Source organism: Platichthys flesus, chromosome 14, assembly GCF_949316205.1.
Source record: "Platichthys flesus chromosome 14, fPlaFle2.1, whole genome shotgun sequence".
Lineage (NCBI taxonomy): Eukaryota > Metazoa > Chordata > Actinopteri > Pleuronectiformes > Pleuronectidae > Platichthys > Platichthys flesus.
In genome coordinates, this window is record NC_084958.1 from 18,568,999 (window position 1) to 18,629,946 (window position 60,948).

A 60,948-nucleotide genomic window follows, 5' to 3' on the forward strand; every position below is an offset into this window, starting at 1 on the left:
ACATTCACTTTTTTTTTCTAGCACAGATGTCACACTCCAGAAAGGACAAGAAGTGGCCCCATTCACTTCCTGTCCAGTGGAGAAGGAAGAAATAAGTTTTGAAGAGATCCGTAGTAAGAATTGGCTTTAAGTGATACATTTCTGCACAGATTTGTATCACTTAAAGCTTTCGGCGAATACTACAACTGCACTGACTTGTTTCTCTTGTCTCTTTGAATCTACCGTTGCATGATTATGAGCTCTAACGACTCAGTCAGTGGAAATATACGTTTTCTACTCCTCGAAATTTATGCTGTAAAAGTAGGATAATCGAGAAATTTCTGCAGAAGAAGACACGGTAGATGGCGGTAATGCACCTTGACGTTGGTTCTTCTTGAAGAAGAAGAATTTATTTTGTCAAGATCTCTTTTCTACTTTGTATTTTAGATTTTCTTCACCAAACCCCTTTATTGCAAAAAACGTATTTTCTGTTTTTGTTACCCTGTGTGTGTTTGTGTCCAGAATTCAATTATATTTCAAAACATGATCAAAACTGTTATATAAATGTGTCCTTGTGGAGGAACTACAATCACATAAAGAGACAAAAAGTGTGACTGAAAACATGTAAATGTTCTATTGTCGGTGTAAGCATTCACTGGTTAGTTGTGGGGTTATGAGACCAGGTTAGTAGAGTGATATTGCATTGTTGCTGATTAGGAACATTTTGTCCATCCTGAGTGTAGCAACACAATATCCTGTTTTGGGGCAGAAGCTTTCAGATGTTGAGGTTTGTTCTCCAACTCTTCCTTAACATCTATCATAGCATTTTGTATTCTCACTTCCTCTTTGTTTATTCTCCTTTTTGCTTAAGAGGTCTGTGCTGAAATATAAAAATTAGCAACTACAAAGACTGCTCTTATACAGGAAGATAATACACTAGTGCACAATAATAAAGCATTGTTGGTGTTGGTTTGCACTGTTGTCGTGTTGTGTGTGCTTGTGTGTGTGTGCGCATGTCTATCTGTTTTTATGAAGGGATATTTTGGTTCAATACCAGTATTGTGAGGATATTTTGACTTTGTGAGAACATTTTGCAAAGTTTTCAGAAAATTCAATTGACTGTTTGAGGATTAAGACTTGGTTTTATGATCAGGGTTAATTTGGGGTTAGCCAATGAGTGTCGTCTCAACTACAGAGTGAGTCCATCCTCCATCTAGAGGACAGGTGGTGAATATTGGTTATCCTTTATAGTGAATGAGAGGTGAGATTGCTCTATTGCATGTTACACATAAAACACCGGCATGATTAGTTCAAAGTTTAAGTACCACCCTTTTGAACCCTGTGACTGGCAAACATTTACACCATGAGCTGAGACTGTGAAAATGGAATCTGAATTTTCCTGGTACTTTTATACTGGAGCTGGAATGTCAGATAAGATGCAGTTAAATGTGTATATGTAATACACAGACAGCTTTTCCACCTTTCATATTTCTGATGGACACACATCTAAATTACAATCTAAACTAACTTCCCTCTGTAAACCTCATTTTTCACTTAACCATCTCCTCACAGTTTTTACGTGCTTCTATTTACAACAGGAGACAATAAATTGTGGATTAGCTGAGATTTTTTTTTTTTACATTAGGTCATTCTTGTAATCTTAAGCTTCGTTCAAGTAAAGCCATAAAGACAAGCAGCGGAAATGTGTTGCAGTTCACACTGGACTTTAAGCTGATCTCTACCGATAATGACTCCTGGCTGTGACTCAAATGTTGAAACACTTTCTCTCTCAATTACTGGGACAGAAACTGTTGATATAGGAGGGTAACCGGGATTAACGGTAATGCATTAAGGATTGCAGTTTTTCCTTGGACTTTGAATATGAAGCATCTGTTTATTCTGTCAGGTAAGACTCTTCAAATCTAAACAGCACACACATTTCTGTATCACTTTTTGTCTTATGTGCAGTGTTCATCCTTTCATGTCCAGACTGGTCAAATGTTGTAACGGTGAGAAAGAAGTCACCAGAGCTTTCACTCATATAAACTAATATGTACATTGAAGATTATTGTCACATTTCCTCCCAAGGTTCTCCTCTTTTAATCTAAAGAAAAACTCTCTTCACAGTGTTGTTGGTCTCTGTGTCTTCTTGTCCTGATGGGGAGTTCCTCTGCACATCTGCAGAATGTCTTCCTCTGGAACTTGTCTGTGATTTTAAAGAGGATTGTAAAGACGGCTCTGATGAGGAATTTTGTGGTATGAAGTCTCATCTTTTCCTAAGCTTATGTTACCAAACCTCACACGGTCCCTGTGTTTAGAATACCAACATTTGATTTCGGTTCATCTTAGCAAAGTCTTTTAGCTTTTGCATTACGTGTTTGTTTCCAGAACAGAACTCTAAATTCATTAAAAAAAAATGCATTAAGCTTCACACGCATATTAGTCAAATTCTTCTGAGTTCAGTTATTTAAAAAACACAAAGCAATCATCTGTTCTATCTAAATCACTGAGGAAAACATTATGAGTTCAGGTTACTAGGGGCCAGGGGACATGTCAGCTCCTAATGACTGTAGTTGTCTAGACTTGTTTTCCTCTAAATGTGTATTGTCTATGGACAAATATAAGACGCTGAGAATATTCACCAATTGACAGCGGAATGCCAGGAAGGTTTTAAATATAAATAAAAAACTGAAAATACAAACACAATACATTTATCAAATAACTACTGGGAAGCTCTCAGATTCACATAATCTTTGAATTTGAATACTTCTTGGCTCTAACAATCATAATAACGCTAAGAATTGTTTTCTCTGCTGCCCTCCTTTTCCTTAAGGTTCGTGTGACTTTGAGCGTGACACCTGTGGCTGGAATGACACCTCCCAACGCTGGAGATGGCAGATTGCAAACATGACTTCAATACCTGGACAGGACCACACCACAGGAAGCCCTCTTGGTGATTATTAACTTCCTGTCAGGATCCATTTGTCCCAATACTTTGTGAATCAGTGCAGTGGCTAAGTGCTAATTGAAGTCACACGAGGTAGAAGTGCTTTATTGGTTTAAGAGATATAACCTTTGTCTGCTGATTGCAGGACACGTCATGCATGCACGTACAGGTTTTTCGGGGGCGAGTTTGGAGTTTGCTGTTGTCAACAGGGCAGCCCTAGGATGCCAGATCAGGTACTGACAATAAATAACTATCAGTGATGTAATTGTCTTTTACCCTCATTGCAGCAGTGGACTGATTTGTGCGATTGTTCTGTTAATGTTTTTCAGTTTCTGGTTCTACATTGTTAATGGCAAGCCTTCATCATTATCAGCCTTAAAAGTCAAAATGGTCCGAGGCGAATCTGAGGTGGAGCTACTGGAGCCTCCTATAACGAAAACAGACAGCTGGGAGCAGGCCACAGCTTTCATTGGTAACCAGCCAGGGGGATACAAGGTTAGTAAAACATCCTGTAGGATTTCAGGTTGTCAACAGACATAGTAATATTAAAATAATTTAAGGTCAGGCTAAACTATTTAAACTAATTTTAACATTTAAACAATTTATGTCCATTTGTGACTTTTAGATTTATGGTGTTGTTCTTATGTTTTTCTGCCTCTGCGCTGGAGATAGCCAGTGGCTGCACGGAGCCATGGTGTTTGTTTTCGGGTTGCCGTCCATAAGTTAAATGTCATCGCAAACCATTATTCTCAAGAAAAAGTTTAGTGTTAAAAAAATCAAAATCCTTTTCAGAACAAATGGAGAGTAAAACACTTTTGTTTCTACAGCTGCTCTTTTCCTTCAAAGCGTCTATTCTTGGGCCCGATGAAATTATGCTGGACGATGTCAGATTTGAAAACTGTGGCGAGGCCGATGTCCCCACAGGATCGGACCAACTCTCATGTGATTTTGAAAATGACAGCTGCTCGTGGTACCATGACAAGACTGCAAGCATTTCTTGGGAAAGGAAGAACAAGATTTGGCTAGACCTTAATAGGGGAGGTGAGTGTTTCTAAATCTAGGAATTCAGTTTGACTTTGTGGGAACAGTTATATGGGGGTAAGCACAATAAAAACTGAATGAATGAAGGCTTTAAAACTCTATTTTAATTCTTAGTCACTCTAAAAGACTCAAAGTTATGTGGGTTCAGGGTAGTTACCAGCTGCAGCCCCTGCAGCATTTACTGTCCATAATAAATAATCACCCATATTAGCATTCTGTGTTTATTCTTATTTTACTGGATTCCGTTAGCTTCTGCCTTAGTAGTTGCAAATTATTTTTTTTTTGTCTTCCACAGGCTACTACATGCTCATAAAAGCCAAAACAAATCTAAACATCTCCTCAGCAGCCAGACTCGTCAGCCTCCCTCAACCTGCAGGTCAAATATGTGTGAGCTTCTGGTACCACATATTTGGCAACAGCATAGGTACGTGCCGTCATTGTTCATAAAGCCCTTCCAGATCAAATTAAATGTACATGCAAAAAGAATATTTACAGCATTTTCTAAGATGCATATTTAATAGGTCTGTTTTTCTCAGCCTATTCCCCATAATGGACAAGTTCAGTTTGTGTGTTCCTATTTTCAGGTACACTGAAGTTTATTGTTAAGCATCCTGGTGAACCAGAGACTCTTGTGTGGATGAGGAGTGGCACACAGGGAAACAAATGGCGATTTGCTGATCTTACCTTCAACAGTAACATGACAATACAGGTCTTCTTATTGTTCTTTTTTCTCTGTGTATGTCTTCTCCTGACAAGATTATTTACACAAATGTTTTAAGAGCACCACTGAGAAGATAAAACATTTTATTTCTTGTGAAGAACAGGTAGATTTAGATTTTTCAGAAGATAGGCAAGACTTCTGGGATCCTCATGTCAGAGTTTCTACACTTCCAACCACAAAAACAGAACTTATTTCTGTATCTCTCTTATTGTTTATCCACAGTTCATATCACCATAATCTTTTTCCTGTGTACCCATGTTTTAGCTTTAATGCATTTTCGAAAAAGTTGCGTCTTGGTGCCCTGTTCAGCTGTTTAACTTTGTAATCAAATAAATACTAATATTTAACTCTTATTCTCTTGAGCTCTGCACTAAAATTGATTCAAAATGTTCTCCAGTTTATTATAGAGGCTGTGGTCGGTGGTACTCAGGGGAGCATAGCCTTCGATGACATAGCGGTGTCCCGCACGAACGGTTCCTGTCCGCCTGAGAGAGAGTGCACCTTCCAGGGTTCCCTCTGTGGTCTGCGGCCTGAATCGTCTGCACCCTTGGAATGGAACCGGATCAGGGGGACGTCCCAACCACTTAACTCTTCAGGCCCTACCATAGATCACACTCTGGGGACAGAACAAGGTTTGCAGCTCCTTGAGAGTCTCACCTGGCTAATAGCACTGACAAAAATAAATCAGAAAAAGCTATTTTATTTATCTTTTTTCACATTTGTTAACATTTTAATTCTTTGCAACAATTCATCTAGGGTGCGTCTGAAAACTGAATCTAATTTATCAAATGTGCTGGTTGTTCGTGGTTTGCCTGATATGTTCCCTACAGGTGTATGGCTTGAGTCATCATATATCATTTTGTGTGATGCTATGCTGAATAAAGCCACTTTTCTACAAACACTGTCAAGTAAAAAATAATAATAATAATAACCCCACCTTTCATGCAGGTTATTACCTGAGTGCCCAGTTGTGGAGTCACCCTGTGGGGTCCAGAGTAGCAATGATGACTGCTACGATGGAGCCCACCCCGTACGATGGGGAGTGTCTAATGTTCTGGTACTACATGGAGGGAAGTGGAGTGGGGGACCTCAGTGTGCACCTCCAGAGCCCTGACGGCCAGAAGAAGAAGCTCTGGGACAGAAGTGGAGATCAGGGGAAGCACTGGAGACATGGGAGATTGACGCTTTTAAGCCCAGTTACCAAGTATGAAGTAGGTTTACACCCACCAGGAGCACATTTATCAGATGAGTAGATTACATCAGAATCAGTTCACAGGACATGACACTCTTTACTGCTAATATGTATAGTGCAGATGTAGATATTAGGTAATACTTCTGAATGAGGGAGGGGATCAGGGGACACTCATGCTTTTTTATCACGTTTTAAAGCATATGTTGAGAAATTTCTGTAACTTCATACTTGCAAATGAGATTTGGGGCAATAACTTCACTCATCTCATATGTTAAATTTAAAAGTAATTTGTAATCGTATTTCTGACTGACAGGTGATTTTTGAGGCGATAGCTGGGGACGGACCAAGGAGAGATATCGCTATTGACGACCTCATCGTCTTGAATGGTGCCTGTCCCCCGGCAGGTTAGTGACCAAGGAAATAGTGGGGGTGGGATGGGGGTGTTTGAGCAGGTTTATATGACTGCATGCTGTGTGTGTCTGTGCATCTCTTATTCCTTTCAGGTTTCTGTGACTTTGAGATGGACTTGTGCGGCTGGGTGAACAGTCCTCCAACAGAGTTCGGAGTGGACTGGGACTGGCTCTCGGGCAAAAGTGAAGGTAGAATGATCCCAAGGAGGGACCACACCACAGATTCTTCTTTGGGTGAGTCACCACAAACACAAAAAAAACAGCACCATATTAAGAGTTGTGTTTTTCAGTTTAAAAGAAATTGGTAGCACAGCAAGGATCCTCTGCTTGAGACAAAAGTGGGACACCACATACTTTAACTTCGAAGACTGGCAGAGTATATATCAGTGGATAATGTGACTTAACTGATATTCTCCTTTTTATTCACGGGGATGTTCTTTTTATTTCTAATGCAGCCATTACTGGAATTTGTAACTATGCATCTCCGTGCATGCACAGGTCACTGTTGGAAAACGACTCACTTTCATATTATGTCTTTTTTTTCTCCCTATAGGCCACTTTGCGTTCTTCCTGTTCCCTAATTCGAAAGTACAAGAAGTTGCTCGACTGGAGAGCGAGTCGATGGCAGCTGTGGACCGAGCTTGCCTGGAGCTCTGGCACTCCTCAAATGGGTGGTCAGCAGGTACTGAGTACAATCTACAGTCTTATCTCTATCTTTTAAAATGAATTTATTTCGGGTCCTGGTCAAGATATCACAACTGAATAGAATACAAAATGTAGATTATGACAGTATAAACCTATTCAGAGTGATTATACGAAATAATGATATTATACTGTGTGTCAGATGATAATAATGTATTAAATATATTACTAAAATCTTAAAACACATAATAAGATTGATGATAAAGAGTATTTTACTCAATGTAAACACTACATAGCTTCAATAGAGTTTGAACATGATGATAATTCTCCTTTTGAGCTGCTTTGCAGTTAAATTATTCAGACATGTACAGTTTCTACATCACATATAGTGCAGGATATATACACAGAAGAAAGGAAATAAAAAAAGATGTAAAAGACAGAATGAGGTCTTACCAGTGAAAGAGCTTTTCTCATTTGGCGCATTCAGATATAATTGTCCTTCACAAATTATCTATGACATCTTTATGTCCCATTTTTTCATCATCCAGGAACCTCAAAGATTACCCTGACAGTGTTTGTGAAAGAGACAGCCAGATTGCGCCCTGTGTGGAATACAAATGGCATCATGGGTGAACCATGGATCCTGGACCGGGTGGATTACAATGCATCAGAGCCTCACCAGGTAGAGTAACATTTAGAATTTGATGATCTACACTGAGGTAATTACTTGAGAAAATACTGTCGCTATAAATAAGAAATCAGAGCAAACTTTAAATCACCTTGAACCTTTATCACAGATTATTTTACAAGCCAGTTGTAACACATCGGAAGTAAGCTTAGCCCTGGACGATGTCCACATCATCAGGGACAAGTCCTGTGATGAGATGATCCCTACCACCACCTCGGCCCCTGCCACCACTACCACCCCTGCTCCTGCCTCTCCCATGGACTGCACCTTTGAACAAGGTGATGCATGGAAAATTAGAGTTTCAGTAAAGTTTGTGATGAGTTAAAAGAATGCTCGAGTACAATCACAAAATGAAACCTCCACCAACCTGTTGAAGTGAATCAGTCAATTGCAGGCATGATTACTGTAAATGGCTCCTTGATAAACTTATAAGATCACGAAGACTCTTGCTAAAGACGCGTACGATTTATTTTAAATAATGAAATAACTGACAGCGATGTTTGACTTTAAAAATATTTAATCGATTTAAAGGCTCATACTAAACCACTGCTTTGTTTTGTGTCTATCTGTGTGTTTGAAGTATCATAAAAATACAGTTGTGTAATTTATATATAACAAAAACCTTATTCTAAGATTTCAAAAATGATCTTGGATAACAGGTCTGTGTGATTGGGTCCAAGAGGCCAGTGGTGATTTTAACTGGACTGTCAGCAGTGGACTTCAAGTGGGACAACCCTGGGATGGACCTCAGTATGATCATACTGTTGGAAATAATCAAGGTACAAAACCATTGACAGTCACAAATGTGCAGCCACGGTGAGGCTGTGGTGACCATCAGACCTCCTTGTAACCACTGTATACATTCATGAGCATAGTTAGACATAGAATTCAGAATGGCATACAGAACGATTTTCATGTCATTGTGAAAACCTATATTTCGTTTATCAAGGTTCCTTTTTGCTGTTGAATGGATCCAGTACCAAGAATGGAGAGAGAGCAGCTGTCTCTGTTCCTGTCGTCAGTCCTTCACCACATATCTGTGTTGGTTTTTGGTATTACATGCTTGGACCTTCTGTGTCCACCCTGGATCTGCTCGTTCGAAATGTATGTAGCCCAGTTAGTTCTTCAGCAAACCTTCTGCAGCAGGTTTCGCTTGCAGCATCTTTACCAGAGAACTACAGTGACAATAACTGGTTTGTTCTAGAAATCCTCTGAGCTGTTAGTCTGGACTCGCAGAGGGACCCAGAATCCAGAGTGGATGAGCGCACAAGTAACCATCAGCCAGAACGACACAACACAGGTATGTTGTATCCAGTTAGCACAGCCTGACCAAACACTGATTTTTTTTTAAGCCTTGTGATACTGGTGTTTTTATTTTCCAAATCCGATAAATGTATATATCTGTCTACATTTGTATACATATGATGAACCCTTATATTTGTTTTTAAATCAACTGTGACAGTATTTTTATGAAGCAGATCAGTTTTCTATTCTCTTGTATGGACACTGTAATGCTGCAATTTCTTGTGACCTATTTTTCCTTTATATATAAATATTTGTTTAGTAATACACTGTAATGTGCCAAATATATCCATTATGCTATTATCAGCGTCAAATTTGATTTGATTTCCTGTATTTCTTTATTTGCATCTTATTAGTATAGATAAAAAAATAAACGCTAACTTAATACAGTCTTCACACAGTCACAAAATATCCTTTGTCCACAGATGGTGTTTACTGGTCATAGAACCACAAGCAGCCGAGGCTTCATCGCTGTTGATGACGTCACAGTGAGGGAGGGGGCCTGCACCAATCAGAGTGTGTAACGCAGACCCAGCACTGTCTGATGTTAACAGGAAGTGACAACATACCTCAAACTAATTTAACTTTTCCTTTAAATTCTAGAAATGTGTGGGTTTGAATCCAACTTGTGTGGCTTTGAGGAAGATTTCAGTCATAATGGGCGATGGGGTCGCAAAAGGGGAACACAACATCACGTGGATCACACCTATGGAACTGAAAATGGTGAGCGGAAAAACTGTGGCACCAAGCACCGCACTGCAAACATGTGACTCAAAGCAATCACAGTCTCACCCCAGCAAGATGGAGGCTTTAATGAATTGTGTTGAGCACTGGTTCCCGACATGGTAACCTGTGACTCCACAATAATAAGGGTCGTGTTGCAATATTTGGTAAATCAGAGATTAGTCTTTGAATGTTCTATCAACTCTTGATTTTGTGACATACTGATGTTGCTTCACTTCTGAGTGTCACAAGCACTTGGTTGGGAATCGGTCTTTTAGAGCATGTAGTGTAAACTGAAAGCTTTTAATCAAAAGTTAACACTGCCAGTGACACCGCTTATCACCCCTTTGGTCCAGACTGAATACTGAAGTGTTTCCACAGTTTGAATCTTACTGACTTTGGTTATCATCTGGTTTTTCACCATGAGATATAACATTTGTCTTTCCCAGTATTTTGGTTTATGACCATATACCTGGAAATCTGAAGACTTTCCCATGAGCCTCAACAGTACTTTTATGTTCAGTGCTGTCTAGTATATGTGAGCAACAGCCTCATTAAAATGGTGAACCCAGTAAAGATATATGTACTGAACATCAGCCTGTTTATCTTTACAATATTTGCATTTAGCTCAACACGATGCTAACCTCAGAGACGAAGCATGACTGTAACTCTTTGCCAGGTTTCTATGTGACTGTGATGGAAACAAATGCCACACTACCTGAAGTTGCCCAGCTGCTCACACCAGAGTTCTCTTCAGAAACAGAGATGTGTGTGCGCTTCTGGTAGGTCTATTGCTGTCGCAGCACACATTTAGCACATCACACTTGTCATCTGATGATCGGATTTTAATGTTTGCGCATTTACTGTGTGTCCTCAGGTACTGGTTACCCACTGGTTCCTCCAACAGCCTGGCTGTGCATGTGCTGCTGAGCGGGCAGCTGAGTGATCCCCTTTGGCAATGGTCTGGAGAGCCCTCTACAGGCTGGGAGGTGGCAGAGGTCACCGTGTCCTCCCCGGGGAAATACCGTGTATGCTGTCTTTACCTTTTTGCTCTCTGACAATCAAACCATGAACAAACTGCATTCTGTATTTATCTGTCATTCCTGTGAGATGCCACCTAAAACAGTTCATGTACCTCACCAGGTGGGGTTCAGGGTTGTCCGAAAGTCAGACACAGACTCTGTGCCAAAACTAGATGATGTTTCTGTGAGGGATGGAGCCTGCAGGCCTCCAGGAAGCTGTGACTTTGAGTCCGGGCAGTGCAGCTGGATCAACGTCCCTAAAGAAGATGGACATGATTGGGTGATGGCCAATGGGGGCTTCCATGGTCCACCGACCGACCACACCACTCAGAGCCCACAGGGTATGAACTCAGATATACTACCACCAAACATATAATGTTTCTTTATCACTGCAGTGAGAAATAATAGGCCTGTATTTCCAATCTAGTCTGGGATTTTGGATATTTTTTATTCATTTTGAGATTACATTTGTATGTTTATTGAAGTGCAAGTTCCAATCTTGCAATGATCAACATTATCAGCTGCTCATGGTCACAGACTGTTATTCATTAACTTCTTTTTTTAGCAGTGACTCATTTCTTTTTACTGAAACTACCTCCTCCTTTCTCAAGTAAAGTTTTGTCACGTCGTTTACTCGAGAAGAAACTTGTTACAGAGGAATGTATGACGTACTTTGGAACTCCCGTTTCAGTAGTTTAACCAGAAGAGGGATTGATAGTTTGTACTAAAAATGAGACATGAGTTGATCCATCATCAAATATTTAACTTAAAGACGAATCAAAATAGAATTATCTTGTATTGCAAGAAGTTGTTTTTTCTTTTACATGTAGGTTGGTTTTTGCTGAGCTCATCACTTCACCTAAACCACAGCAGTCGTGCACAGGTAGTGTCCGAATGGATCCAACTGAGGGAAACTACCTCCTGTCTCACCTTATGGTACTATATGGAAAACAGGTGAGCAAATACAAAACATCCAAGATCCTCCACCATTCTCCCATGCTACAGTATGTGACAATGCAGAGGATGCACTTCATCCTGTTTACTCTGTTTAGTTTCCTCATTGACTTCCTGAGGAAGTGTGGACAAATGGCATTTAGACATGAATCATCTGCTCCACTTTGTGCAAGAGCACGAATATTCTGTGGCAGAGTTCAGTCTTAAGACAAGACCTAATAATTGCTTCAACCCAACAACAGCCAAAAATGTGTCAGCTTAAAAAAAATAAAAATCTTCAATTGTTAACAGATGAAAACCGGCAGAAGAGAAATTGATCAAATTAGTTTTTAGGTCAGAAAATGTTCAGGACTGCGCTTTTTGCAGAATTATAGAAGTGGAACTTCTCCGGCGATCAGGGGCCAGAATTAAATTTAGTTCAATTAAGTTTTTTGACTTTTATGAAGTGAATAATGGCTTTATTTTAGTAAAACAAACATAACTAAAGCAGCATTCACATAAGAAATATGTCTGTTGTCTGTCAGTGACTCAGGGACACTGCGGGTGTACAAGCGATCCGGGCAATCAGAGGAGGACCTGATGTTCCATAGTAACAGCAGTGGCAGGAGATGGAGCATGTTTTCCCAATCTGTAGAGGAGACCAAACCGTTCCAGGTACTCACACATACAACAGTAAAATAAGAAAGACAACAGTTTTTTTATCAATGTGATTCACCGACTCCCTAAACTACATCACACTCAGCTGTGGATTGAAGCAGAGGCTCACAATAGAGGATTCATTGCCCTTGACGACATCACTTTAACATCAGGGCCTTGTCAAGGTACTATTTCTGTTTGTTCCTGTAGTTGTTAACCGAAATATGTTTAATGATATTTGAATAGATGATTAATATAAATGTAACTTTTCTTTTTATTGTAGTGAATGAAACAAACTGGGGATTTGAGGGTTGCTCATTTGAAAATGGCACATGTGATTGGATGGACATCAGCATGGGCCAGTTTCAGTGGGTGAGAGGAAGGAATGCTGCAGGAAACATTGGACCCACTGTGGACAACACACTGGGCACTGAACTGGGTAGGACACACTCTAACCAGATCTTAAATTTGTTTTACTCTGACTTGGGTTTATACTTCTTATATTCCAAATAACAACTTGATTATTCTCTTAAATCAGTTGCTTTCACCCAAAACCTTTAGTGCATTTATTAGTCCCAATTCAAATGAACTAGGTTCTAGAAAGGGAAAGCATCAATCCATGGTGCCTTCCCATAGATACAGTAAACGAATGAATAAATGCACTAGAAAATAAAAGAGCAACAAGAAACATCTTATAATTTTCTGCATTGAATGTTGGATATTTCCCACAGTTTTTCATCTGTGAAATGCAGAGCTGTTTGAGGAAGTCCTCTATCATCCCCATTCTCCCGTCACCCTGCTACAACCTCTTTTCACAACTTTCCACCCCATTTCAACTTGATGAAACTGCTCCGGCTCCGTATTTTCTGCAGTATTCTGCTGACTGTGGATTGAAAGAAAACACTGTTCTCCCTGGTTCTTATCTGACCCTTCCAGGTTGGTACATGGCGGTGGATTCGGACAGAGGCGACGAGATAAGCCCCGCTGCCCTGCAGAGTCCCACCATGAAACAGGCCGGTGCCACCTGCACGCTGCACTTCTACTACAACCTTTATGGAGAGGGTATGTTTGGCAGATGCACATGTTCGTGTGTAGCCATTCAAAAATCAATCAAAATCATGCATGTCCTCTTCATATGTGAGTCACCCTTTTGTATTTGTGCATGCAGTCTTGTGTTCTGTGCCCTGTTTCAGATGTAGAACAGCTGGACGTGTCACTGCTGGAGGGCTCTAGGTCAACAACGCTGTGGTGGTTATCAGGCAGCCATGGAAATCTATGGCAACGGGGGGAGGTGACGGTTGGTAGAATCCCTCAGGACTTCACCATCCTGTTTCAAGCCTCCAAAACCTTCAACAAGTATGGACATATTGCCATTGATGACATCCACTTCACAAACTGCACCCTGCCTGGTAAACTTAAAACCTTTTTGTTACTTATTTACACCTAGCACTTTCTAATGCTGATTTTACATTCAATCAATATTGTTTGTCTTCGTAGAGCCCCAGCCCCCGTGTCCAGAGAGCAAATTTCTCTGCAACAACAGTGTGTGTGTTGACAACAACCAAGTGTGCGACTTCAGTGATGACTGTGGGGACCGGTCTGATGAAAGCAACTGTGGTGAGATATCATCATGATAGTGAATGGTAGCTCATACCGTAGAGCGGCTGTAAATATTTGTTGTGCCATTCTTGACTTGTAATTTGTGGATATGACTCTGTATGTACAGTATTATGTGTTCACTGGTTCTTGAGTACCAATTTATAGTTTGTGGTAATTGTCTTCCTCTCATCCCCCCTTTATATGATGATGTAGAAGAACAGGATTTGATGGAGAGCTGCAGCTTCGAACAGGGCTTGTGTTCCTGGGCAGGGAGTGACGTGGACACCCCTGGAGATGAGTGGCTGCTTCAGAAAGGACAGGACGCCTGGCCCGACCATGGGCCTCACAGGGATCACACCAAAAACTCTGATGCAGGTATTAGACTCCCTGAGACTCCTGGCTAAGGGGTGACTCATATTAATATACTATATTTAATCATTCTGTTAACAACAAACCTATACCTATGGTTTCTGTTTTGTTATCATACAGGCCATTATGTGATACCTGGGACTTACCTCAAGAAGAAGGGACAGACATCAGAGATTCTCTCCAAAACGTTAATACCCGTCTCGAACTGTACTGTGAGTTTACTTAACTTACCAAGCACACCACAAATAACCTTTGAAAGCTTCTGATACTATTAAAGTTCGACCTGCTGCTTATGTGTGAATATTTCATAAGCTTTTATTATCCATCTCATGCTTATTTCACCTTCTTTTCTATGTTCCTCTCACCTCATTGTTGCAATACCTATCTTTTCTATGTAGATGAGGTTCTTCTACTTCAGCCTGGAGGATTCTACAGCCACACTGACAGCCCAGTCCAGGACACGAGGGTCCGGCAGTGGCGACAGACTGTTATGGCTCAGGGAAAACTCACAGAGCTACAGCTGGCAGAGAGCAGAGGTCACGTTCTCCTCATCAGCCAGCAGCAAGGTCAGCGAGGACACAATTCAATTGACAGCTGAACACTTAAGACAACTGAGGCCTCATTTCCAACCGTGTTCACAGATTGTTGATCCTGTCCCATGAGCAAGAAATAAAAGTTGCAGCAATCAGCTTGAATGTTTTTTAAACGTGTAGAACAATCAGACTGTGCAGGCCCTCAGGTAAAGTATCAGTAGAGGAATGCACTGTACTGATAGTTAACTTCGCAATACTTGGGAATAGTGGGAATAATACAAAGAAGTTGAGGATATTTGATTTTTTATCTCAGATCGTCTTCAGATATGAGCACGGTGACAGTCGCAGAGGGAAGGTTGCATTGGATGACGTATCTTTTTCCAAAGAGTGTGAATTTGACCCCAACAACAACGGGCTCCCTGACACGTCGCCCACCTCCCCCCCATCTCCAACCTTTAACCCACCCACATCTCAAGGCTCAACCTCAACAGGTCCAATCAGTCCCTGTCCGGTAAACAACTACACAACTACATCTGAAGATTTAAAATATTCTACACAACAAGGCCTGTAACATCATGATTTGTGTTCCCTGTCTTTGGTGCTGCAGGATAACACATTTTTCTGTTGGAGGTCGGCTGGAAAAGTTTGTGTTCCGTCCACCTTACTGTGTGATTATCATCTAGACTGTCCCCAGGGGGAGGACGAGGACAGCTGTGGTGAGAGCTACATTTTGCATGGATCTTTAACAGGCCCGAAAGACCTTCAGTAAATCTGACATTAGTCGGCTAATGGCAAATAGAGCCGTGTGGTGACTTTCTCAATCTTTTTAACTGTGTGAAAAAAACAAGTTGAGTTTTTGGGTAACTAATAATTGTATTTTTATTGTATGGCACATATTTTTATACGTCACATCGTCATTAAAGAACAAAACTACTTGTGTTTAAAAGCCTCCTTGTGGAGACAGCTGACACAGCAGGGGATTGGAGGGAAATTCTTCCAAAGGCACAAACAATCACAAAGAGCAAAGCTAAAGAATCCATGCTAATTAACACAGAAATTATTTTAAAGGCAAAAGTAGTGATGGCTTTTGTTGCAATATGATTCTTGTAAGAGATACGTAGGTAATATGTCCCTGCATGCTGATACAACTTGTGGATATTGTGTCATTGACTTTGTTTCAACATCAGCCAGTGAGACATCAGCCTGCCGGACAACATGACCAAGTTCTTTCACAATTTACGATCAATTCAAGTATATGGACAACACACATGACCTTTATCGTTGGACAAAAATAAATGTTCTTGGAAGCAAAATGTGTCACAAAACCAAAATAAAATAAAAAAACTGTGAGACATCAATGTGGTCCCCCCCCCCCCTCTCTTTTCCCAGCAGTATTATTCATGCTGTTTTTTATCGTCAATGTAGGTCCTTGCTCATTTGAGAGGGATCAATGCAAATGGACTGACTCCAGTGAAGGACAGAGCACGTGGCAGAGACAGAAAGCCAGCAACTCCACCGAGCCGCCCACTGATCACACCACAGACAAAGGTGACTCTAGTGGATAAGTTACTGATTCATTGGTTGAATTTATGGATCCACAGGAAGAGAAATCAATTGATAACATGCCGAAACTCTGAACTGATCCCAGTGCAGCAAATGAATCAACCTGTTAGGAGTAAATGTTGTTGATTCAGGATGTGCTCCCTTGTTCTCAGGCTTCTACATGAGGGTGAATTTCAGTCAGGGGTCCACACAGAGCGAATCCCGGCTTCAGAGTCCCTCACTCCCCCTGTCATCCCACTACTGCCAGGTTCAGTGAGTGACAACCGCGGCATCGATCGTCACATTTGTTTTTGATTCAAAATCGTATGAATTGCTCAATGCTCCACACCTCCCCCATCGTTCTACCACTCAACTGTCTTCCCATTCCAACGCTCTCCCCTCCTTCCTTCCTTCTTTCCTCAACCCAGGTTTCACTTCCACATCAGTTCTGTCAGTGCTGGGTCACTCAGAGTGCTTATGCAGCAAGCTGAGGGGAGTGAAGCAATCCTGTGGTCACGTAGTCACAACACTGTCTCCCATTGGACTGCGGAGACACTGCTTCTCGGCCTGCAACAGCAGCCTTATAAGGTGTACGCTCATGTTGTCTTTGAATCTTTATGCAGGGGACACGGGAATGTATTGTTTTATTAACCCGAATAAACAAGGTCACCAGGTCTCCACCCAGATGAACATTTTATTTAGGGAGATTTTACATGAATCTGTAGAATCCCAAAACCTTAAAAGTATTTAATTCGTTATTTGTCTCACTTAAGCCACCCATCGTTATATTTTTTATGCATGGGATCTGATAAATATGTGTGCAAATGATCAAGTAATGTATCAGAATGTGGTTGACAAAAAACAAATCATGTGCACTTGTATTATCACACATGTATTTGTATGTACTAGTCTTCTAAATATGTTGGTAAATGAACCCAAATATGCAGTATTTCTCATATGCATCTGTCTATTTTCAGGTTTTGTTCAGTGGTATGAATACAGTAACTCAGGAGGCCACAGCCACTGGAGGTTGTATTTTAGCTGTGGATGACATCTCTTTTTTAAACTGTGATAAATCCTACCAACCACCAGGTAAATATGATTTCAACATGTGAGTTAATTTATAAAATGTTGTCGTGGTATTGGTTGGTTATGTGATTCTTCATTCATATCTCTACCATGTTTAAATGGACATATATGGCGACGCCTGCGAGCTAGTTCTGGCAGGCAACTCGAGCTGCGCTGCGCCAATCACGTGACATACATCACGTGACATACATCATGTGACATACCTCAATCTCCACAACCATCTATAACACACACCCACCTTATCAGGTGGTCTATTTAACCAGAGAGACATTTCCCATCAACCCCTCTTGCTTGCACTGCTGCTGCAGTATTGCTACCTGTTGCTTCAGTCCCTCCTCCACCCCAGCATCCACCTGTAGGCCCAGCATCCACCTGTATGCTCCAACGGGGGGTTACAAGTATTTGCTCATCACGCCCATCATTCCTGTGTAATCATATGGGGGAGTGATTAAGTTGGAGCCTAGACGCCAAACACTAAATCTGTTGTAATAAATATATTACATGATCAAACGTGAGTTGTCTGACAGAACTAATGTTATTGTGTCTTTCCTCCTCAGCTCTGTCTGCATATAGCTGCCCTTTTGAAGATGGCCTGTGTCTTTGGGTGCAGGGGGCTGAGGATGAGCTTGACTGGCTCAGCACATCCGGCGCCACCGAAACCCCCAACACGGGACCTGCAGGAGACCACACTACGGGCAAAGGTCACAACCATTACAAAATAGTTTTACAAGCAATTTCTGAAAACACACAGTATTACATGTAGGATCAATAGAGTATCATTGACTTTGTCGTTTACACTTGGAACTCCGGATAATCTAAAGTCGTCTATGTTTCTTTATCAGGGAAATACCTTTATATTAAGAGTTCAACACCAAGTGTAAAGGGGAACATGGCTCAGATGAAGTCTGCACTGCTGCCACCTGCTGGAGAAAAGGGATACTGTCTCACATTTTGGTACCACATGTTTGGAGCTACCGTGGGATCTCTGAAGATGTTTCTACACTCAGCTGATCCCTTGAAGAAAACACTGGTAAAAAATGAATAAATAATAATAGTTTTCGTACTTTATGTTTTTGTTTTTTAATAAAGTTGCTGCATGAAAAATACGTGAGGGTTTTTGCTGTGAAGCTGATTAAGAAATATTTGCTTCCACCTCATTTTCTCTCCGTTTCTATACTTTTCACATAATTGTGAAATTCTGATTGCAAAACAACATCAATTCATGGTATATGGAGTGCAAGTTGCACAGTTTGCATAGTGCGATGTTGCAAAACCCTCCCCACATCCTCATTGTAAGTGAATCACCCTCCGTCCTTCCTGTAGGTGTGGCAGAAATCAAGAAATCAAGGGGATGAGTGGCTGCTGGTGCAGACCCACGTGATGCTGCAGAAAGTCCACCAAGTGATTCTGGAGGCTACGGTGGGAGGAGAGGCGGGAGATATCGCCATTGATGACATCTCCCTCCTCAGTGGACCGTGTCCTGCCTCGGGTAATTGGGCTAAAGCTGCAGAACACTTCTTTTTAACATGGGGATTTATTTGATGGATGCTAGATGTTTTTTTCATAGAGATCCATGAATCTCTACCTGAGAAATCCTGGAAAATGTCAAAAACGCACGATCTTTCAAAGTTAAAGAAAATAAATGTGGATCCTTTACAAAAGTTATTTGGTCTTTCAATAAAATTGATCAATAAAATACAAACATTCACTTGAATGTTCAGTTAAACTCACAGATTAACTGATTTCAATTTTAAAGGTCAAAGGTCATGTCAAACTCATATGTGTCTTGAAAGAAATGCATGTAGATTGAAACTGCACTGGTTGACAGAGGCATACAATTGCAGACCCGTATTTCTAATTTTATAATACATTCCAAAATATTATAATGTATATATTATTATCTTGTAGATTTGTGTGACTTTGAGGAGGGGAGTTGTAACTGGCAGCAGGAGACCACTGATGACTTTGATTGGGTCAGAGACTCGGGCTCCACTACCAACCCCAACACAGGACCAGACACCGACCACACCACCAACACACCCACGGGCCACTACTACTACCTACCCTCCTCCGCTGCCGACAGCACCGACCAGAAAGCTGCAATGTCTTCACCCCTGTACCCTGCAGGTCAGAGTCACAATGACCGGACAGATCTGCTTGTCAATTCTATTTAGCTCTTTAAGAAAACACTAATAACTTGACTTTGAAGCATTCTAAACTTCCACAGAGGTAAAAGATGAAGACGATATTGAGCTGCTGTTGATATTCAGTGTAATATCTCTGATGAAATTACTTTTATTGAGGTTTTCCTTCCTATGGCTGCTCAGGAAAAGGAGCTTGTGTGCAGCTGTGGTACCACATGTATGGGAAAGGCGTGGGGACGCTGAATGTTTACCAGCAGGGTGAAGACGGGAAGGAAGCTCTGATCTTCTCTCAGACAGGAGACCAGGGCCGGCTGTGGAGGTTCGCTCAGGCTTCACTTCTGCCTCGTGTTCAGCCTTACAGGGTGAGTCACAAAGACCCACCCACAACCGTTGGTGACCCACAGTCACTGTGGGAAAGAGACAGACACTGGTGAGAGGTTACTAAATAAACTTACTAAGGTTCTGCATTTGAGTAAATTTACCGAAGTGCCTTACTTGACTATCTCCAATGAATATTGCCCCTCATCATATTTACTTGGCAGCTCTAGTTGCTTTTGAATTTACAGATTAGGCTCATGCACTATGTATTGTTGCATTACTGAGATACTTCTTCTCTAAAAAGTATTTTAAAGTGATCTGATATTTTGCACTGACATTTGGGCCTTTACAGACATTTACCACTTAATTGGATGAGGAAGTTAAAACCAAATTTTTTTCATCTCAAATGTAGTTATTGACAAATCATATAATATACAATAAATTGAGTCTGAAAAATGAAACCACAATGTTATATAATAAGAGTGAGATGACATCTAAAACTTGTCTCATATATAGTTTATCCAGCAGTTTCCATCATCTCATGCTGTGTGTTTCAGTTTGTGGTGGAAGGTGTGAAGTCTGGCTCCACTCAGGAGGGAGACATGGCTTTCGATGATGTACATCTGACGGAGGCTCAGTGTCCTCCTCATGGATTCTGTGACTTTGAGATCAACATGTGCAGCTGGAGCAACCTGGGTGGAGACGTTGACCAGGGGAACTGGCTCCGCGGCAGAGGGGACTCTCCAAACCCCAACACCGGACCCAGTTTGGATCACACCACCAACTCAACACATGGTGATGATTTAAATAATATACAGATCTTATTCTAGGTATCTATAAAACACAAAGTCTGACTGGGCTGTTATCTGTATATCATGGTTAGACCATCTGCACATTCATCTGAAGTGATATTGGCAATGTCTGCAAAAAGAATATAACTGTGTCCCACAGGTTATTATCTGTATGTGGACAGCTTAGTGGGAGAGTGGGGAGACAGGTCCTTCCTGATCAGTGATGTGTTCCAGCCGTCCAGTAGAGGGCACTGTCTCATCTTCTGGTACCACATGTATGGCAGCCATGTTGGGACTCTCAGAGTTTTCATAAATGACAGGTAACTGTTCATGTCGAAGGAGAAACATGAATGTCTTAATTAACTTTTTTAATCAAATGAGTGTTGTCCTCTCCCGTAGAAAAATGCAATCAGGTGGAAGTGAAGAAGGAAATCTGAAGTGGATTGAGTCGGGAGACAGGGGAGATAAGTGGCAGATGGCTCAAGTGCCTATTCAACATGAAGATGCATTCTGGGTAACTATTGGATTATGGTGGTTTTTATAAGAGATAATTCAGTCAGCTGGTCATTAATTAATAAAAGTATACTTAAAAATACTGCTGGAATATTTTGTCAAGAGCAAAACGTGTCATCTGATCAGGAAGCCTGGAAAAACTGAACAGATTAACCAGTGAAATCATTTATACGCTTCAGAGTTTTCTAATGAATATGCAGAAAATGTCCAGATTCTGACTAACTTTGTATTATACGCCACAGTTCGTGTTTGTGTATCAGAGGGGGGAGAATAAAGGAGGGGACGTAGCTCTCGATGACATCACCATCTTCCCCGGCAGCTGTTACACAGACCCCCCCATCAACCCTCCTGATGAAAACTCTGGTAACTGGAACTCCTTCTCAAATAATTCAACTGAGCATATTTTGTGTTAACTCAAATGCAATGAGTGTATATCGAGATGTATTTACCTTATAATTTGATAAGATAAGAACCAATAAATTGCCTTCGCTCAAAAAGCACTTGCATAAAGGTTTTTGGGATAAATGTGCTTTTAACCCAAACTTAAATGAATTTAAAGTTTTATTCCAAGAGGTAACTGCATTTTTCACCGAAACACATGCAGGGAATGTGCTGATTTGAAATGCTGAGCTCTTGTGATGTTTCTTAATCTGCAGATATGTTGTCCCTGGGCCTCTCAGTGGGTCTGACTCTGTTGGCTGGAGTTATCCTCACCGTCTTCCTCTTCAGGATGAACAAGAGACGCTGCACAATGTAAATACATCAATAATAAACATAATGTCCCTGAGGAATAGTCATGTGTGTTGGTGGCTGACTTTTCTGTTTGTGTGTCTCAGTAACCAGAATTCATTGTTTGACCTCTTTGACTGCAAAACAGATGTAAGTACTCAGTGTCTGACAGCGAAGCATCTTGTCTTGACTCAACTCAGATGATAAAAAATGTTTGTTTTTCTTTTCAGGACACACAACATGGAGCTGAATCGGACCTTACCTTTGACAACAGGCTGTACGAAATCGACGCCAGTGTGGGATCATCTGACACTTAGACCAGATTCATGATTATAATAAAACAAATCCATCATAAAGTATGTAAATTATTCCTGTGAACTCCTGATTCCACTAAAACCATGTACAAGATGAAACTTTCACATGGTATTGTGCTGAGAAAAATAAACGACTGTTCAGCTGGAGTAGTTTTCAATATTTGCAAATACTGCCAATCATATAACAACTCAAGGGAGGAATAATTTGAAAAGCATACATGATTTGTACGAAATGCAACGTCTTGTGATAACTTGTCTTAAATTGCTCGTGTTATCTTTGCTGTAGAGCAAGTGGAAACATGAACACTCAAGAAATCATGTTTAGGTTGTTTCCCCCGAAGAAACTGAACATTACAAAGAGATGAGGTCACGTCTGCTCTTCCAAACATGTTGTGGCAGAGCTAAAATTACATTGAAATTTACAGATGGGTGCACTTTAACTTCCAACATTGTGCAACATAACATAAGTAAATACTTCTACAAGCTGCGGGAAACGTAAGAATGTTTCTGGACCTGCTGAACAGGCTTTAAAGATTTACACTATACAACTCATTTGGACTGTGAGTGGCTGGCTCCACTGCTGACGTTGTTCCTCCTACATGAGCCTGTTATATAAATCTGTACAACACCCGCCCACACTTATGATTGCATGGAAATCAACAGGGAACAGGTTTTAAGGTTGTGGCTGGTTTAGATGTGTGTGTTGATAATTTCATGTTAAGCAAGCAATTATTTTTTTACAATAACTAATCATATGTTTTGTTGTACAATCTGAATCTGTTAAATAACCAGTACGTATTGGTTTTAGTGGAGAAATTTGACATTTAACATTATTTGAGCATAAGAGCTTTAGTGCTTACAGTTGGAGTTGAATACACCGTGCGTGTGTGAGTGTGTGTGTGTGTGTGTGTGTGTGTGTGTGCGTGTGTGTGTGCGTGTGTGTGTGCGTGTGTGTGTGTGTTTCTTGGTTATATTAGTGATGTCAAAATATAACATCCAAACAGGGAAAAGGTCTGAAATGGAAACAACTGGACGGGGCACAGCAGATAAATCACAGACGGTGGGAACCTAGTATTTAAAAAATCCCTTTACCAGATCATAATGATTATATTTAGTTTATTATTATGAATTTTGTATTTGTAAATGTTGAACTCACGTGAATAGGAATCCTTTTTTTTATTGTAATAATCGACAATGAGGCGGAAATGGGACTCGATCCAAACTGTGTGTCTCCCTGTGAACCACGCGGGTCACGTGACAGCTCCGTCCTGCAGCGAGCGCTCATAACCGGTGGAAGAGTCCAGCTGCTCGGTCACATCCACATCACCGAGGAGAACAATGGGAGTCGACGTCGAGACACTGAGACATGGCGACGGTGAGGATCTGTTCACAACTGTTCAATGAATCGATATGTTTCTTATCACTATGGATCTGACCGTTCTAACCCCACGCTGTGTGCCTGTAGGGAGGACTTTCCCGCAGAGAGGACACCGGGTTGAAGTGCACTACGTCGGTAAGACACGATCCGGGGCTCCCTCACTTATTATACATAAACAATATTATATATTTATACATAAACAACATGTTCAGGTCGAATCTGACACTTGTGCTGTTTGTGTTTGTTAATTCTCCTGTGGGCTGAGGCGAGGGGATATATACAAAAATATATATATATATATATATGTGTGTGGGTGTGGGTGTAGTTTCGGGTTAGCTAACGTTAGCTTAGCACGGACGCCGGAAACGAAGGGTGGTGGTGGTGGTTTTATTTAAATTCAGGTAACCGGATTCTGTGAGGCTCACTGGGTCAAACTACGTGTTTCTTTTGCGGTTGAATCGGAGCAGATCGTCTGGTGGAGCCGAGTTAGCAGCTCGCCCACATTCCACACCTTGCGCTCGGCTACGGCGATGCTAGCGGTCCTAGCTTCTGCGATGCTAGCGGTCCTAGCTTCTGCGATGCTAGCCGTCCTAGCTACGGCGATGCTAACGGTCCTCATGTCTCCATTATTCACTAATGCGGTAAAGATGTTCAGTTTCCGCCTCGTCGGATCGATAACTAGTAATCGAAACTTGAGATCTGACGCGAAGCCGCTCGGCTGCAACAGTAAATCCAACCAGGCTGTATCAATCCCCACAGAGATATAAGGGCCCCGGTTTTTTTTATGGAATATGGGACAAGATGGTGAATGTCCCTTGTATGTTGGATGGTTTTGTGCCAACCAGCAGCAGATGTTGTGGACCGTAGTGTCCTCAGGTTTTTCTGCCTATGAATCACTAGGCACCTTCTAAGACAGGCCAACCACAGGTTGATCAGACCTGGGTGCATGTCCCTGGCAGCCTCGGGCCCAGCTGGGATCCTTCCCTCTTTTTTTTAGATCGAGATCCATAAATGATTTACTGTTGATGGTGAAATAAAAAAAAAATCTCCTAAGTTTGAGAGGAATACAAATCCTGATGTGCATTGCAAACTAAATGAGTTCTTCCCTCAGTTTCTCCATACAACATCCTCTGCTGATCCATGCAGTTGTGTGTTTATGTAATATGTTGTTTTTTTTTGTATCCTTAACTGTGGTTTACTATCTATGCATTTAAATGTTTTTCTTTTCATTTCCTAATCACAAAACACTTGTTTCACAGGCACGCTGACCAACGGAAAGCAGTTCGACTCCTCCAGGGATCGGGGAAAGCCCTTTGTTTTCAAACTGGGAATGGGAGAGGTCATTCGTGCTTGGGATGAAGGTGTAGCTAGGGTAATGAGATGAACTTTTAAAATTACATTTCACTAAATTGTTGAGTTTTCCACACATCAAGATTAGTTGTCAGTGGGATTACTTCTCCACCTATGCAATTGCACTGGGTGACCTGAAATGATGGTTGAAGCAATGTACTTCCTATGTAAGACTTGAGCGAGATACCTGGACGCTCTCTCATAGTTATGGATATTAGAAAATAATAATATGCATAAAACTTTGCTCTGTGCGTCACAGGCTTTAAATCAGTCTCCAGACGGAGCAGAGTTCAACTTGGGAATTAATATGCTCCTGTGTCTTAAACTGTTAAACATAAAATCCCCTGAACTTGCAATAGATCAATAAAGTTGCTTCCTCTCTTAGCTCCTTTCTTGGGTGCAGGACCAAAATTCTGTTAAATAATGATGGAATATTTTGAAAGCTGTGTTTCTGGGCTGGTGTTTAGTCGGTGCATCGCCTACTCCATCTCTGCTGCAGTTTTTTTAATTTTAAATGTGAATTATAGGTTTTATAACTTGCAATTTCCTTTGGTAACTTTTCTTGGCCTCCTCCACAGATGAGTATTGGTGAAATGGCAAGGTTGACCTGCTCGCCGGACTACGCGTATGGCAGCGGTGGATATCCTCCCGTTATCCCACCAAATTCTCCTCTCATCTTCGAAGTGGAGCTTCTGAGATGTGGATTTTAAATGTTTAAGATGGTGGTTTGTTCTCAGTTTGTTTTATTGTTATTTTTGCATTCCACCCACATCTGAGACAAATAACTGCTTAATTAAAGGTGCTGTGAGTCGCATTTACATTAATGGATAAATCATGTCAAAAAAGTAATTTTCATATCAACGATAATTGAGACAATGTCTGAACAAAATGATCATGCTAATGGATATGTTGAGATTAAAGGAATAATCCATTATGGGAGACATTATTCTTTGCATTCGTTCAGTGAGGTAATGAGAGGTGGCGGTGGTGCACCTTGCCACTTGCTAATAAACCAAACTAAGTGATGTGAACAGATAATCGTTTTCAATATCATTTCTGAAGCTCAATCATGAACCTATATCTGGTTTAAAGCATCTGAAAACTAAAGTGGTGCTTATGACTTACCAAACAGACAGTACCATTAGTCATCTCCTGTGATCTCTGACAGGAAGATGTCCCCCACAATGTTGACTTATTCCTGTAAAACGTCGATGTTTTTAAACCGGCAGGATTGATTTGGCCTTTCTTGTATTTCCTGTCGAATCTTTCACTTCGTCCTGTAGGTGTCACATAGCACAAATGTACTTGAAAGCAAACTTGATGAGCTTCAGAATCAGTGATCCAGTGGCACTTAACACACGTTGGCAGATTCCTGTCTTCTTAGTGAACATCTTATCTGTTCCTAAGTATTTATTACAATGTCTTAAAAATTGTAATGATTTGTAATGTCACAATGCTAATGTCACGCCTTTTAATAAAAAGCTTATTTGATTTTACCTGCAAGAATTTTTTTCCTTTGAGTGATGAATTGATTTTGAAGCGTAGAAGCTCGACGGAACGGAACAACACATTTATTCTGACTGGAAACAGTGAAACCTTTTGTTATATGTACAATAATAAGATTTTAAAAGCAGAAGAGTTAACAATTGAATAAAATGAAACATGACTTAAATTGTGCTTATATATACCATCTGCTAACGAGGGGGAGGCAGACCTCAGTGTGTCTCCATTGTGCCCTGGTGGCTGGCTATGTTGTCGGTCCAAAATCCCACATCCGTGTTAGAGGATGGAACATGGACCAAACGTTCTTTTTTATAGTCTTCTATTATCGTTTTATTCTTCTTTTCTTTTATCTTTACTATTTCTTTCTCTTTTCTTTCCCCCATCTTTCCTACCTCTTTCATTCTTTGTCCTGACTATAATTTCTTTATTTCTGTTATTGATTTATTCTTTCTTTTCTCTGTTCACTTTTTTCTTTATTATTTCGTTCTTTTTGTGTTTTCTCCATCTTCCGTTCCGCTTTCTTTCTTTCTCTTCCTGACTAATTGATTCTTTCTTTTTTTTTCTTACTTTCTTATAGAAAGATTGCATGAAAAGAAAATAAGACAGAATACGAAAGAAATAATGAAAATAGAAAGAAATGATCGAAAAAAAAATATGGAAAGAAAGGTTGCTGTTGTGATGTGCAGTAATCTGATACTGTGAATTCCCACGCCCAGTGAACGCCTCCTCCCTGTGGCCGCACACTCGTCTCTTTCTGCAGAAACTGAAGAGTCGCACAGATGAGATGCGAACATTTGAAAACTTTAACATGGACGTTAACGTGAGGAGAAATTTCACGTCAGGACACAAACGCTGTTGTGCTTTTATTTAACTTCTTTATAAGTGAGAGGGAGGATGATGATGAGCGTGAAGAAGACTCTTCATCTCATCACAGGGCTCATCCTCGTCTTCCAGTTTCAGTTCAGCTTCAATAAGATCAAATCTGCCACTGGTAAGTTATTTAATCTCTATCCCTCTCTCTATATATATATTTATTTATTTATATATAAACATGTTAATATGTGTGTATGGTTTGTTTGACTAACGCTGGAAAATATATCCAAGTGTTGTCTAAGAAAAATATAATTAAAGCCACGTTTTTAATTCATCTCTTTAAATAATTCAAATGAAATGTGTTGAGCGTAATCAATGCACCACCTAAAACCTACTAAAGCAGCAGAAAATACATGACTTTATTACGTTTATTATTAAATATTTATTATGATGTTATACAAGTATATTTGCTTTAAGGAATCGCAAAAATATCCTGATTATGTTAATGTTCAGTTTAGTGTTGACACTTTATTCTTGGCTGAGTGACACAATGGGAAATAGTGGTGAAATAAATAAATATTCACTTTAACTAATGACACCAGGGAAATAAATCATAAAAGCTGCTGTTTAGGCCTCTAATGCTCTTCTGTTTGTCCTGGGACAGGGATTGTCCTGGGACAGTGTTTGTCCTGGGACAGGGTTTGTCCTGGGACAGTGTTTGTCCTGGGACAGGGATTGTCCTGGGACAGGGATCCCTCACTCTGAAGTTCCTTTACCTGCCTAAAGCTTTTTTAGTATGCTTGTTTGGTAGTTTTTCTTCGCTCCGGTTCAGGGTTAAGGGAAGAGGATCCTGACAATTTAGATTTGTGAATACAGGCTTTACAAGTACACCTCGATTGATTGATTGGACTCATCTGTCTCCAGAGAGAAAACTTGACTCCTTCACTAGGTCTTTTTCATTCTTTACTTTTTGACATTCTCTGATTCAATTTTTTGCTAATTTCTTTCTTTATTATTTCCCCCCATCTTACCGTCCTGTTTTTCTTTTTCATGGCTATCATTTTTCTTTCTATTAACGACTCATTCTTTTTTTATTCTTTCTGACTAATTGATTGATTGGCATCATCTGCTCTGTCTTCTCCACCTCTGCACTAATAAGACCTTTTATAGACAGGCTTGTCGTGAGGCCCCTGGAGCCACAGGGCCGTGCACGCTGCGCCAGTCTACTCAGACACAACAGCCCCTGACCGCTGCCCTGCCCGGCCTCACATGCCTGCTCCTGGAGCTGCTGGTGTGAAGAATGTGAAGCATGCTTTCACCCTCCGCTGTGAAGAGGGAGGTCAGGATGCTCTGTTGTCACTGGCGGGGGCAGGATGACAGGACGCCCGCACGTTTTCCACATGGCCCCCGCTCTGGAGTTGTTTATGTCCTGCTGCGTGTGTCAATAAGACGCAGGAATCCAGTTTACTGATGATCGAGGACACATTCTGTCTGCACAGCTGATATTGCCTCACACGGGTTGACCTGTTATAGCCCCTAGGTCGATTTAAGATTAAAATAGTGTTAATATAACGGAATAAGAATATATATGTGTCAGGCTTTTCAAGCATTGCACAGCAGAAAGTGTTTGCATTCTCTATCATTATATTTTCTTCCAAGGAGATTTTGTTATTACCTCTGTCAGTTTGTTTGTTGGTTTGATTGTAAGATTATAAAACTACTGGACAAATTAGCATTCACAAAGGTGGAAGGATGTGGTATGTGTCATCTTTGTGTAGATCTGGATCCAGCTATTATTAAAAAAATGTCCCTTTCTATCACATAGCGGAATATGACGTTTCACAACATTTGTATTTATTTATCAGAGAATAACTCATGTACCTTGATGTTGACATGTCTAGGGGACCGAAATGTATGAGTTTGTGCAATTCGGTGCAGATTCAAATAAAAATCGGTATCTAGCGAATTTATATCTGGTTTAATAAGGGACTAGTAATGCACTGTACTGAGTTCCAGTGTAGTTGCCTCACAAATCACTTAAATTATGTTTTTGTTTTAAGATTTGCTGTTTTCTGAGCTGCAGTCATTAGAATTGTATGAATTGTATTGTGGTTTTAATGGTGCAGGATTTGTGAATTTTTTTTGAAAAATTGTGTTGAACCTGTAATGTTACTAAGATCTTTACCTCAATAATGTATTAAAATATCTGGTATTTGAATTTTATTGTTAATACATTTTTATTGGTTAAAAGAAACACGCATTAAGACAATGATATGATCCCAGTGCTAATTTATCTCCCTCTCCTTCGTGTGTAAGGGGTCTACCGCAGTGACACGCAGGGGCTGCCTGCTCCAGAGGGACGGCTGCATGTGAACATCGGGAGTCACAGGGAGAGGAAATGGGCGTCCAGGCCCCGGTCGGGGGCCCCTCGCTGGGCTGCAGACAAGAGGGGCCACTACAGAGACCAGCACCAAGCAGAGGAGTCAGATCTCGACCTGATGATGGAGGAGAGACACGAGAACTCGACACAGATTGTGGTACATTTACTCTCCAGCCAAAACGCGTAGAAATCCGATGGTGAAAATCTATTCAGGACATCATTTGGGGAACAGTTGTTTGAAAAAGACAGTTTAACTGTAATAGAGGGGAAATTAATGCATGATGGGAGTTTTGATGGAGCATCTGTGTATTATGTCTTGTTTAAAGAGATTAAAAGGGGATTTTAATCGTTAAATTGACCCCAAAATGTACCCTGATTTTACGATTATATAGTGAAATATTATTTTTAACTCAGCAAAAATAATTCTCATTAATGTGCTGCTACAACCGCCAACAGCTGAAAGGGTTGTTTTTGAAAGGTAATGAGAACAGATGGAAAATCGACTGTGCTCCAGGCTTCGCACACAAGGTAAATAAGAAAGACAGATGGGATGCATAGAAATTATAACTCAGTTTCCTCCACAGGACACTGATCACGCCTACTACACGTCGAAAATCTACGGCCCTGGAGACCCGGCAGGTAAAGAGCTGTGGGTGAACATCGAGGAGATGGAGGAGGACGAGTGGAAGGTCCATGGTTTCCTGTCCAACACCCACAGACAGACAGAGGTAAAGAAAGAGGAGCTGTAGAAACATTAGATGAAATCTTGGACTTGCTTGGATCAGAATTTACCCTCAGTCGTTCAAATCAGCATGGAGGAACTTTAATGAATCACATAAGATCAAAAATGAGTGAATTCTAATATAGCTGCAGTAAAGTTGTATTTTGAATGTTCCATGGCTGATGTGTGTCCAGTGTTTCTCGTGATGCCTTCACTTTGTTTTTCTGCCAGAGGGTGAATCTTTCCTTCGACTTCCCTTTCTACGGACAAATACTCAAAGAAGTCACCGTGACCACTGGAGGTGAGTCACATGATGTCTTTCCTAACTGTTACAAGACGAGCTCTGTGATGTTGTCGTAATTTGAGCTCTGAGTATGTTGTTGTCCTGATAAATTATACAAATTTAGTTTTTTGTATTGTCTTCCTTTCAAAGTAAAGTTGGATTGGTGTTTTCTGTGATTGTCTTTTTAATAATCTGCTCATATACAACCTCTGCATCTCCAGCATGAAGAAAGTCCTGAAGTTGAGAATGTGTTTAAAAACTGCAGCAGAAATGAACCTGCACAAATAAACACAGAAAAAATAGAACGACAATCAAATGAGCACAAACCTTCACCGAGGCCCAAATGTCTCCTTCTCTGAGCCACACTTCATCCTCCTCACCAGTGAACCATGTCTGAATGAACCCTGATGAACATTTGATGCGACCTCTGCATGTCCGTCTCCTCCAGGTTTCATTTACACAGGAGATCTAATCCACCGGATGCTCACAGCGACTCAGTACATCGCTCCCCTGATGGCCAACTTCGACCCAAGTCTTTCCAAAAACTCCTCCGTCTGTTACTTTGATAACGGTGAGAACGGCAGAACCGTCCTAGTTGTCCTGTTGTGGTTCTGCTGCGGATGTTTGACCGTGTTGTGCATGTGGGTTCATGTCGACTCTTCAGGAACTGCACTGGTGGTTCAGTGGAACCGGATTCAGCTCCATGACTTGGCTCTGGGGACGTTCACCTTCCAGGCCGCTCTGCACAGCGACGGGCGGATAGTCTTCGTATACAAAGAGGTGACTTTCCTTCTCTTCTTCTTCATGCTCTTCCTTTAATGCAGATTACGTTTTATACGTTTGTTATTTTTCTTTCATAGATTCCTGTTGACATCAGCCACATCAGCACCGGGAATCATCCTGTGAAAGTGGGATTATCAGATGCCTTTGTGGTGCTTCATGAAATAGAGCATATTCCCAGTGAGTGGCACATTTGTTCCTAAAATCCTTTATTTCGACTTATCAAACAAAATGTCAGATATCACCTTGAATTAACGACATACTGTCCTTTCTGACACGTTCCAGATGTCCGGCGGAGAACCATCTTCGAGTATCACAAGGTCGATATCCTCAAGTCCAAAATCTGCAACTCTACATCAGTGGAGATGGTGCCGCTCCCGAGTAAGTTTCTAGAGAAGAAATACTTATCTAATTCATTGTTGTGTTTATTCTAGAGTTTTTTTTGATTTTACAAAACTGGAAACAGAAACTGAAAAGGCAGTTTAGCTCTACACTGCAAAACTTTCAGTGAAAACACATTCAGGTTTTATTTTCAGACATTAAAACGGTGTGTCTTCCTCTTCACTGTTCTTCCTTATTGCCAGCGTGTCTCCAGTTCTCCAGCTGTGCTCCATGCGTCACTTCTCAGATTGGCTTTAACTGCAGCTGGTGCAGTCGGCTACAAAGGTAAACTGGAAAAGCACACAGAGCACATACCAGTGAGAGGGCCGCGCATTCCTCAAAATGTCATTTTGAAAAATACAAATCTGCAACCGTTGAAATGTATGGATGAATAAATCATGGCTGAAGCTATGAATAATATTTGGCCATTGTACGTGTCGTCAAAAACTGTATTGAATTATTTACATTAAAAACAAAAAATACCCCCCAAAAATGTATTTACCACAGTAAAACAGAAATTGAGATGATACTGAATAAGATGATTGAAGCATTCTCACATTTATACAATCAACTGCATTAACATTAGTCAATAGTGTGTATAGAGATTTACATCTTTCTCACTTTATGACTGGACACTGGGATTAACGCCACATTTCACTCAGTTATAAAAAGTTGACCAAATTATCTTTTGTTTTCTTCCTGATGTTAAAAAACAAATCAATTCAAAATGAAATGGTATTTACAGTATTAATGATTATTGTCTGATCATGATTATTAGGATTATTAAGATGATATGATTATATCAGAAGCCTTCGTCTTAATAATTTGCGAAAAAATCCTTTGAGGCTTTATTCAAACAAAAAAAATATGTACATTATAATTTTACGTATTTGTTAATGAATATTTGCTTCCTTCCTCAGATGCTCCAGTGGTTTCGATCGGAACCGGCAGGACTGGGTCGACCTCGGCTGCCCAGAGGAGGTTCTCCTTGTGTTTACATAAAAAAACACTTTATTACCATTTTGACTTTATCACATTTCTCTTTGGTTCTGCACAAATGACCTCACTGATGCTTCTCCTTCCAGAGGCGAGATCCCCGTTGTCTCCGGATAACAGGCGTCACAAACACCACATCTCCCCACCTGACGCACACGACCACCCCGGTCCCAGTGATCGCGGTGGAGCAGAGGACGTCCGGCGTGACCTCCGACCCCCTCAGCAGGACGCCCTCCCTCACCAGCCCCTCAACGCGCCGTAGCAGCACCAGCAGAAGAATAATGTCCACACCGCAGCCTCCCACCAGCAAACCTGCAGACGGTAAACTTGATCACTTCTGAAAATGTTGTTTATCTGATTTTAGATGGATCCCAGGTCATGGATGAATGTTTGTTGTTGTCGCCCAGCGTCCACGCCCACTGTGTTCTGTAAGCTCCGACAGTGTGAGGGTCAAGTGGTCAGCTATTTCCCAGGCCTCTGCTAGATCATAGCCGAGCGTATATACAGCGCCATGTTAAATACTGCATAGTATCCTCAGCTACGGGAGGATGACTCAGTATGTGTGCATCACTCTGTGCTCTGGTTGGGTCACAGTATACGGGGGGGGGGGGGCTGTTTTATTTGACTGTAGTGATTAATGATTGGATCGGAAGCGGCAATGTCCAACTCCAACTAAAGTACATTCCCTTATTTCACTTTGGAAGAAGGAAAAGTAAAAGTATAATTGTATTTATTTATTAGAATTTATAACAAAGGTCTTTAAAAATGTATTGATCTAGTAATTAACCATCTCCAAATGTAGTCTCTGACGTGTCTTATGGCTTCAGATTGACTCACAAACATTTAAATGACTGGTTTAACTGTAACAGTGACATTCTATTATACCAAATGTCATGATGTGTTTCTGTTTCTACAGATGAAACAAAGATCTCGTTACACATCAGTGAAGCGCGTAAGTCATTTAATTTAATGCACTTTCACAAAACTTGGTGAGAAGAGCACTAGGAAAAACAATTTCCCAACATTTTACTGCAAACTGCATTTTAAAATAGAAGTAAAGTTTATATGCATCCTATAGGACTATGGACCTAAAGCTTATAGAAGTGAGTCAATAAAAGCATGATTTTTTAGAATGATAGAGACACATTACGCAGTGTATTTAAACAATTGTTCTTTATCACATTGTATCAATGACATCATTATGAAATGGGGAAATGTGGGACTGAATCCACTGCTTTTCAAATATTTTAAAAACAACCATATTTAGAAATGATGATTATATGACTTACAGTGTTTTGCTGTTATCTGTGTACACAACAACATTTTTGCATCCCACCAAGTTATGGATAAACTCGACATTGATTTTTAACTTGTTACCCGTTTGAAACCTGCAGTGTTTTTGTATTTACATGTGTTTTCCTGAGTGTAAAACGTTTGTGTCAGATTCCATGTGATTGTGACTCAGTGATCCCCCCCCCCCCCCCCCCCCCCAACCTCTGTGCAGCAGCAGATGAGGAGGAGGACACGGGAGAGGGAGACGAGCGGCTGCAGGTCGGCCTCCTGGCGGGCATCGTCCTGATGATGGTCTTCATGGCAGCAGCCGTCCTCCTGTCGCTGTACGTGTACAGTCACCCTACTTCCAGTGCCAGCCTCTTCTTCATGGAGGTGTTTATCTCTTTATTATAACAGTGCTAATGGCTTGATCAAGTGTACCTGACAAAGTCTGTGAAGAAGCAGTTCCGACTTTCCCACATTCAACCAAAATCAATAATTTCTATTGATTTGAGACCAGATTCTTGAATTATCTGTTGTCCTCTCCCTCACACAGCGGCGGCCGACCCGCTGGCCCATCATGAAGTTCAGACGAGGGTCTGGTCACCCGTCCTACGCCGAGATGGAGGCGCCCGGTCAGGACAAAGAGGGCTCGGTGGTCATCGACCCCAAACAGTCGTTTGTGATGTCGGACAGAAGAGAGAGCGAACAGAAGGAAGGATTCATAGTCCCTGATCAGAGGGAGTGCTTCCTGATCTCAGAGAGCTCCTGACCAACACTACACATCCCACAAGGCTCTGGGGACAGAGCTGGTTCTCTATGGGAGTCAGCGCTACATGCTCCCTTTAGCTGCTGCTCAAGTTCAACTTAAGGACAGAACTCGAGCCCAGAGAGGAAAAGTTAACTTCAGATGTTTTAATGTAACACTTGGGTTTTTGTGTTTACTTGTTGAGCCACCAAAAGTGTTTATTTCATGAAGGAAACTGGATAAAAACTTGTTTTTACTTTACTCAGGTCACGCACTCATGTTTACTGCTATGTTAGTTTGGAGTTCCTTTCTCGTTCCCACACCTACTTCAGACGCAGGAATGTCGTATTTAGGTGTCAAGTCCTCACCTTTACACCCCCCCCCCCCTCCTCCGGGGAGCCAATTTAAATTTTTTGTATTTTCTAGTCTTAAGAATAAAGGCGATAGACAACAGTTACTGATGTTTTTCTGTACAAATAGATGCACAACAAGATGGAGAATACAGGTTTATATCATCTATATAATCACTGTTTGACAGTCTTTCAAAATTTGTCATCATTTGTGAAACTTTATCAGAAAGTTAAATGGCTCTGTAACAGAATCATTTCACAGGACTTATCTACTTATTTTTTTTATCTAAAAAGTCAAAGCCCAAATGTTTGTGATTGTCTTGTTCTGGGTTCAGCTGCACTGCCTCTTACAGCTGGATCAATATGGACACATTTTCAAAACTGTTTGGTGTCAAATCTGAAAATGAAGTCATTTCATCCACTGTACATTTCTGAAGACGACACCAGAATCAATGATTTCCTGCGCATCCACACACAATCTACTTAGACCACTAGTGTCCCATATTAACTGAGGTATGTTTAAGATAAGATTAAGGCAAAAATAAAACCCGACTGGAACATTTAAGACTGGCTTGTAGGCTGCAGGGTCAAAGGTCAAGGCACTGCTGTGTTGGAGGTACTGCAACGGTCCTGGGTCCGTGATTTAGGTTTCCTTGTTTTCTTTGTCCTCTAGTGGAATAAAAAAACATTCAGTGAATATTTGAATATATATTTAAAAACCACTTGAAATGTTCAAAAAAGAAAAGCCACTCGAACCTTTCACTGGTGGAGCAGGTAGTCGCCTCCTCAGTTGTCTGGTTGAGTCAAGGGTAACCGGCTGTGAGGATTCATGCAGAATGTGTTTGACATAAGGTTCGGACAGTAACGATGTTCACTCTTCTGATAAATGATCAACATTAACAGGTATTTTACCATAACTGGAATGGATCTGGCCTTAGTAAAGCGTGACTGTGTGTCCACGTTGAGGCCGGCGCTCTTCAACGCAGCGATTCTCGTGGAGATGTCGCCGATCTGCAGCAGCAGGGACACAAACAGCTTATGCAGTGCATGTTTGTACCAGCAGGGGGCAGGACAGCTTTGAGTGAACAACACGCATCCTCATCCGACTGATGTTGTGGCCATTACAGAACTTTTAAACTAATCAACCGTCTGTTATAATCGTAGACTGTGTTTAAAGATGAAGGTAGACTCCAGAGTGCTGTAGGGCCTGAAACCTGCATTATCTCTAATGACCAGAAGAGGGCGTCTCCACTGGTTGCAAAAAGATCTGCTTCTATAGAAGTCTATGAAACATGTGAATTTACTTTTCACTTGATTTAGAACATCAGTGGACATTTTAGTTAATAGTTTCTACCTGTAGTTTCAAGTTTTCTTCAATACAACATGATATTAATCGTGTAAACAATGCTCAAATAAAAAAAAAAATAGACGAGAGAACTGTATTTATTGGGGAGGTGGATACTGTGTGATTCACAGCTAGCACCACCCAATGGGTGCATTTAACAGGTGTAGGTGGACCTGTAGTGTCCTCAAACTCTCAGTCAGGTCAACCCCCCGAATTCCCAAGTTTTGTTACTTCTTTTAAAAAAAAACAAAGATGGCGACGGTCACGATGCCGAACTTGAGGCTTCAAAACCACATCTCACAAACCAACAGGTGAAACTCCTTGAGGTATTCAAGATGAGCGGTAGAAAGAATTTAGGATCTGTGAATAGTCCCCTTACATCTCTGACCATTGGTGCAGTTTCCACCCACCTGTAGTTCCGACTGTTGGACCTTGGCAGCAGCTGACGCCACCTGCTCCTCCAGGAAGGAAAGCTCCATGTCGGAGGTGGAGCTGCGGATTCCCCTGGCACACTCCTCCAGGTCACTTAGCTCCGCCTCCAGACCGAACACTGAACCAGCCGCCACATACACCTGCAGCACGCACCACAACAACACAGGCTTTACTTCACATCCAGGTATTGGAAGCCGACGCTTCCAGGCCGAGAGCTCCTAAACAAACGCTGAATGATAAGTCAAACTTACGTTCTCCTCCAGTCTGGAGAACTGTTGGTCCAGCTTCTTGGCGTCGGTGTTCGGGGGCAGGGAGGTGGAGGAGGGTCGGGCTTCGTCTCCTCCCTCGACTCCCTGCAGCAGCTCCTCAGTGGCGTTCAGCACCTTCAGCACCTGAGTGGTGAGGCGGCACAGTGACGCCGCTGAATACCTCTGCAACACAAACACACACACACACACACACACACACACACACACACACACACACACACAACCACACACACACACGCACACACACGCATGTTCTTAAAACAGACTCTTTGTAAAACCTGATGTTTTGCAGTGTGATAAAACAGTACAATTTGAAATCGTGGCTTTAGTTTTATTCTTTAAAGTGTTTTTTGATGCTTGATGAAACTTGAGTTGCACATCTACTACTTTGTTACAGTGTAAACAGGATGTGGACTCCTCAATATAAAGTATTGAAAAATCAAATAACTCCAGATATCCAGAGGTCAGTGTTGAATTTGGCCAATTTGGACGTGAAATACATTCAATATCAATTACTGCAGATCACTTTTACAGTTTCTGAAAGAAAACCTGCAACCAGCGTCACCACAGGCCGAGCAAACAGACTGTGAGAGTTTGAAACACAAACAGTGAAATTATTATTTTGTGGAGGAGGATTCTCTTTATATCCCCAGTGGATAAGTGGATGTTATTTAACACATTAATAGAAGAGCATCAAACTTTGGTAAAAAAAGTTTGAATGAGAAGAATTTGTGAGGAGAAGAGTGCAAAACAAGTTGAGCCGAATATTAATTATCAAAATAATTGTGTCTACTCCAGCTTCCTACAGCAAAACAGGTTTGTTCTCACCTGCTCCAGCAGAGTTGACATTAACTGTATAGTGTCGTAAAGCTCGGCGTCACTACCCTGCACGGCACAGAGAAAAGACAGAGAAGAAGAAACAGCACAGACATGGAGGCGGTACAGTTAGCCGAGAGGTTAGTGAGGCTGTCAGTAGCAGAGCAGAGAATATTTGAGTGGTGTCGGTTGCTCCGACAGAGACGAGGTGTTATTGTTAAGTGTGTGTATGAAGGGGAAACAGATCAGCGGTGCTTACACGTTGAATCTCCTCTGGTGACAGAAAACCCTCCTGAAGAGAAGAGCTGTCTTCATCCCTCTTTTCCTGACTTTCCTCCGGTTTCTCATCCTTCTCTTTACTTTCACACTCTGCAGCAGCTTCCTCCATCATTTTCCACGCCATCGCTATTTTTCCACCTCCTTCCTCTTCTTCCTCTTCATCCTCTTCTTTTTTTCCACGCGTCTGTTGGGCCTCGTTTGTCTCGAGGTCCAAACTTATTCCTTCTCGTGGATCTGCATCTTTTTCTTCCTTTTCGTTTTTCTCAGTTGCATTTTCTACTTTCTCCACACTTCCTGTCTCCTCTGAATCGTATCGACCTTGTGCGTCAGCGACCGTTTCTGTGACAAAACTCTCCTCCTTTATTTTAATGCTTCCATCTCCCTCTGTGGCCTGCGGCTCTTTATTTACTCCCCCGTTCTCTGAAGTTGTTCCCGCCTGCATGTCCTCTAAAGTCATCATCAACATGCTGCTGATGATTCTGTCAAACTCGGCGTCGTCCTCCTCACTGTTCGCTGAGGCTTCCCAGCTCTCCTGAGCCTCTTCGCTTTCTTTTAACGTCTCGTCTTTGCTGTTGTCTGGTGTCCATGCCTCTGGCTGATTGTCTCTTTCCACTCGTGTCTCATTTGAGTCGATCATCTCTTCTGTTTTCTCAGCTTCAACCACTGATTTCCTCTCGTCTCCCTCTCGTGTCTCTTTTGCGGTTTCAGCCTCGTCCTCACGTACATGCGTCTCTGCGGCTGTTGTCTCATCCTCAACCCTCTCTCTTTTCTCGATCTGGCTCGTTTCAGGATTTTCTCTCTGTCTCTCATCGTCCAAAACATCCTCATCTGTTGCTTTCTCATCCTCACTGTTCGTTTCCTCACTTTCATCCCTCAAATCAAACATTTTCACATCCAGATCTTCGAATGATTCTCTCCTGTTGTCCTCTGCTCCTCCCCAAACCTCCTCCGTCTCAGAGCTGCTCTCCATCTCTCCTTCCTTTACCTCCTGCTCTCTCTCCCCCTCGTCCTGTTCGACTCTATCCAGCTCGTCCTCGGTGGATGAAAACTGCGAGGCGCTGACGAGACTGGCCAGATCTCGAAGCTGAGCGGCCTGAACTGCCTTTTCAGCCTGTAACTTCCACAGCGTCTCCTCGTCCATCCCTTGCTCCCCGTCTCCGCCCGCTCGGTCCAGCTCCTCCTCTGTGGACGAACACTGGACGGCCTGGACTTGGTTTGCTAATCTGCACACTTTCACAGCCAGCTCCTCGTGGCTCCCACTCTCCTCCTCTGTCTTCCTCTCGTCGAAGCCAAGTCTGTCCAGCTCGTCTTCTGTGGAGGAGAACTGCGTCGCTCTCACTTCTCTCTCCAGTCGACAGAGTTTGAAAGTGAGTCCCGCCGTCTTCTCCTCCTCTTCCTCGTTATTGTCACCATCCCATTCTTCCTCACTTGGGCCGACTCTGTCCAACTCATCATCGGTAGAGGAAAAGTAAGTGAGTCTGGACTGTGCCACGAGTCTGTACAATCTGTGCTTCATCTCTTCGTCATCTACTTCATAATCTCTCTCATCCTCCGCCCTCTCATTCTCCATTCTTCCTTCATCCAAGTCGACTTCCATCTTCCACCTCTCCTCCTCATCATCTCCATCCTCACTTCCTTGCCTCCTTTCCTCTCTCAGTCCATCATCATCAGAGATTCTGTCGTCCTCGAGCACCTTCTCTCGATTGGAAGCTGCTGAAACTCGGCCAGCACGCTGTTGTAATTCTAAGTCCAGCTCCTCGTCCGTCTGATTCGCTGCATGTCCAGTGGGGTCGCTCTCGAGGTCAAAGGGTTCAGGGGTCGTGGCTTCACAGGTCAACGTGTCAGACGTCAGGGCATCAGAATTAGGGTGGGACTCATTGTCTCTCTTGTTTAAATCCTGAGGATACGAGAAGACAGAGTTAAATGTACCTCTGTGGTGAATTAAGCACATTAAACATGTTTACTAGTAAACCAATCGTCAACTATTATATCTCATTCAGAAGTTCTGTTATTACTCTTTCCTTCATGGGAAACTGTTTTACAGAGCTGGTTATGTTGCAGCTCGAGTTCACAATGCTGCTGAATTTGATCAAGTTCATAGTCATTTTTTTTCTACAAATTCCAACTTTACCAAGGATACAGGTGTTTTTACAGTTAGTTCATAGGGAATTTAGGAATTATTATATCATTTCGTTTTGATCAAATAGTCGTTTGATCAATTAAATATTTTTTTTAAATGGGAAAAATGTTTGTGAAAAGTTTTGAAAGTCCCAAAAGCTACTACACTTGTCGATCTAATCCAAGACATTGTATTTAAAATCAAATTCATTGAGTAACTAATTAATCAATCAACTCATGAATCAGCCTGACTTTACCTTCATGAGCCTCAACAGGAAATTGAACACGTTACAATACCTAAGGCTACTTGACCTTATATCACTGTTCATCATTAGATGATCTTCTGCTGTTAGTATTTGTCTCCAATCTCACATCTCATCAGTTTGTAACTTGATATGAGATACTTCTTACCGACACTGAAGAAGAAGCAGCTACTTTTTTACTCTTCCTTTTCCTCCGCGATCTCCTGGCTTTCCCCCCCTCAGGCTCAGCAGCCACACCACTCCTCTCCTCCTCTTCCTCCGTCGCTCCTTCTACGTTGAAGTTCACATCAATGATACTCGTCCTTCGTAATGCTGAAGGTCGCCTGATCTCCGCTGGCACCTTCCTCTTAAACAGAGCGACCAAAGGGTTATGAGGTTTTCTGTTCCCATCAGAGTCTGAATTCAGAGCGTCTCTGCTGCCTCTGCGGCTCGTCAGCGGGGACGCCACACTGCCCTGAGCGTCCTGCAGGTTCAGGTTGCAGTCCGTCATCTTCCTGTGGATCTGCTGGAGGGCAGCGCCCCAGGAGCTGTCGGGCTCAGGCTTGTCCTCGTCGTCAGAGTCCATGCCTTCGTAGGCGGACACCACCCCGGACTCCCTCTCCAAGGCACTGTAGACCTGGCTCTTCCTTTGGGTCAGCAGGGTGGGGCGAGACAGCTGGGTGCTCTGCAGGGCGATCCAGTTCCCGTCTGGGCTCTTCAGGACTGAGGACACACCTTTGCGTGCAAGAACAGATATCATGCAGATGGGCAGAGGAAGAGGACATATGTCAAATACAAAAATAAACAAAAATCATAGAGCAGCAAAACAGAGAGGGGGTAATTATTAGCTGACAGACTTGAACCTGTGTCACACCTCTTTTCTTTTTAATTGTTATCCCCTTTTTAAATCTTTACTGAATCTATACAACATTAAAACTATAATCTAGAACAAAAATCTGGAACAACTATTATTTTGGAAGCAATCTTCAACATCAGCAAACAAAAAAATTTAAATTCTGAGATTTCAGCTCAAACTTGAAATAGGGTTTCTGTGGGTTTGATAATTCTGGGCGTGTCTCCGCTCTCTGAGGTCACAGCTAAAGTTACAGAGGTCAAGGTAAAGAGCGTACCGGCGTTGTCGAGGAGGTCCACACTCTTCCAGGCAGAGATGGTCGAGCCGCTGCCTTCTTTCTTCAGTGTTTGCAGAGATTCTTGTATCAGCCCTGGAGCATCGGTGGACAACAGGGAGAAGGCAGAGTGTGACCTCTGAGGAGAGAGAGAGGACACATTTAAAAGGGTCTTAAAAGATGATAATAAAAATCTCACCCGTGTGTTTAACAGTTAAACCAGCAGAGGTCAGCATTTATCACCACACCCACACACCATTGGCACATTTTGGTCACACTTTTTCAAAGGGGCTGTTTGATGGTTAAGAGGATTCGGGTCGGGCATTTAGTTGTGATACTTATTGTTGAGGGGGCTGAGGAATACATTATGGCAGCGAGTGTCCTCACTAGTACAAGAATTTGTGTGGGTCCATCAATGACCCTGCAGGTGTGTGTGTGTGTGTGTGTGTGTGTGTGTGTGTGTATGTGTGTTACCCAGAGGCCTGGTTGGTGTGTGAGCGAGCAGGAGGCTTCATCACAGGTTGACTGATGATGATGATGATGATGATGATGAGGATGATGAGGGTCGGTGGTTTGTCCGAGGGGCCAGTCCTGGTCGTACTCTGTCCTCATCTCAGCCAAAGTCTTCTTCTTGTTAATGATCTTCAAAATACAGACATGTTATTAATACTTCATGCAACTCTGATACCAGATCAGAACACACAATATACAGTATATATTTTTCATCCAATGCATATTAATGGTTTGTTGTTCTGGTTGCAGGAGGAATATGTTTGCAGCAGAACAGCTGTGAAAGCTTCACCCGCTGACTGACATTGGACTGTTGCGTAACCGATTCCCACACAGTGAATCAGCCTAATTACAAACTATAAAACATGTGTCTCTGCAAAGTGACTCTGCAGCAGCTCACACACGCAACATTGAAACCTGTTGTTTGTTTTTCTTCTTACTTTTTGCACAATAGTTTTAGCCAGTTCGTCTATGAGCTCTCCTCTGTGCTCCCGCAGATAGTGGGCCTCATCCTGCTTCTCCTGGTAAACAAACAAACAAAAACACACACACATAAGAAAGCTTTTAAGCACCACACACACACACACACACACACACACTATAAGCTGATTACTTATCTAAGTATACACTCTGAATATACATATTTGATGTACTCTGTTGAAAAGCTTTGGGGTACTTTAACAGATTAATAAATCTCTTTGAACGTACACTAGTAGTTCTCAGTGTCCGCTGCTACACTTCAGATTTATTTCACAGTTTGAGTTTCTGGTGTCATAAAGTGATTAAGGAATTTATTAAAGTTGTGGATGCTCATTGAAAACATTATGAGATATGAGCCAATGACCGTAGATTAACTGATATTAATGTACATGTTTAATGAAGGGTGAAGTGTTGGAAAGCTGAAATATTACAGTCAAACAATGACTAGATTATTGGACGATGGGGACAAGGGCCATAGACAAGGATGTTTAAAAGACAAACTCTTCTTCTACATGAAAGAGATTTTTAAAACTTAAAATGTATTGTCTCTCGGCCATTTTTTACTTTTCTAGTTTTTTTGCCTCTCTTGTTTTACTGCGTCTCTCTGGTCCATTTGTGTCTCTGCAGTTGTAGTTCAGACTTTCTTTGCAGTTATTTTGCATCTCTGTCATCCTGTTGTGTCACTTGGTTGTTCAGGCTCATTTATGTTACATGTGTCAATGGCAACTACAATCATTTTGGTCCTTACAGTCATTCCACTGTGTGTCTCTTTGTAGACAAAAGGTTTGTGCACTTGTGACATAGAACCACATGTACCGAAAGATCACTACTTTGTGTTAAGTATTATCGGCCTATGAATTATGTAATTTTATTCTATATTCTATATTACGTTATGTATCATATTGTCGTATTAAAGTGTCATATGGACTGGAGGATAATCCTTATGGTCCCTCTAATCTGACTCAAAGGGCTAAACCAAGGTCAGATTAAGAGGAAACTTGATGAAAAAAGAATGTAAGGGAAATTTATATATTACAGATGAATAAATATTACAGACTGAAACATTAACATGACAGTACTTAGTACAAAATCCGCACTGGTGCAATGCTGTTTATAGAAAAAGAACTTCTAAGATCTGTGTTTGTGAAAGACAGTGTGTACTGCAATTTACCAGAAAATGTCTATTTATAATAACACTATTGATAAGACATGAGTAACATCAATAACCTGACTGGCAGTGTCGTACTCCGCCTCGGAAATGGCCTCGTCTATGGCTTCCTCTGCCACCCGCAAGGCCACAGTGAGCGTCTCCGCCATGCTGTGCTCTGCAGACAGAGATATACCAGAGTCACAGTTTGGTCAAAACGTCAGTCACTCAGTGTAATAGCATTGAGCAGGAGGGAGGGAGTCAATCCCTTTCTGTTGCATTTTGTTTTCAGCATTGCATTACTGATGTGTCCCAGCCTCAGCCATGTTTCTGAGCCACAGCCTGAGGCGAGACCATCGGGCTGCAGCAGCTTTTCATTCATGTTTGCAGTCACTCATGCTGTTGGTGCAGTGAACTGAAATGTGAGAACTCAGTGGGACATCAGACCAACACATGTATTTTAATGCGCCAAAGCAATCAAACTATTCCTTCTCCACTGTGTTATGGGCTTTGAGGTACAAGGACGGTGTCAGCACAGTCGGGGATGAATATCTGAGCTTATGGCTTTCTGAGTGGATTGATCATTTAACCTTGAAGTGGATAACAGGGCCTCAGAAGGTCAGTTGTGATCAATTTATTTTGGAAATGAAATTCAGTGCTCACTGCAGGAAGTTGGATTAACAGTCAGGCAACTGCCCTGAGTCCCTGATGGTGCCAGGTTCACTGTGAGGTAAATAGTGTGAGCTAATTCAATCAACTGAGTTAATGGAAACTGACAAGGATAGAGTTTTAAAGTGTCGCCAACATTTTAATCTAATTATCACTTCCATCTTGAGGTGCTGCCTTGTCTTGGGGGTCCGTTGCAAAATCTAGTCTCCATAGAATATTTTTGGGAAATGTGTGTATTAGACTCTTAGGCCTTTATATCTGCCCATTTGATATGAGGATGGTTGAAGCAGCTGAGGATAAACAATGTTTTTTACGAATAAATCTAATATGTCTGTACCTTCACTTTGTCTGTAGAAGGTCGAGTCGCTCCCACAGACGCTGCCCTCATTGCAGACGCTCTCCTCGTAGGCGCTGCCCTCTGTACACACACACACACACAAACACACACATGGACATGGATATAAAAATACATAACATCAAAGTGATTATTTAAAGACTAAGTAAAGACAATTTAAAAATTCACTGGTTGATCATATCCACATTGTAAACATAAATAATTCTGAAACCTATTGAGCCTATAGCATCAGTCTTTTAATATGAAGTTTGACATTTTAAAGTTCAGTAAACCTGTCATTATGTCCCTAGTGCCCCCCCTCTAATTCTGAACCTTGAGTCCTTGTCACGTTATGTAAATATTCATGCAACAATGCAGCCATTGGAGGTTATGTAAGTGCATTAGCCTGGACTCGTGTGTGGCATTACCAGGCAACCTGATCTGCACCGCAGGCGCTGGTTGAGAAGTAGAGACCACAGGGTCACTTCCAATCATTTTACTAAACTGCAGATTATTTTTAAAAGGCAGAGAGCACTCAGCTCGGATTCTTGGAGACTTAAAACTATGGGCAGGGCACAAGTTCACTGGTGTGAGACGTCCTGTAAATCAACACTAACTCAGGATATTTATTTGTATTTCAGAGGCTGAAGTTTGTTCCTGTGACCCTCTGGTGACTGTGCTGCAGAGACTCAGGACACATTTAGCCTCGGAACAGGGAATAGAGACTTTCACAGCAGATTAAGGCCACAGTTTCCCTGAAGGCACTGTGTGAACATGATGAACTGACAGTAACATACATGAGTATATGTGTCACTACAGTGATCAGTATTCCCATTGATGTACAGTGAATGACAGCAGGTTAACTCACAGTAGTTAAACTCATTCGCAATCCCGTCAAATCAGTTTTAACCAAAGATTATTAAAAAACATTGACATGTGGGTTGTTAATTGGACGATTAAACTAGTATTAAACCTTTGATTTTCAAGTCAAAAAATTAAAAAGTGTTGTTTTGTTTTGTTAAGTGTAAATTGATGCTTTCCTATATCTTTTAAATCCGTTTGAGATGCGAAAAGGAGTTCATGTTTTCATCCGTCCATCCATTAGCAGGATTTTGCTAAATTCTCAGGATGGATTATAATGAAACGTGGTGGAAGGGTCCAGAAATAACCTATAAAATGTTTGGTTCAGATCTAAACCAGGGGGGCGGACATGGATCTTAATGTTAAAAAAGAAGCATAATTAGATGATTTACTCAAAATTTTAAATGAGTGTGTGCGGATTGGTGCACATCCAAGTAAAAACCTGCATCTTGTCAATCTAAATGTGGTTTCAAAATGCCTGTTTGTTGAAAACGATGACGTTTTGACTTATGACGAATAAGAAGATCCGGTTTTTACTACGTTCCTTCTCTCACCCACTCCCTCCGCTCCCCGGGGTCACTTTGCTCTTTTTGCGTTACTTTTTACAGGAGGATATCTGTAAGCGCTGTTGAGTCACCGGGCTGTGGTGGAAAATGCTCCACTGCCAAATAAAGCTCACACACTATGACGCCTATACCCCACAGCTCTCAGTTCCCAAATGTCAGCTCCATTATTTCTGGTGCTTTTCATGCAGCGTCCCATTTGTCTCATGCAAGGCAACATTAGTATGAGTCAGACTATGCTGATGGGATTTGGCAGCTGAATTCATACGGCTGAAGCAGTGCGGGTCTGTCATGAACAAATTAAAATGCATGATATGTTGTGTGCCAAGTGTAAAATGCAAAAAAGAGCTTCCTGAATCCGAATGAGACGCAGAGCGGCGTCCTGATGCCGGCCCACGTCAGACTTCCTCCCACCAGGGTCACAGCGCTGCATCACCTGCAGCCAGCGACCTCCACAAAACACCATCCTCTAAAACCCCTCTTCTGTTCAATCACAGCTAGAAGCTTTGAACCCATGACCTGGAGATTAACTCCTCCTCCTCGTGTTCTGTGTGAATGGAGAAGCACATGCTGCTCAGTCATAGGAGAGCAAATACATCTTCCTTACCCTGTTTGTGCCACAAGATTCACATTAAGCTGTGGAGCTGTGTAAAGAAATATGCCACTGACCCAGTGGAGAGGGAATAAGACTGAGCATGAGACAGCTCTCTTCTTAATAAGGAGTTTACATTCGATGTGGTCGAATGTAGGAAACCAGATCAGTTCAATTGTAAACCTCGTAGGGAAAAACCCCTGAAAAGAAATATTATATTAATGATTGGTGAAACTGAGAAAAGTTTATGATTTGCTCTTTTGTCAGCAAGTGGCTCTCAGGTCCCTCGATCCCATTGTCACATTTAAAAATGTTTTGTGCAGCATCACAAAATCAAAAGTTATTAAGTTTAGTCTCATGGAAACACAAGTTAACTCAATGAATATTTATATCTAATAAACTAGAAACATTAAATTGTTGTGATTTTTGCTTTAACAATTAGTTAACTTATTATTTGATTAGTGAACTAGTTTATATACTTTCATATTCTTTCTTTGATTATCAGTGAATCAACTATTTGATCAAGAAACTAAACATTTCAGCTCCATTCAAGTTATAATAAAACTTCAAGTTATAACAAAACGTGTTTTTATAACAGCATCTGTGCAGTTTATACGAAAGCTTTTATAAACTGAGACCCAGCAGGTCGGATCCCTTGTCTCTCTTCTGAGTGATGATACAGAGGAAGCACACAAACAGTTTGGAGTCTGGCAGCGGTCACACTAATCTGCTGAAGTTATGTGAGATGAAAGCCAAGCAAGAGATTAATCCTGGTTCATCCTGATGTCCAGTTCTCCACTGGTTTGACATGTGAAACGTCAGAACCTCCAACAAATTAAAATTAAAATCAGGTGGACACAGTTTCACACACGAGAGTAATGTCTCCGTACAGAGATTAGAGTGTTAATTCTAAATTCTAACTGAGCCTTTAACTGAAATAACACATTTCCTGACAACACATAATGGACAGATAGATGTTGCTTCTCTCTGAGGTTTCTATGTTCTTCTCTAGACACAAATAAAAAGGGATTGATTGATGGATTACCAGTCAGCTCTGAGAGCGCACTGTGCTGAGCCAAGTGCTTCCTGTAGAGAGTCTTCAGCACTTTGGCGCTGCCAAATCTCTTGAAGCGCCTCTTCACATCAGTGTAGAACCATTCCAGTGACTGAGTCTTCAACAGCCTGAGAAAGACACAAAAAACTGACATTTAAGTTTTTTATTTTTGTGTCTTATCATAAACATTTGGAAATACAGCTATTAACCTTCATATCAACTGTGCAGAAAAAGGTATATTAGCAAGTTCCAGTCACATCAGTAAGTCACAATAAAGAGTAGAACAGACAGAGGTTCATAGTGAAAAAGAGTAAAAGGAAAGAGATAGACATCATCAGAAGTACAATTAAAAGTTTGTAAACAGAAGAGGTGACAAATCTCTCCACTGCATTGATTTTAAATATATAAAAACAGGCTTTGCATCTTACACTGTGATTAATCAGACAAATCCACCACATTTTTTAGTTTTAAGGAGACAAGAAGCCTCTAGCAACACACAGAGATACAGAAGATAATCTGTGACCCATCACAGGTAAAGGCAGCACGCTTTCAAAAATGTATTTTGGTCCAGATTTGTATTCTCTTCTGCCAACTGCACCTTTACAAAGTGGATGTTGTGTACAGTTTGTCTCACAGGCCGGATTAGCCCATCCACTCCACCCTGCAGCTTCACTGGAGCTGCAGGGTGAAGCCTGTTACCCGGAGACTCAGGTAGCCTGAGGAGCGGCTCCGAGAAACGTGTGAGACCTTGTTAATCTGTTTGCGTGTGTGTGAGTGTTTGTGCATAAACTCGAACCACCTTGAAGTCAGAGGTTAAACAGCAGAACAGGAGTTTGAGAGTTTGGTCATTCACATTAATGATAGAGTTGGAAAATGCAGTTTGGCAGCGTTTCTGTTTTTGCTGTTTTACCAAATGACAAGTGCAACTAGAATTAAGCCATTTGATTTGCATATAGAAATTGTCAATCAAATGGAAGTACCACCCACTTACAGTTGTTAGGCCATCAACACAAACTAGAACTGTGTGCAAGCGTATCAGAGGAAGATGTAATTAACAACACAAAGAGTGAAAAGGCTCTTTCATTGGTTAGTTCGATTATCCTTAATCTAGAACATTGTCACGTATTATTAATTATTAAAACACAGTCACCGTTGGAGTGGACTTTGATTCCAGTCTAAACTTCCTATGATACAATTAAAATTACCGTTTTTCACTCCTCACCTTCATGTGTCCTGTTTGAGACGCAAATGAACTTGGATTGAATTGAATGTCGAGGAGTGGCAGCTGAGGGACGCAGCAGAGGAACTGGTGTCAGCATGTTTAATGAGTTACCATCTGCTCACTGTGTCACTGAGCTCCATGTGACAGGGTGTGGGTGGGAGCGGGTGCAGTCGGTGTGTTGACAAGGGGCTGGGGGGGGGGGATGAAAGTGACACAGAAAGTCTCCCAAGTGTCAAAGTGTCACTCGTCTCCGAAAACTTCTGTAGTCGGCAGGATGGTGCTCCCCCCCCATAGGCCAACTCATTACGATGATGGGTTAGATAAAGTAAGAAGAGAATTTTGAGTTTAGTGCAGAGATTTCGATGCAGGATTGTTTTTAAGTGCTAAATCATTACTTTTAGCTCATTTGTGTGAGATCTGTAGACACCCTGGTCTGCAGGAACGTCCATCATCAGACAAGAACGCTGAAATATGGAATGAATCCACAAAACCCCAGATAACGGTCGATAGTCTACAACATCTAATACTAACATTCCCTGTCTCTGCTCTGTGATTAATGGTTTAAATATGAAGCTTTGCGCTCCGATATGTTGTAGAGCAGTTATAGTCTCTGTGACTAACGTCCCTTCCAGCTCCTCGCCTCCAGCAGAGATGAGCAGGTCTGGTGAGCTCACTTCTTTTGGAACAAATACCCTCGAGGAACTTCTGCTCTTCAGCCCAAATCAAAGCTGACACAAGTGATGTCACTCGAGGCAATTTATCAGACTTCAGCTCAGCCTGGAACAACAACCTCTGCACAGCTGCTTAACATAGGAAGACAGTGTTTTGTGCAATTGATGAAAATAAATGTTCGGACTTTCAGGAAAAAAAAACTATATTTAAACTTGGATGCCATGTATTGAAAACATGGCATCCAATGCAGGACCTATATATAAGTCAAAACATGGACCTCAGCTGCATTCATGCATTACTGTGTATTAATAGCTGAACTATTAAGCAGCGCGTATATAGCACATATTAACTTACTTCCCCACTCATACAAATATCACGAAAGGTTTTGTAAAGAAAACTAGAACATATTCTAAATTCAACTATCCCTGAAATACAGTGAAATGAACTTGCATTCAAAACTTCCAGCTCTTTATAGAAGAAATGGAGACTCCAGCCCCACAAACAGGTGAGTCCTGTTCCCTCTGGTGCGTTGTCAGGATGCGTAAAAACATTCCAGCCAGTGGTCGACTTCATGTTTTGCGAATTATGATCTAAATCCATCTCTCCAGCAGCAGCAGCAGCAGCAGCAGAGTAAGACCTTAATAACCTTTGACGTCAGCGTCAGACTCTCATCCTGAACTCCTTGCAGGAGGCACATGCACACACATACTTAGTAACTGCAGCACCAGCACCACTGCTGACCTTACCTGCTCTTCTGGCAGGCGGAGCAGAGCCAGGCTTTGTCCTGCTTGACGTAGACCCTGCAGGCCTTGCAGACGTTGTAGCGGCAGTCGCGGCACTGGCGTTTGGGGTTGAGCAGGAAGGTGAAGGGCAAGCAGCAGCGGATGCAGCAGCGCTGGTTGAAGCAACTCTGCCGTGACAGCAGGAGGCAGCGACTGCCCTCCTCCTCCAGCTCCTGCTTCAGTTCACTGTGGGGAGGAGAGGGAGGGAGGGAGGGAGGGATGAGAGCGAGGGAGAGAGGATGGTTAGAGGGAGAACATACTGGAACTAGGAATGTGTCTGTGTAAGAGAGAGAGAGACTTATGATGAATCTAGTCAAATAATGCATATTAAGTCAGAATGTGTGTGTGTGTGTGTGTGTGTGTGTGTGTGTGTGTGTGTGTGTGTGTGTGTGTGTGTGAGTGTGTGTGTGTGTGTGCGTGTGTGTGTGTGTGTGTGTGCGTGTGTGTGTGTGTGTGCGTGTGTAGAATGAGATTGAGAAGCAGTTCATCTCTGTTGAGGGTTTATTGTGTCAAATAGAATGACTATCACAATGACAATCACACACACAGACACATACACACACGCATATACACACCTAAATCCTCTGCCTCCCTTTAATAAAGATGATTCATAAATTAAAGTGGTTTCAAAACATTTCATCATTTAATCATTTTCTAAATGATTAAAAAAAAGAGCGACACAGTATCTACCTCTAATGTTCCATTTTAATTCCAAGAAAGAAAAAAATCATCCAACAACGTCTGAATATTTAATCAGCACATTTCATCTTTCCATATTCATAATAACTGTTGTCTGCCGAGCCCTTGTAAAGGTTAAAGGAGGCGGCGGAGCTGAATACTTCATCAGTGAGTTCCCTTGACGGCAGCAGGAGCTTATCTGTCTGTACGGCTCCGGGTGCTCAAGGAAAATAAACAGTATTGTTTGAGAAAGCAACCTCACAATTAAGTTCTTAGCTTTAGAGGTTTGGAGCTTTTATGTCATTTAACATGTACTTGGGAGTTTGCCAAGTGGTGTGTATGGAAATGGAAAATGAAATGTAGATGCCATAATAGTTTTTACACCTTTTTTATTTACTTAAAACTTGCAACATCTGATTTTCTCACCACTTTAGGTAAAACGAAAGAAAGCTGAGAACAAAACTAACATTTTAATTGATATGATGAGAAAACCGTTGTCTAATTATACAGGAAACCATTATAGAGCGACAATTAACTCCACCACCTGTTGAGAGAAGTATCTGTCTTCTGAGCTTATAAATGCACCGCTGTGTTTAACTGCTAGTTGCTAACTTTATGATATTAAAATATTTTTAGGGCATTTCCCTTCTGACAACAGCCAGCTTTATAAAAACATGCAGAGAACCGGGTTTTTAATATATTTTACAGCTCCATAGTTGTGAGTCCTTAAGACAGTTCCATGCTGGAGGAAAGGAAATCTCTCTTCCTTTAAAATATCTCATTCAGTTTGTTTTTTAAAGTTAAGTTAAAGTTAAAGTTAAAGTTAAAGTTAAAGTTAAAGTTAAAGTTAAAGTTAAAGTAGCTTTATTGTCAATTTCTTAACATGTTCAGAACATACAAGGAATCGATACAACGTTTCCCACTCTCCCACAGTGAGACATACAAAGTGCACAGGCACAACAGAAGACACAAGACATTTCCTAATACTAGGTAAACATACAGAATTTTTAGTACAGCAGCATAAGGTTCTCTAAAAGTGTAATACTATGTTTAATACTCCTGAGGAGCACTGATCCACACACAGCAGCACATGAATAGTTAATCACTCAATATTATAAAACATGTGCAGACACACACGGCGAAAGCAAAGGGATAGTAAATCCCTGTAGGAAAACAAGATTGATAAATGGGTGAATGATTGAGGCAGAGAACAAGAAAAACATCCATTATTTTGGGCTGCACCGGCATCAGCCACGACTGAATCATTTATGGGTGAATGTTGCTGGAGACTGATGGAGTCTGACATCATGAGGAGAGAGGCAGGGACACACACACTCTGAGCCTCCAGGTCGGTTTCAGTTCAGGTTTAAATGAATCAAGTTCAAAATGTAAAGGAAAGAAAATGTGGAGCTTTTGTGTAGATTGTGTATACACGTTGTGTGTTTGTTTGTGTTGTGGTGGCGGACGATCCCTTGACCTGAGAGGAACCCAGTAAACGTGGTGAAGATGCAGATTAAGCGGCGGATCCATTTTTAGTTTTAAATTGCTACTTGAAGAGTAATAATAAATGTTTCACTTTGTCCAAAAGATTTCCATAATGATCCCAGCACTATTATACACCCCATACAACTTTGAAATTCTCTTATAAAAGCCACATGTCCTTGAACATTAACGCAGGCGACTCAAACAGCCCTAACCTCCAGGGCACATTTTTCTGACCGTCTGACAGAGAGAGACGGCTGCTCTCTCACCGCAGCAGCACACTCCATTACTCCGACTCAATGGACGGTATAAATAACACTGAAACATTTCACACACACACACACACACACAAATACAAGATAGTGAAGTAACATGCAGAGTTACACAATGAACAACAACCACAATGGTGACAGAGCAAACACGAGCAGTAGCAGCAGCAGCAGCAACAGTCATTTTTCTTTCATCTCAAAGCGTGTGAGGACACATGAAACTGTCCAGGTTCAGCAGCTCTGTCCTCACTCTCCCTCGTCTAAAGGAGCTTTCTAGCTTCGGGCGGAAACACAGAATAAACAGGTTTCTAGCTGCGTCAGACGCAATAATCCTCACAAAAAGTCTGGCTCTTGGTGATAAGCCTCTGTGACATCTGCTAATGTGTACTCACATTATTTATTTTGTGGTGTAGATGGGGCTCAGTTCTATTTCTGTTTAGGATGATACAATCCGGTTGTTTATTATGAGAAATGTGAAATACTCCAGCGGTTCTTCTCTTCAGCAGCGTGAGACTGTGGGCAGCCAACAACCCGCCTCGTTTGTAGGCTTAACCAGAAAGTTAACAACAACAACAAAAAAGTAAGTATCTTGGGCTAAAGTCACATTCGGTGTAGTAGTAGTAGTAACAGTAGTGGCAAAATGTATTTTATGCCACATTTTATTTGGCTTTTGAATCAATTAAAACTTGAATAACACACAGTCCAGCACATTCCTCCATCAAGGCCAAACAGTCTCTTCAAATTAAATCAAGCTGCACCAAATGTCTCATACACTGTCTCAAGATTACTGATATATATAATCAAGATTATATATATCAGTAATCAAGATTATATATTTAGATTAGTTGAGCCTGGCTGTTTGAATAACCTGAATAATCTGTTAAAATATACTGTTTGCTGCAGGGTTTTAAAGCCTTTTCACTGCTCGATCCAAACAGAAATCCTGCTAATCTCATCCTGAGTTATTTTCCTTTGTCGAGAGTGAGACTGAAGTGGAAGAACAAGGCAGGACCAACTTTGAATGGCATGATATAAGTTTTGATTTCATGGGGTGTAAAAGACAGGGAAACAGAAACAGGGGAGCCCATCTTGTGCAAAAGCAAAATTCACACACTCGTCTGTATTCCTTCGCTGACTACATCTGTAGACTCTGATTGCTTTCCTACATGTACGCTCCCGTCTATCAGTCACCACTGTTTGTCATTCTGTGAGGCTGCTGAGTTCCATCTCAGGGGGAGGCGCTGCAGAAAGCGAGAAGCGAGATTCATAAAGTCGGAGCCCACTTAACAACTCGAGGGAGCACAGCCTGCGTGACACCAGGGATTTACCTGATAGATGTGATAGAAAACCGTACGTGTCCCTAAAGTGTCTGTATACCTCTGCTTAAAAAGACACACGGTGTGAATGTGTTCCATCCACAGCTTTTAGTAATTGTAGCTGTTGAGGAAAACATTATCATAGAAAAATAGATCCAAGCTCTTAGGAATTATCTTCTTGGCTACTTCCTGAACCGAAACAGGTTGGAAGCATCAGAGAAATGTCAGCGTGTGTCACCTCATACCTCGTAAACAGATTAGCTGTTCATAAGCACCTTACTTGTTGAAATGAGAGAAAATGGCAACACTCGCCACTTAATCCCTCTCGGTCGTATCACAGGAAAAACCTTGTGGTTGTGCAATGATTCTGGTAGAATAACTTCAGTCATGGTTTCATTGCTGTCTGTCAGCTGAGGGTTAGGGATCTTAAGTTGTTTTAAAGGTCTCTCCATCAAGATGCACACACCGTCATCAACTAAATGTGTTATGAAATGGGTGTACACTAACTCTTGCATGTTGTGTGAGGCTGCAGGATTTTAGCCCTCTACTCAGAGGCGTTGCAACAGGTTAGGCAACTGAGAGGCGAACCCTGAGAACTGCAAGTCCCCAAAAACAATGCAGGACCCCCCAGGTCCCTTTTTCCAAGGGGCCCCCAAAGTATCTTGAAACTCCCCTGAAAATACAGCTGATCAAGGCTATAACCACATGATTCAGGATTTTTTATATGAGGGAAATAAACGGACCAGACAGAAGTACTGGCTGATAATCACTTACTGCAGATACACTCAGGTGGTAGTTTATTACGTACAACAAACTAATAAACTAACAACTGAGTGAACTGCAATAAACAATCAGCCTGGTCATTATACTGGCCTCTCATTAGTAGAACTGATGGGATTTGGAATTTTTAATTGTCCACTAGAGTTCACCATTTTTTAACAGTAAAGCATTTGGTCTGTATCTGTCTGAAGAAACACAAAGAGCATTGTGAAAATACCATTATATTATTCTTCCACACTTTCTTTTGACTTTTTTTTACATTGGCCTTCTACAAGATCGACCTAAACACTTCACAGAGTGAGGTCAGGAACTTACTGAGAAACCCAACAGTTCCCGCACAGGCAGCTAAATGACTCCATTATGAAATTAAACTGGTGTCTGTGTTCATGATCTACTGCTTGAAATGCAGAACACAGACAGGCATACTTATATTATATTATATTATATTATATTATATTATCATAATGAAAAACTCAAGGGATGAACCTGCTCTGTCAAGACTGGTATAAATAAAGTTCCCAGAGTTGTGCCGTGGCTCAAAATGCAGACAATGGAGCTGACGACAGATTTCCACATTAAAGCCCGGTGCATTAGAAGCTGCAGGAAATTACAGCAGATTATTTGATCTTGAATATTTGACCTTAAAACAGCCACTTATCATTTGACTGGATGGTCTGATCGATGAAAGCAGTGGGGGAGGATTAACGTTGAAGGAGCGCCGGGAGGAAATGAGCTAACTGTGTTATTCTTAATGTCTGAAAACAAATCCTTTCCGTCTATTATTGAACCCACGTCATTAGCGTCTCCCTCTTGTATTTCTGTTCATGTGTATTATGTTTGGGCTCCAAAGGCATGATTGGTTCTGAGGAAGCTGTTGTGAGTACAACAGGAAAGGGCCGTTCCCTTCCTGCCCAGTGTTTAGAGGACAGTCCTCAAAGGGTTACATTGTAAGGATCATTAAGAGTGAGTGTAAAAAAGCCAGCCAGTTCATATGGGTCTCAACCCTGTGACACGTTCGCCACGGTGGTCTGAACCCACCTGAGTCGCTTCTCCTCCTTCTTGCGTAACGTCATGTCCCTCTGCACCACCTGCAGCACATGCTCCGCCTCGTTGTCCGTCAGACCCGACAAATCCAACTTCCGACCCATTGCAGGCAAACGTCTGGCTGTCACTCAGGCCCTGTGACCAATCAGTGAGCTCGCTGTTGTCATCTGATGAGCAGAAAATTATACAGAACTAAGATTATTGTGACAAATATTCACATAGTATTATTTGTAATACCTATACTTGGCGTGATTAATTCCTTTTATGCTTCTTGATATTTAAGTCCCACCACATTTGAGAGAAAAATATCTTTACTCCATTAAATTACATTTTTCCAGCAGATATAATTACTATTTTCAGATTAGGACATTTAAAAATATGATCAGGTTATATAATACAACATAACATGAAATATTAAGGACGTAAGTATTACTGTGCAGGAGTATTCCGTTTCTGGACATAGTTTAATTAATACTTTAACCTCTTAAAGCATCTAATGATGTGATATATGACACAGTGCAGTAACAGGATAATCGCATAAGGTTTGTATAGACTGATGCCTGTAGGTGCCTGATGTGCTCTGATGAAGCATTTTTGAGACAGAAATAAAATACAACACAAATTAACTTACATTAAAAAACAAATAGTATCATTACATAAAACATGAAAAGTTCACAGGCGTGCCACTGCTGTGTTCCTCTCTATGGAAGTTTGGGTTAGGGTATCTTGTTGACTGAATTTACGACATGCAGGACACATGCGTCAGCCCTGACTCCACCGTGCAGCTCAGATTCAAAACCCAGTCCTGAACTGTGTGAGCTCTGCAAACTCAAGCCCCTTACACAAGTAGAGCAGGGGAATTAACAGCCGGCAGGATTTGGGATTTCTGTAACAGCATTCCTGAGCAGGAACTCAGTCTTTCTCTGCAGGACTCAAAGTTGAATCCAACTTTAAAAAAAACAAACATGTGAAAAGAAAGTTTATCAGTGTTAATCGATGTGGTGCTGGAAACAGAGTGAGAATATGGATCAGAGGTTTTAAAAGTGCAATAAGTTTTTTTGCATCAGTTGTTTTAAGTAATTTTACTGGGAAGTTAAATAAAGATCAAACTCTATCATGGCGAGAACAAAAATCTGAAAAAGACCGTTATTATACACACAAACACACACACACACACACACACACACACACAAACAAACACACACACACATATGCATCCATCCATTCATTTGGGATAACCTAACCCTGACCATGACCAACTTCACGCAGAACCTTAACCCGGCTTTGGTTATAGACTGAGTTAACACTGGAAAAGTTCCTGAAGAGGCAAAAATAACGAGCACACGCACACACACATGCACGATATGCAAAATCACACCAGACTGCAGAAGCCTCCATCTGAGTATTTTCTTTTAAAGTAGTTTTATATAAGATTGTAGTTAAACTCACTGATCTCTGCCTCCGTTGCTCCTGCGGGTTTAAACCATGATCTCCGCTGCACCTTCACCGAGGAGGAGAAACACGTTAAATCCTTGTGTAGATTGTAAGCGACTCACTGCCCAATAACCCAGATACGATGTCAGGATCCTCTCCAGCAGAATGTGTGTGTGTGTGTGTGGGGGGGGGGGGGGGGGTCAGCAGCAGCTTATCATCCTTAGAGAAAACCACGATGAAGCTGGTTCCTGATTAACTTCACTGTTTCTCCGCTGGACACATCCCAGAGCCGTGAGGTCCGTGGATTCTGAAAACACGGTCACCAGCCGCATTGATGCGTGTCTATTTCATGTCTTACGGTAAATGTCAGGGCCTCAGACAAACGTTTAAAGCTTATTTCTACACAAGAAATGTGCAAGTATCATGAAATGGAATATAAAGAATGTGTTTTTTATGCAATTTGAAGGCCACAAGTGGCTCATATTAGATATAAATTAAAAAAACATTCATATTTACTAAATATATTTCATTTCATTGTTCTACGTGGTGACTTTCACTGTCTGCATGTCAAGTTTCAGAAGATTTCACCCTAGAATATAAAAACTTAAATGAGCAAGTTTTGAGCGCAAATGAAAAAGTAGCCAACTTTGCCTTTTATCTTCTGAAACTCGACATGCAGAGAGCGGAGGTCACCATGAACGAGAGAGTGGTGAAATATCTGTGTCACCTTTCAAGGATTTGACCAAAAATAATATTTAATGACAAGTCTACATCCCGGTTTCGCAACTGTTGCTCAATAGCTCTTCAGTGTCAGTGAGTCATTGAGTTATCAGTTTGTGGTCTTTGTTTGTGTCTCTTGTTGCCGTTCTTTGTCATTTTTAGTGTTGTGTGACTGGCCGTCAGTTTTTCCTTCAGTAGATGAAAAGAAGCTATCAGGCTCTTTCCTTTCTATCACGACAGATACTAACACTCTGCACATATAACACCAAACGCTAAATGCCACAATATACTCAATACCAATATGCAATCATTGCATGTAAGACTTATGAAGTAATCCATCCATGATATTAATCGAACTGGGAGCTGCTCAGTTCAAAACTGGAAACCCTTCACACATGAAATATATTCTTTCATTTTATCTATTTTAATATAGGGATGAATGAAATACACAGAGGATTGCACATAATTATCTGATGCAATGAATCACAGAATTTGCAGCATTTATTCATTTCCAATGTTCATCAATGGAACCAGATCTATTTCCTATTTATTATTACATTTGCATTTAAAGCATTTAAAGCAACACAATTTTTTTTTTAAATCAATTACTGGATACAATGAGTCACTCATTAAATGCCCTGCTTAATTTGATGTGTTAAATGTCATCAATTCTAAGTCAAGTTGCATTTCCGTGCTTTAGATATTTTTAATTTAACATATTTTTTGCGTAATATGATTGTGAAACTTTAGATTAATAAATTGTGTAATCTTGCTGATGAAACAATGTTGTGTTATTGCGTTGCTGGTTCCTCCTTGTTCACATTGAAGTCGTTGTTGGGCAGTGACTATAAAGAGTGTGTGTGATTCCCAGCTGCATCAGACGCTTCAGTTTATCAGTCATGGACAAAAAGTTACTGCTGGCCGTGTTGTGTCTGCAGGTTTTCCTGCTCCTCACGACCTTCACTTCCACTGATGCAGCTGATCTGGAGACAGCTGATCTCAGACAGCCGCCTCCTCCTCAGGTAAGATGCACACAACTCTTCAAAAGCCAAGCAATCCTACATGTTTGTTCACCCCTCAAGAAATTAAAATTACATGCAAAAAATGTGGCTCAGTTAAAGGAAATGACTTTCTGTGAATAGTAATGCTCTTTTACTTTCCGCTTACTGTTAAAGAGAAGAACGGGAAGATATCGAAGGGAAAATGAAAACAAGGAAATAAAGAAACCTGGAGGATGTCTTCGCTTTCCTGGAGCATGTGGCATTGCGCCAGGGGTAAACTTGTTTTATATTGTTTTTTTTCCATCTCTTGTTTTTTTGTGTAATATATTTAGAAACTACCATTTGATGAGAAGATTATAATAACTGATGCAGTGGTTTGTTGTTTGATAAATAATCGTTCATATCTTTCTCTCCTGCTGTTCAGGGTAACCTTCCTTGGAAGAATACTGAAACGACCCTAGGTCCTGAAGAGAGAGCTCAGTGATCAGTGTGATGGAAACCAGTAGTACCACTGGCACTGTCCATCAAACAAGCTTTGCAGTAATTGCCCTGATATGACATCTATAATACCAATCGTCTGTCTCACAGAACCGATACTTTTCTTTTCTGTTAATGCAAAATAAAACAACTTTGATCAGATATTGCCATGTGTGGTTTTCTGTTTGACACACACTCATTTGAGGTTAAATAATTTCTGCTTCTTCTAAAAATTATTTTCTAAATGGAGAATTTGAAAAATTCAAACTCACTTTAAAAAAGTTAAACATTAACCAACAGAGGGAGGTGTCCTATAGGAAACTAAACTATATCCTAAATTCCACACTATACAAATGTAAATGAAACGTATGGAACTTCTTTCTATTCCTGACTGACTTGTTTCCAAATCAATAATTAGACAGTTTTATATCATCTAATTAAAACTTAACATTTTAGTCTTCAGAGATACAGCTGCTGCTGTAGTTCATGAAAATAATCTCATTATTTGTTTCGAAATGTGTGTGTGTGTGTGTGTGTGTGTGCGTGTGTGTTTGTGTGTGCGTGTGTGTGTGTGTGTGGGTTTGTGTGTGTGTGTGTGTGTGTGTGTGTGTGTGTGTGTGTGTGTGTGTGTGTGTATGTTTGTCAGCAGCAGCTTATCATCCTGAGAGAAAACCATGATGAAGCTGGTTCCTGATTAACTTCACTGTTTCTCCGCTGGACACATCCCAGAACCATGAGGTCCGTGGTTTGTTAAAACACGGTCACCAAACGCACTTTGAAATTTGATGTGCGTCTACTTCATGTCTTACGGTACATATCATGGCCGGAGACAAACGTTTAAAGCTTAATGACGTTTATTATGGACGATTAATTGAATTTCCACAAGAGAAATTAACAAGTATCATGAAATGGAATATCATGGATATGTTATTGAAGGCCATAAGTGGCTCATATTAGATATAATAAAAAAAAAACATTCATATTTTCCAAATATTTTTCAGGTCATTGTTCTTCGTGGTGACTTTCACTGTCTGCATGTCAAGTTTCAGAAGATTTTACACTAGAATTAGAAAACAAAAT

General features: G+C 41.3%; 4 protein-coding genes across 4 annotated transcripts; 3 read left to right on the plus strand and 1 right to left on the minus strand.

Annotated features, from left to right (window-relative positions):
• The first annotated feature begins 1,771 nt into the window (after positions 1 to 1,771).
• Positions 1,772 to 22,339, plus strand: si:ch211-106h4.4 (MAM and LDL-receptor class A domain-containing protein 1). The gene is made up of 51 exons (XM_062403481.1): positions 1,772 to 1,885; positions 2,107 to 2,235; positions 2,813 to 2,932; positions 3,072 to 3,159; positions 3,256 to 3,421; positions 3,754 to 3,967; positions 4,263 to 4,391; positions 4,552 to 4,676; positions 5,086 to 5,320; positions 5,637 to 5,899; positions 6,194 to 6,284; positions 6,384 to 6,524; positions 6,844 to 6,972; positions 7,481 to 7,614; positions 7,730 to 7,898; positions 8,280 to 8,399; positions 8,570 to 8,724; positions 8,825 to 8,920; positions 9,348 to 9,438; positions 9,526 to 9,645; positions 10,325 to 10,427; positions 10,523 to 10,673; positions 10,789 to 11,008; positions 11,498 to 11,621; positions 12,146 to 12,275; positions 12,364 to 12,442; positions 12,541 to 12,696; positions 13,194 to 13,319; positions 13,451 to 13,666; positions 13,755 to 13,874; positions 14,070 to 14,231; positions 14,346 to 14,437; positions 14,624 to 14,791; positions 15,072 to 15,269; positions 15,366 to 15,474; positions 16,184 to 16,306; positions 16,474 to 16,573; positions 16,729 to 16,888; positions 17,278 to 17,392; positions 17,947 to 18,090; positions 18,232 to 18,419; positions 18,713 to 18,878; positions 19,298 to 19,516; positions 19,717 to 19,895; positions 20,409 to 20,646; positions 20,803 to 20,962; positions 21,042 to 21,156; positions 21,398 to 21,518; positions 21,812 to 21,908; positions 21,992 to 22,034; positions 22,115 to 22,339. Exons 1-51 carry the CDS (start codon positions 1,861 to 1,863, stop codon positions 22,199 to 22,201), a joined length of 7,149 nt encoding a protein of 2,382 aa, XP_062259465.1. The 5' UTR covers positions 1,772 to 1,860; the 3' UTR covers positions 22,202 to 22,339.
• Positions 22,340 to 23,415: 1,076 nt separating this feature from the next.
• Positions 23,416 to 26,422, plus strand: LOC133968550 (peptidyl-prolyl cis-trans isomerase FKBP1A-like). The gene is made up of 4 exons (XM_062404657.1): positions 23,416 to 23,573; positions 23,664 to 23,711; positions 24,836 to 24,948; positions 25,505 to 26,422. Exons 1-4 carry the CDS (start codon positions 23,537 to 23,539, stop codon positions 25,634 to 25,636), a joined length of 330 nt encoding a protein of 109 aa, XP_062260641.1. The 5' UTR covers positions 23,416 to 23,536; the 3' UTR covers positions 25,637 to 26,422.
• Positions 26,423 to 27,323: 901 nt separating this feature from the next.
• LOC133969005 (plexin domain-containing protein 2-like) lies at positions 27,324 to 34,842 on the plus strand. Its single transcript, XM_062405306.1, has 14 exons — positions 27,324 to 27,420; positions 29,559 to 29,779; positions 30,207 to 30,350; positions 30,575 to 30,644; positions 31,075 to 31,197; positions 31,291 to 31,406; positions 31,487 to 31,586; positions 31,692 to 31,787; positions 31,991 to 32,072; positions 32,708 to 32,768; positions 32,873 to 33,104; positions 33,700 to 33,735; positions 34,291 to 34,448; positions 34,612 to 34,842. The coding sequence occupies exons 1-14, from the start codon at positions 27,324 to 27,326 to the stop codon at positions 34,825 to 34,827; spliced, it is 1,752 nt and encodes a 583-aa protein (XP_062261290.1). The 3' UTR covers positions 34,828 to 34,842.
• A 598-nt stretch (positions 34,843 to 35,440) lies between these two features.
• Positions 35,441 to 57,769, minus strand: LOC133968381 (rab effector MyRIP-like). The gene is made up of 17 exons (XM_062404379.1): positions 57,686 to 57,769; positions 56,231 to 56,403; positions 50,632 to 50,853; positions 47,983 to 48,119; positions 44,925 to 45,005; positions 43,999 to 44,096; positions 42,732 to 42,812; positions 42,256 to 42,423; positions 41,785 to 41,920; positions 40,824 to 41,389; positions 38,275 to 40,191; positions 38,028 to 38,084; positions 37,182 to 37,361; positions 36,909 to 37,070; positions 36,066 to 36,164; positions 35,910 to 35,970; positions 35,441 to 35,822 (listed from the first exon to the last, which is right to left on the minus strand). Exons 2-17 carry the CDS (start codon positions 56,338 to 56,340, stop codon positions 35,797 to 35,799), a joined length of 4,101 nt encoding a protein of 1,366 aa, XP_062260363.1. The 5' UTR covers positions 56,341 to 56,403; positions 57,686 to 57,769; the 3' UTR covers positions 35,441 to 35,796.
• Positions 57,770 to 60,948: the final 3,179 nt, after the last annotated feature.

Coding starts and splice junctions, on each gene's coding strand:
- si:ch211-106h4.4 (XM_062403481.1), top strand. CDS start 1,861: ATGAAGCATCTGTTTATTCTGTCAG. Junction 5,321..5,636: donor CACTCTGGGGACAGAACAAG/GTTTGCAGCTCC, acceptor CCTTTCATGCAG/GTTATTACCTGAGTGCCCAG. Junction 12,276..12,363: donor AGGAGACCAAACCGTTCCAG/GTACTCACACAT, acceptor CATCACACTCAG/CTGTGGATTGAAGCAGAGGC.
- LOC133968550 (XM_062404657.1), top strand. CDS start 23,537: ATGGGAGTCGACGTCGAGACACTGAGACATGGCGACG. Junction 23,574..23,663: donor GACACTGAGACATGGCGACG/GTGAGGATCTGT, acceptor GTGTGCCTGTAG/GGAGGACTTTCCCGCAGAGA. Junction 23,712..24,835: donor GGTTGAAGTGCACTACGTCG/GTAAGACACGAT, acceptor CTTGTTTCACAG/GCACGCTGACCAACGGAAAG.
- LOC133969005 (XM_062405306.1), top strand. CDS start 27,324: ATGATGATGAGCGTGAAGAAGACTCTTCATCTCATCACAGGGCTCATC. Junction 31,587..31,691: donor TGAAATAGAGCATATTCCCA/GTGAGTGGCACA, acceptor GACACGTTCCAG/ATGTCCGGCGGAGAACCATC. Junction 32,769..32,872: donor ACCTCGGCTGCCCAGAGGAG/GTTCTCCTTGTG, acceptor TTCTCCTTCCAG/AGGCGAGATCCCCGTTGTCT.
- LOC133968381 (XM_062404379.1), bottom strand. CDS start 56,340: ATGGGTCGGAAGTTGGATTTGTCGGGTCTGACGGACAACGAGGCGGAG. Junction 42,424..42,731: donor CTAAAACTATTGTGCAAAAA/GTAAGAAGAAAA, acceptor TGTATTTTGAAG/ATCATTAACAAGAAGAAGAC. Junction 38,085..38,274: donor CACCAGAGGAGATTCAACGT/GTAAGCACCGCT, acceptor TGTGCCGTGCAG/GGTAGTGACGCCGAGCTTTA.